The sequence below is a fragment of the Ovis canadensis genome, chromosome 14 (genome assembly GCF_042477335.2).
Source record: "Ovis canadensis isolate MfBH-ARS-UI-01 breed Bighorn chromosome 14, ARS-UI_OviCan_v2, whole genome shotgun sequence".
NCBI lineage: Eukaryota > Metazoa > Chordata > Mammalia > Artiodactyla > Bovidae > Ovis > Ovis canadensis.
The window spans coordinates 32,686,572-32,757,748 of NC_091258.1; the positions used below are offsets into that span (position 1 = coordinate 32,686,572).

General features: G+C 47.1%; 1 protein-coding gene and 1 long non-coding RNA gene across 4 annotated transcripts; one reads left to right on the forward strand and one right to left on the reverse strand.

The window, feature by feature from the left end:
* Nucleotides 1-35,203: 35,203 nt before the first annotated feature.
* SALL1 (spalt like transcription factor 1) lies at nt 35,204-52,177 on the reverse strand. Of its 3 annotated transcripts, none has more exons than XM_069552786.1 (4): nt 52,089-52,177; nt 50,359-50,451; nt 37,957-41,393; nt 35,204-36,812 (listed from the first exon to the last, which is right to left on the reverse strand). In XM_069552786.1, the coding sequence occupies exons 2-4, from the start codon at nt 50,432-50,434 to the stop codon at nt 36,372-36,374; spliced, it is 3,954 nt and encodes a 1,317-aa protein (XP_069408887.1). In that variant the 5' UTR covers nt 50,435-50,451; nt 52,089-52,177; the 3' UTR covers nt 35,204-36,371. The 3 variants fall into 3 exon arrangements, with proteins under 3 accessions (XP_069408887.1, XP_069408888.1, XP_069408889.1); XM_069552787.1 differs by lacking the exon at nt 52,089-52,177 and adding an exon at nt 51,467-51,518; XM_069552788.1 differs by lacking the exons at nt 50,359-50,451; nt 52,089-52,177 and adding an exon at nt 42,458-42,548.
* Nucleotides 50,990-55,592, forward strand: LOC138419775 (uncharacterized). Its single transcript, XR_011249065.1, has 3 exons — nt 50,990-51,343; nt 52,652-55,064; nt 55,360-55,592. It is a non-coding gene; the product is annotated as an uncharacterized lncRNA (long non-coding RNA).
* The last annotated feature ends 15,585 nt before the right edge of the window (nt 55,593-71,177 follow it).

Sequence of the window (71,177 nt, forward strand, 5' to 3'; positions counted from 1 at the left end):
CGCCTTTTGCCCGATTACCCAGTCAGTGTCTTAATTTATTTCTGTTCATCCAGCTTGAATTTCTTCTTATATATTCCTTCCTGAAGGAGCTTCCTTTAGTATAGATCTGATTATAAAAACAGCTAATGTATAGCTAGATAGCAGTTACTAGGTACCTGGCTCAGGCACTAAGCCTTTCATCTCCCCTGTAACTTTTGCAGCTACCCTCTGAGATGGGAATTACTTGAGAAGGACTTGAAGGCTTAGAAGAATACGATGGATATAGTTGAGTCTTGAACCATCCCTAGTGCCTGAGATCAGACTCACAGCTGCTTATGACTGCCATGCTGAAAATTCTCCCATGGAGCCTCAGTGCTTTCTGGATGGGAATGGACCTTGTCTAATCTTGTAGCATCATTTCCTACCCCTCCATCTTCTTCTGCCCTCCCACCATGTCTCACCATCATGTGCCCACCAGTGTAAAGTACCAAAAGTAACCTGCCATGTTTTTAAAGAAACAGGCCATCCTTGACCACAAGCCCTCCTCCAGCTGGTTATCGCCACATGCTCAAGGCTTCCTGCAAACACCGCTTCCTCCATAAAGCCTTCCCCAAGTGGTCCAGGTGAGGGTTGCTGCCTCTGTGCTCTCAAAGTGCCCCAGGCATCTTTCACAAGACTTCTATTATACTGCAATTATCTCCATTATTTGTAAAAACCAGAGTGTGAGATTCTTGAGAGCAGGAACCATGTATTTCTTTTCTATTCCCTAGAAGTGATGGGCAAGTGGTAGATACCTGGTAAACAGTTGTTCAGTAACTATATGAAGCATGTCTTTAAAACAGCAGTCCCTAACATTTTTGGCATCTAGGGACTGGTTTCTAGGAAGACAATTTTTCCATGGACCAGGGGGTGGGGGTGGGGTGGGGGTTTCAGGATGATTCAAGTGCATGACATGGAATTGATTGTACACTTTATTTCTATCATTATCATATCAGTTCCACTGCAGATCATCAGGCATTAGATCCTGGAGGCTGGGGACCTTTAAAATGTAGACAGTTAGAATATGTGTTCATTTGAAATTTGCAAACTTTCAGCTGTGGAGAGAGAGACAGAGACAAGACAGAGACAAGGAAAGAGACTCAGAGAGTCAGACAGAGAGAGACAGGAGAAATATGCATGGTGGAAGAGGTGTTCCTACAACATTGCTAGCTGAGATAGCCAGGCTGTCTTGGAGATTCTACAGTCTCAAGGCTGCAAAGAGACAGTGAAGGTTTAGGGATAAGGGAGACCATAACTGCGGTATTTTTAAGCCTGGCATCTTAACCAAATATTATCACAGGGCATGAAATCACACACAGGACTCAGCAGAACACATGAGCTTTATTACCATCGTGTAGGGGAGTCTGACAGCGTGGGTTGACATCCTACCTCCTACCTCTGTCATGGGCTTGCTGGGTGACCTCAGACAAGTTCCCAAACCTCTCTCTACCTCTGTGTCCTCATCACAAAATAGAGAAATAAAAATGTCAACCCCTGGGGATTTCTATGGCTAGAAGATCAAATACGTAAAGCAAAGCCTCTGAAATTGGAGGCTAATATCATCATTGCACACCTAATATCACTGCAAATAGTGACACATTTCATGAGAGAAATTTGTCTAAGAAATTCGTGGCACTCCTTTCTGATTAGCGGAGACCTCCCCAGAAAATTACAGTGGTAGGGAGGGAAGGCACGGAATCATTTGTGCAGGAAGCTACATCTGCTGAAAAATCCATAAACTAGGAGTTAAACCCAATCATCTGCTAGTGAAGAAGAACTATTTGATATTTTCTCGCTGTGTGAGCTCAAAACTCCTGCCATCTTGGGGAGCAAGAAAGCCCCACATTCGGTAACTCGGGATTAAAAGACTGTCGATAGCTTGTGACAGGCGCTTCCTGAGAAACACATCCTGGTCAAATAGCAGCAATCATTAAATATATGAGGATCAGTCAATTTAATCTGTTCTTTTCATATGGATCGATTGGGTTAGCAAAGTAACCGAGCTGGGAGACAATTGACATTTCTGCATCCTTTTCAGACAGCTGGGGAGGGGTGCAGGTGGGATGACTTGCCCAAGTCCAGCCCTCCCTACTCCTCCCTAGGGGCCGCCCCCCAGATTTCTACCTGGGCCTCAATTTAAGCAGGATAAGGAGTTCACCAGGTCTGGGGGAGGGTCAAAGGCACAGACATCTAGGGTGATGTCCAGCGATTCCCAGGAATGGTCCTAAAGAAATTCCTCCTCCTCCCTCCTTCCTACCGACTTGCTCGAATTGCAAGACACACCTGTGAAGGAGCCACTGAGCCCTGCAAGCCAGTGGCCCTGAAAAGCCTCCTCCAGCCAGTTCTACAGCAAAGGAAACAAGAAGTCAGTGTTAACTTGGCACGGGCAGTAGAGCTCAAGGAAGCCAAAGCTGGGTTTCTACTCCTGGAACATTTCCCAGAAGGAAATCACAAGAGTGATGCTGCTGCCTTGAGAAGGTTTGGTGGGTGGGTGGAGAGACGAGAGAGAGACTCAAGGCCTATCCATCACCACCTTCCATCACCACTACCTGGGGGGAGGTACAGACTCTCCTGCCTTGGGGTACAACCTACTTTTGGCTTCTACACCACCCCTGTTTCTCAGAGCTGGAGAGAATCTACTGAGACCTTGACTTTCTTTGGCCTGAGTCACATTCCTGAGGCCCCACAGATTTCAGCACAGAATGGTAGAAGGTTCTACACCCAGTACCTGCATGCCTGGCCTGTGTGTGTGTGCGTGCTAAGTTGCTTCAGGTTCCAGGCCTCTCTGTCCATGCGATTCTCCAGGCGAGAATACTGGAGTGGGTTGCCATGCCCCTCTCCAGCAGATCTTCCCATCCCAGGGATTGAACCTGCATTTCTTATGTCTCCTGCATTAGCAGGTGAATTCTTTACCACTAGCATCACTTGGGAATTCTCTCCACTTTTCTTTTTTCTGCATTTCAAAGAATGTTACTATTTAATCTAAGTAGTTGAACTTATGAGTGTAGAGTTGTTAGTAGTATTTTTTTAGTAACCTGTTATGATATTTTGTGTGTGTGTGTGTGAGATGAGCTAGGTATACCAGCTTGTTTTACTTTTTAATTTTTTTAATTGGTGAAAAATTGCTTTACAATTTTGTGTTGGTTTCTGCCTTAAAACAATGCAAATCAGTCATACTTGTTGATACATATACATATCCCTTCCTCCCCTCCCCTCCCCTCATCCCACCCCTTTAGGTCATCGGAGAGTACCAGGCTGGGCCCCTGTGTTATTTAGCAACTTCCCAATAGCTATGCACTTTACACGTGCCAGTGCATCTAGGTCAATGCTACTTTCTCAGTTCTCTCCACTTTCCTATCTCGGTGTTCCAGAAAGTGTGAGCAGCTACTCAGCCCTGGTGCAGGTACAGCCCTGGAGTCCAGTCAGTTGTCCTTACACCCCCAGGAGCCACGCTCCACCAATGGAAGTGGGAGACAGTAGGTGATCCAGCTCATTCCCTGGGAAGCCAACACTGAGCTGAATCCTGTGTGGTCCCCAGGCAGTCCCCGCAGCAATGGGACCTCTCTGCCCTTGGCAGCAATCAGCTCAACAACTTTATTTGGTTTTCCTCTCTTTCCTCTCCCACTCTGCCCTCTCCTTCAACTTGTCCCCTGGGACCATATCTCAAGTTACCTTCACCTAAATCCTATTCTTAGGCTCTGCTTTGAGGGGAATCCTAACTTCAGACACAAAGGAAATGAAAGATCAGGAGCCCTTCCGGAGAAGTATTTTTGAGAGCCCATAGATGGGTTCGGGCTTCCCCGGTGGCTCAGCGATAAAGAAGCTGCCGGCAATGCAAGAGACACTGCTTTGATTCCTGGGTCGGGAAGATTCCCTGGAGAAGGAAATGGCAACCTACGGCATCCAGTGTTCCTGCCTGGGAAATCCCACGGACAGAGGAGCCTGGCGGGCTGCGGTCCATGGGGTTGCCAAAGAGTCAGACATGACTGAAGTGACAAAGCCCAGATAGATGAGCTCAGACCAAGTAGGATGTGTGCTGTGCCCTGGCCATGCCCCGCACAGCAGGAACAGATTTAAGTCCCCAGGAGGCATTATCCCGAGGCTGTGCCCTGCTTTCTTCCTGCCATGGGGATGGCCTGGGAGAAGGCACAAGACACCTCTAGGGAGAGTTCATCAGCACATGCTCAGCTCCTGGATGTGTGACACTTTCACTGGAGCCTAAGACCATCCCAGGAGGCAGGACAAGACAGGGAATCATCCTCATTGGACCAAATGGCAAACCAAAAGCATTCTCACAAAGAGTCCTTTGAAATAGGCTTGATGACATCTTTAATAAAATCATTAAACAAATGCATGCCAATCTGACACGTCCTCTTTCCTTTACTTTGATTATCAGTAAAACAACCCATTTTGGGGGCATATGGAAGTGATACATTTTATCTGATCTCTTTCAAGCTCGGAATTTCCCAAAGTGTGGTATGCTGTAGGAGGTACAGAGCCATATTACTTAACCTGAATCACATAGTAAGATAAAATTTTCCTCTTAATTCACTTCCCATTCTATAAAGACAAACAGAAAAGCTTGACTTGGTGCTAACAGGTCTTTAACACTTCTCCAAATGTTGACCATCTCTCTACTTAAGGAGGGCAGGCAACAGTATCTGGCTAGAACTGTCTGATTGCTTTATTTTTACAGAGTTAATTTTCAGATTTGTTTCTTTTAATAGGAAAAGAAAGGTTGACTTCCACATATGCAAATGATATAAGCTTTCTCTTTTAAATAAATTCATTTAAGCAAAAAATGGATTTAATTAAAATAGTAACCCATTATGGTGAAATTGATGACAGTGACTAAAGTTGGGAGACATCCTTTAAATCATTACTCCACTTATGATATCTCTTTCCTGTTTTCAGAGTCAGGTCTCTTATTGGTAATGAAAACGAAAATGTTTCCATCGAAAGGGAGTAATCAATCTGGGAAAGGATTCCAGAGAGCTCTGTGGTCTTGACAAGGTCCTTCCTGTTTCTAGGACTCAGTTTCCCCATCTTTAAAACGGCAGCAGGATGAGTAAGGAGATCTCCAATAACCCATCAGCTCTGATGGGTTTACGAATGTGGATGGGCCCTGAGTCCTGACCTTCATCCTAGACTCCTCTCCCAAGAAGCTCAAGGTCTCAAACACATCATATGCCAAACTAAACCCATCTTCACCCCTGTAGCCTCTAGGCATTTCCTGGTCTTCCCCCCAGCTGCCCAGTCTCCACTCTGACTCCCTCTGCTCTCGTCCTAGGCTTCCGCCCCACTCATGGACTAAAATGACAGCTACCTGGTCTCCCTGCTTCCCTACTTGTCTGCTCAGAGGCAGACCTCACAGGTTACTCCAGTGGATGGATTTCAAAGAAAAACCCAGGCATGTGAGGATAACATACGAGCCCCTTACTGTGGTCTGCCAGATCTTCCAATTTCTGGCTTCTGTTTGCAGCTCCCCTGTTTATATCTATCGCCATCTCCTTTATGGTCACCCTTTCCCCTCACCCCCAGTATTTTATCTGGCTAATTTTCCCCTCTCTTTTAAGATTCATCTCAGGTGTCACCTCTTCTGGGAAGCTTTCCTTGATCAACTTACCACTGCCAGTCTGAGATAGGCATGGCTTCCTTCCAGTCTGAGATAGGCATGGCTTCCTTCCAAGCCCCAGTATTACCTTGACTTTCGCCATGTGGCATCTTGACGATCTATCTATATATGTGCCATTTCTCTCGTCAGACTGACAGCTTCTTTGTATGCTCAGTGTCCCTCCCACGGGCTGGCATAGAATAAGGTGCTCACTAAATAAACGATAGACCTGGATGATTCGTTGATGATTTATCTCATAATCCTGTGAGTCTACCACTTTGCCTACAGAGCAGGTGGTCTTCCTCTTCATACTTGGCTTTTTTTTTTTAGGTATAACCTCATGAGGACAAGGTGAATTTATCCCCTACATCAATACTGTCCCTTTCCGGAGACTCTAAGCTTCTGGAGGACAGGGATTACTTCCTGCTTCACTGCCTTGCTAAAAAAACAGGCATTTGAAACTGTAATTGTCCGGAGAGACACAAACTCTGCATAAAAACAAATAAAATATCCTCTAAGCCCCCTTACACCCCCTGTTTCTCTTCTGCACCCTTCTCAGGCAGGCCATTCCGCCCCTCCTAAATCATCATCTGTATAAGCTATGCCCTGCCATGGCACCAGACACAATTATACATGGAGGGAAGAAATTTCTATTTTGGTCTCAAGAAAATTATGTGATTTTGCTTAAGTTGAATTTTAAAACATGAAATATGACTGAACTTAATGTTAGTACTTAAGAAAAATGTTCACAGTAATTACAGATGAGGATACCTATATGCAATTTATTTCAAATTTAGTAATACAAAAAAATTCTGGATCCTAACATCACTATTTATAACTTGGCCAGGAGAACTCTGAGAATCCCAGTTATTTCACCAGAATAGGTTATTCTTCATGTATCTTATTTAAGCAATAATGCATGACAGAGCGTGAATTATGGCATATTAATTCTCACCTAGTGTGCTATTAGGCTAGCGTTGATGGCCGAGAGCTGTCAGTGCAACTAGGCATGAATTAATATCTAATAATTCCCCTGCTGAAATGTCTTATTGAGATTATAGCATTTTATTAGCAAAGGTTATTCCTTTAAAAATGTTTTCGTATGCTAATTGGGAGATGGGGGCTCAGCATGAAAAAGCCATCCCTGCTTTTTCCAGCAGCCATTTGTAAAACTTCTCTTCGATGTCCCCAGCATCTCATCCTTGTTGACACACAATCATCTTTTGGAAGTTTTCTCAGAAGCATGACACAGAGGAACTGCCTGGCAAGTGGAATATGAACATAAGCACATGCATTGCCCAGACGCTGCGTTCAGTAAAATGTAAGTGAGTCCTGAAAACATGAGCATGGCCAGCAGGCGCTAAGAGGGGATGCGAGATGTGGAAGACCTCCGTGGGCAGAGGGGACCAGACACTGTCTGAGTCTAAAGAAGAGGCTTTGAATCCTGGCTCTAAACACACTTAGCAGCTGCAACACTCTGGCCACTGTTTGCTTCTAATACCACGGGCATTCTGCCCACCTGGCAGGTGTGCTGTGATGCAGAGTCTACTCCTTGAAGCTCCTCTCTGCACCCACTTGTCCCTAATACTGAAGCCAAAATGAATCCTGCGTGACCACTCTTCTCCCCTGGGGCATGACTACCAGCCTTTCATTGGCATCTAATGCCCCATGGATTCTGTTGGCATGGAAGCCTCTTTCCCCTTGTTCACTGGGTGATTCCAGATACTCTGGTGTTCCTTCTGCTACTCAAACAGGCTGTGGTGCTTCCTACCTCAGGGCCTGCACACAAACTGCTGCCACCTCCCAGCTCTTCCCCACCCTGCCATGATGTTGCCCTTTCCCTGGTCAATACTTATGCACATTTCAGATCCTTGCTAAAACTAGAGAAGATGTCTATACCCTCCCTGGCAGGCATTCTAGAGTTCCTCCTCTGGGCACATGGAGAATGCCCCTTTCCAACCCTCCTTTAGGTTAGGTGTGGCCATGTGACTTGAATTGGTGGATGGGAGGTGAGCAGAAGTGACCTGTATTGCTTCCAAGAAGAGACACTGAATGAAATGCATTTCTTTCTCCTGTGATTGTGGAAGCTTGATTGAGATGGAGCCTCTCAGATGGTTCCTGAGTGAACACAAGGAGCAGACTTGCATAAGGAAAAAACAAATACGTCCTGCTACACTTGGAGGCTTGGGGGCTATTTGTTACACAGCAAAACATAACCTAACCTAGCTAGTAACACCCAGTCTCACTCCCACAGTTGGTCAGATCACTATAAAACACTCAAACTCTCTGCTCAGATCATTTATCATGGCTGCAATTACTTAGTTATGTGTAATTATTGTTTAATGTCAGTTTTCTTTATTAGGCCAGAAACTCCACAAGGACATGAACCACATCTGTTTAACCAACTACTGTATCTCCAGTTCCTGTGCCTGGCTCATGCTAGATGCTCAATAATATTTGTTGAGTGGTTGAATAAAAAGAATGAATGATTCAAATGAATGAATGGTGACATAAATATATTCAGTTCAGTTCAGTTCAGTTGCTCAGTCGTGTCCGACTGTTTGCGACCCCATGAACTACTGCAGGCAGGAAGCCCTCAGAAGAAATGGAATAGCCATCATGGTCAACAAAAGAGTCCGAAATGCAGTACTTGGATGCAATCTCAAAAATGACAGAATGATCTCTGTTCATTTCCAAGGCAAACTATTCAATACCACAGTAATCCAAGTCTAGGCCCCAACCAGTAACACTGAAGAAGCTGAACTTGAATGGTTCTGTGAAGACCTACAAGACCTTTTAGAACTAACACCCAAAAAAGATGTCCTTTTCATTATAGGAGACTGGAATGCAAAAGTAGGAAGTCAAGAAACACCTGGAGTAACAGGCAAATTTGGCCTTGGAATATGGAATGAAGCAGGGCGAAGGCTAATAGAGTTTTGCCAAGAAAATGCACTGGTCATAGCAAACATCCTCTTCCAACAACACGAGAGAAGACTCTACACATGGACATCACCAGGTGGTCAACACCGAAATCAGATTGATTCTATTCTTTGCAGTCAAAGATGGAGAAGCTCTATACAGTCAGCAAAAACAAGACCGGGAGCTGACTGTGGCTCAGATCATGAACTCCTTATTGCCAAATTCAGACTTAAATTGAAGAAAGTAGGGAAAACCACTAGACTATTCAGGTATGACCTAAATCAAATCCCTTATGATTATAAATATATTAGACCAAAAACAAAATATGATCATCCCCCTAATTAAGTTTCTTAGTTCAACAGATTAAAATCTCTGAATGGCAGGTCAAAAATGGTTCCCACCCTCTGAGTAATATGCCCTTGAACTTGCTGTGTGACCTTGAGCAAGAATCTTCCCCTGTCTGGGCCTTGGCTTCCTCATCTGTCCAGTGAAGGTGATTTTTTCTGAGACCTTCCATATACGGAGCTGGGATACAATACAGTATGCATTTATGTATTTATATAAACATAGAAATAAATCACCCTGAGAATGCAGTTAGAGTATAATATCATCCCCAGTTATACTTCTCCAGGCTGACAGCAGCCAGCCTCTCCAGGTCTGTCAGCCACCAAACCCTGCAAGATGCCTCATCTACCTGGCAGTTCTCACTTAGAAAATTCTTTGGATGCCCTTTAGCAGTGTCCATCATAAAAATGTCCCCATAGAGGCTCAGGATAAAAAGCACATTTTCTTAGAGAGGCTGACAAGCATCTTCTTTCACTTGAAATATATGGAGGTTGCTTTGTCCAATCCAGAAATGAAGTTGCAAATATGATTTCTCATCTGTAGGCTATTGGTACAAGCAGGGGTCCTCTCGTGTTTGGGGCTCAAGAAACCTTTTCATTCTCCCCACAACAGGAAAGAGGCTCAGGAGAGCAGAACAAACGAAATCGCTCATGTATTACAAAATCAATGCCCATCAGTGCTCAGAGTGGCTACGCTGCTCCATGTGTGGACAAATGTAGCAGAGAAGACACTGGGCAACATACACATCAACATGGCTTTGCTCCCTGCACAGAATTTACAACTGTAATTAAGTTCTGAACGGATCTAGGGGAACCTTCACAAGGAAACAACCAAGCTAAAAGGCTAAGGAGTGATTGTCTCCTGAATGGTGGTTCAAAAACACATCCTGCCTCCCAAACAGCCACTATTCCATGGAGGGTTGACTGCAGGGGAATGGCCAACAGCACAATGAGATCTCCAATAAATCCTTGCTATTCTAGTGGTCGGAGACTCTGCATCTTCGCTTTGAACTCTCATGAGACAGCCAGTTAGACTCTCAGAAGCTGCCTGGGTCTGGGTGTCTTCCTCTCAGCATGTATCAAAGGAACACACATTCTCCTTCTATGAGTCTTGGGGCAGACAAGAAATTTAGTATCACCCTCTCTCCTTTCTGACCACTCGCAGAAAACTGACTTACAGGCTCTGACAAGTCAGAGGGCTGCAAATGACACTTATGAATGTTCTCCTGACCCTCGGGGGGCCACTGTCCCCTTCATGTTAGGGAGCCTCTGCTTTTCCAGCCTTTGTGCAAAGCTCCCAGCTCTGCCTGGGCCGTGTCTCTCAGATATCAGTCCAGAGATAATCAACAAACTGTCATCATCATTTGTAAAAAAAAAAACAAAACAAAAACCCAGGAGGCTGAGATTTACAGAAGATGGTTACTTCTTCATGGTCTTGTCTACACTCTACCTTGTAGGTGCCATCTCCTTGGGAACAGTGCTCCCCTCACCTGGAACAGTGCTCTACCTCCCAAGTGTCCAAGTGTATCTGCTCAGAAGCCCTTACTGCATTTTATGGGGAAAACCACATGATTGAGGTACTGCAAAGGGGAGCCCACTGTAGAGATAGGATTACTGAGGCAAGTGGAACAACTAGCTGTGATGAAAGTGATGCCAGGCCCCTAGCATCAGAACCTTGTCATCCTTGTTAAAATGCATATCTTCAGGCCCCATGCCAACCCAGAATATAAGAGCCTCTGGGGCCGGAATTCAGGCAGCTACAGTTCTAGTAATCTGCAATCACCGATTTGTTTTCGTGCTTCTTCACACACTCTTACCCAGCTCAAGTCTGATGAACTGTGAAGTCCAAGAATCTCTGCAGTAAAACCTAATTCCACCCATCTTGCTCTAGAGTTACCTTAAAAGGAGGCAGATTTGAAAGTTGACAAAGACAGACCATTAGCAGGGGCTAGTTAAACTGGCCTCATGGAAAACATACAAGTTTTTAAAATCCTTTCCTTCTGCCTGGTATTTTTCTAGTGGTGCTTGTTTGCTGTCGTTAAAATCCCCTCTCACTCACTTGTGCAAAACCCAGGAATTTTCTGAAGGTTCTGCAAAGGGATCTGATATGACCAATCCTATATTAGCAAATTTAGGCCAGCCTCAGATGAAGGTAGCCAGCTTCCCAGGTAGAATCCACCTGCCAATACAGGAGATGAGAGTTCAATTCCTGGATTGGGAAGGTCCCCTGGAGAAGGAAATAGGCATCCACACCAGTATTCTTGTCTGGGAAATCCCACGGACAGGGGAGCCTGGCAGGCTACAGTCTATGGGGTTCACAAAAGAGTCAGACACGACCTAGAGATGAAACAACAACAACGATTTCTGAGACAACAGGGCTGGCCCCTCGGGCTCTACACTCTCTCCAGGCTGTGAGTTTCCATTTCTTCCTCCTGGCTGTCCAGAGGTGTTCTCCTGCTTTTACCTCCTCGGAAGTCCATTTCCCCTTCTTGGTAAGCAGCTGGGTCCTTCTTGGCAGCTGCTACAGATTAGTAAATTACAAGTTCAAGATTAAAAAAAAAAGAAATGACTAAAGAATAAAACCTTGAGTCTGGCAATTTGAAGTCAGACTACCACAATGAACACCTGTTGAGAAGGACCATTATTAGAAGCTGGAGGTTTTGGGTGAAAAGATCACTATGAATTAATTTTGATTGCCTCACAAAACTCTGCATAACAAGCGATCTCTAATGGGGGTGTCAAGGGACTTGCATTTGCAGAGAGGGGGAAGATTTTGTTTCCAGCAAGGTAATACAAGCTCTGCCACGATATTACAATTAACCATTGGCTCTGCTTGTCTGTATGCCTCTGTGGAAACAGATTGTGTGTGCTAAGGTTACCATGTATTATGCTTCTGGGGAAAAAAGAGAAACAATTGATATCAAAATCTTTTCAAAAGGTTAGTTGAGAAAGCATGAGGTCAGAGACTCATGACTCCCAAATTGTTGAATCATTTGTTTATGTCTTGTCTATGTAAATGGAGATTTGGGTGTGTTCTCGGGGATTTAAGGATACTTTACTTTTTTAACCGTATATATGTACACGCACATCCATAATTGTTTTTTTCTTTTGCAAAGAAAGAGTAAAAGATGTGCTTACACACAGATTTGCTTGCAGTTAGATGACCTTTGTACTTGGTAATGTCATCAGAAAAGAGAAAAAGTTAGGCAGCTCCAGGTCAGGAGGCACGGTGGGTGGAAAAGTTGGGCAGGGCTGGAGGAGAGAGATGCGTATACTGAATATTAAGTGGTTTCATTCTTTTCTGAAAAGAAAAGAGACTCCAACTCAAATATGCCTGCGTCCTACCTGTCTGTCAGCCCCTGATTAAATCGAAAAGCAGGCATTCCATCTGTTTGCCCCAATGAAAAGTGGAATATTTACTAACTACTTTCTGTTATGGCTCGTCTTAAGAGTTTCCTGCAAAATGATCCTCGCTTCATTTGAAGTCTATTTGGCACACAAAAGGAAGCTCCAGAAAGCTGTATGCTTTTAAGTTAATAAGCAATATACCCAGGTGGCTCTTTGGCTGAATCTTCACACTTGGCCATTCATAGAACATGAATTTTCATAGTTGTGGATGTCCATTTGTCATGAGACACAAAACTCCAAAATATCTCAAGAGCAAGGGACAATTAGGAACATAAACAAAATCATGGTTCTTTGTCCCCGTTTGGGATAATTCTGAGTCTAGAAGTTATAGAAATCCACGTTCAAATTATGTAACTCTATTTCCCCCCCCAAGCATATCATTTTACTAAAACCAATTTTTTTTCCTCTTTCCAATGTATTGGGATGTTGCCTCCCAGATTTGAGCACAACAGGGAAATGAAACCCCCACCCCCACCGCAAAACCTCAAAAAAAAGTCATGTCCACAAAGTTTGAGGATGCTTCCGGTCCTTGCCTTTGTTTCTAGTTTATCCAGAAGATTTGGGAAACCTCGGGGAGAGGGAAGACTCTTTGGGTGGCTGGCAAATGTAATCTCCCCAGGAGCATACGCCTGGTAAAAGAATTCCAATTTCTGCACGATTTGGAAAGTCTTTGGGGGTTCCTCTGAGATATTAGATAATTGAATATAGCTCTCTCCCATTGAAAAAAAAATTTCACCTCCAACGACAGCCCCCAAACTCCCAAGATCCCTGAGCACACTAGTCAATTTTATGACAAAATTAATCTGGAGCGTGACTTACGGAGCCCCAGAGGGAGGTCACTGGGGCCGGTAAATATGTAAACATGGCTTTTTCGGTTTCCGTTTCGCGTGAATACAAAATAAACTGCGGCCCTCCGCACGCTGGAAAGTTCTTCCTTAAAGTTAATAAAATCTGTCAACTTCCATAAAGGCTGAGAGGAAGGGGTCCACAGGTGCAGGCGCTCGGGCTCCGTCTCGGGAAGTCGGGGCAGCTAATAAAAAGCCCTGGGCACCGCGCGGCTCCCTCCCCATCAATTCCCATCAAGCGTTATTAGAGTCATCTGCCGCCTCCGAGGTGCGTCCCCCGCGCTCGCCCCGCAGAAGCGACAATGACATTTGGCCGCGCTGCAGGTGCGGCTGTGTGTGGCCGTGCGGCCCGAGTGGGCCGCCTTTGTGGCGCTCGGGTCCTTTGATGTGGGCCACAAAGGGCCGCGGAGCTGCAGCCCCCTGCTTTCTGCCTGCGGCTCCTCCCGGGCCGGGGAGAGGCTGGGGCGGGGGGGCGCTGAGGGGGTGGCGAGGAGGGAGATGGGAGCGGGGAGCGCGAGGGAGGGGGCCTCGGGAGGGGGCGATCCATAATATTTATTTCAACAATAGCTTCAAATCTTTTTAAACATCATAAGAACACGGCTCATTAAGCCCACAACAGCCTTGAAATTGTGTTATAAAACCACAAAACAGAAATCAATACATTTGCTAGAAAGGAGGTAATGAAATATATTGAGTTGCCCGAGAAGTGGTTTGTATGAATCATAATATTATTATGTGCGCATCAATTCCATTTCCAATACTTAAAGTTAACCAGCTAGCGAAGAGCGCTCTGAACCCCTCGTTCAACAAACTCTCCCCGGTTACTCGCCAGGCCGGCGCATCCTATAAATAACCCGGGGAGAGGGGCCAGATCAATGCCGCCCACCCCAGAGCTTCAGCTGCCGAAGCCCTATTGCTTCCCCGTCGGATCAATACGGGGCGCACAATGGCCCGGAGAGCGCCGGGGGCACGCGGCAGGCCCACGGCTCCGTTCGGAGCCGAGCCTCCCGCCCGGAGCAACGCGGCCCGCCTCTATCAGGCCGGCTTCGGCCAGCTGCTCAGCCCCTCCTGGCCAGAAACTGCGGCTTCCCTCCCCAGCCTTCTGGAGATCACGGCTTCCACAGCTTCCTCTCTGAGGACCCCGGTCTCTGAAACCTGCGCCCACCCAGTGGATGAACTCCAGTTTGTTTGCTCATGACTTTGTGGTTGGAATGGGTGTTGTTTTCCTTCCCCTATGCTGTTAGTGAATTAAAACCGATAACGTTTTTCTTCTCCCTCCTGATAGGTTTTGAAAGAGAATCTGATTCTGTAATGTACAGGCAGCCACAAATCAGGACAGATGCAGGTTTTGTGGGGCCTGAAGTTTATGCAGTTTGGCGGGGTGGTCGTGAAGAAAATCTATCTTACTCTTGCAAATTTCATAAAAACATGGGAACACACTGCCGAGGCCCCTCCCGGTTTGAGAGTGGTGGAGGGGGTGGGGGCCTGAATTAGATCCTCCTAATGTCTGGGAGAGTCTGACCCAGAGAAAGTCCAGGCCCCCTGAAATCATCTGATCTATGCAGTTCCCTGCTGCCTCCCGCTTCTGGAATGTAAGCCCTGTGAGGGGTCTGGTCCCAGAGCACAGGACCTGTCACCTAGCAGGTGATTGGTGAGTAGGGGGACCTGGGAGTGGGCTGCTCTGTGGGGTCTTCCGGGGAACCACAGGCTCATGTAACAGCTCCAGAAGTTTCCTGAAGGTCTTGAGTTGGTCAGCCTCTGTGTCTCCCTTCTAACTCAGCTACACCTGTGGTACTTGCACTCTGCATTTGAAGTTTGGCCTAACCATCAACACAAGAAGACCTGGTCAGTGCCCAAGGATTCTCGATAAACACAGACAGCTGTGTGGGACTGTGTGTACACACACAGGCAAACCCTCACACCTGAACAGATGCACACACAAAGCAGACAGGAATTCCCAGATAATCTAAGTCTGGGGAGGTATCAATGACTAGTATACGAGGGTCCCAAACAGTGGTTCTCATCCTGGAGTGATTTTGTCTCCCACAGGGGGTATTCCACCATGTCTGGAGACAGTTTCGGTTGTCATATTCTGGGTAGGGGGAGGGGGTTGAGAGGGAGAAGAAGGTATCCCTGGCATTTAGAAGGTAGGGGCCAGGGATGGTGCCAAATAGCCTACAATATACAGCTCTTGTCACAGAGGACTCTCCAACCCCAAATGACAGTGGTGTCAAGACTGAGAAATCCTGAGCTAACGCTGCACCAAGGGTGTCTTTCTGGCCATGACTGACAGGGCTGCTGGCCCTGTTTCAACTACAGAGCCTTGGACAGGCTCTGTAGGAGAAAGGGGATGAGCAGTGTGAGACCCCGTGCCCTTCCTTCTCTTCATGTTGTACCAGGGCTCTCTGGCTGATAACCACTGACAACCATTGTCCCTGGTATATTGCTGCTGCTACAGCTCTGGGTCTTTGCTCCGCGGCCTGTTGAGGACAAGCCCTTCTGAATACTTCCGACACACCGACCAGTCACTTGTTTGCTAAGAGTTGTCTACCGGTGTTCCTGCTTGGCCTTTGAGGTACCTGACTCACAGAAAGGGCTTGAAGAAATGAATCCTCAGTCTTGAAGTCAGTGGCAAACCTCTGCTCTCCATAACCCCCTTTCCAGGCACACCCCTAATACCCCTCACCCCTACTGCATATACAAACCTCTCCCTTCAGCAGGTACCCCACCACACACTGGCCCTCTGAAGCTACTGGGTAACGCCCCAGACTCTTCAGTATAAGTACAGAATTAGACACTGAATGTGCCTATATTTCAGAGTCTAAAAGCTGAGTGAGTAATTTTTACAGCCCTAGAGGTTTCCCTCTGATTCCTTTGTCTCTTTCTCCTTTTTCCCCTCCCTGACCGCCTATTGTCTCATGCTTATCCTAGAATTGATCCTTCCTACCATCTTGGCCATTCTCAGACACAGACTTTATGACGACCCAAGTTTCTGCTTTTGTTGGCCAGGAAAGATCAGCGGTCACATGAAACAGCACAAATGTGATTTTCTTTGTTTGAAGAGGGGAGTGTCATCTCTGCTACATAATCCCAATTACGCACAATTAGCTGACTCAGGCCAGTGCTGGCCACTCATTGACCAGGCAGATGGTCACCCGGGCTATGATTTTGTCATTACAGAACCTGGAAACCAGTCTAATTTGGGCACAGAAAACTAAGAAACCGTCTTCTATTTCCATTTGGCTTAATACCTACAGATTACCCTCTGATTTTAAGAATCAAATCTGTTGGGTAGTTTTTAGATGTCAAAAAAATATTTGTTTTTTTAAAAAATTTAATTATTTTTACTTTCAGTTTGTATCTGAGGAATAAGACCAAAAGAAAACTGTCACAGAACAAAATTTTCCACATTGGAGAGCTCAGAGATGCCTAACAAAAATTAGCCCTAATGATTAAGTTTTAAAACTTCAGAGGATGAAATTTAGGGAAAACAAAAAACCTTGCCCAGTTCTGAACATATTAAATTAACCCAAACAAAATGATTCAGTCATCCTTCGAGTCAGGCTTTGCCATAATTTGGTCATGGCTTATGGAACCAATATTGAGAAAGAAGGTCAAAATAATTTCTTTCCCCTGTAAATTTTTGGGGTTTTGTTTATAAACACAGAGATTCCATCATAAAATATGTTTTTTTTAAAAACCGAGTACACAAAACATTAAGAATTCCTCCAAAATGGCAAGCAATTTATTCTTGTTTATTATGTTTATGATGTTTATGATGTTACAGGATGTCTGTCTAGTCTGGAAACATAGGCAAATATAAATAATGTGGTCAAGAACATCTTCAGTCTTAAAAACAACTAATAATATATTTCCAGACTTTATGGCCATCTTTTATTATCACTGTCATGTGGACAGTACAAATGAGAGTCTAGCTCACGTTGCTTATGTGATGTGAATACACACTCGAGAGTTAGACAGATCTTCTTTCACATAATAATATCCATTTGCATAAATTTTTTGGAGGGCAGATCAAACTTTAAATGAATACCATTGACAATACCCTTGGAAGGGGAAGAATCGTTTTTGAGAAAGGAGTTTTACCAGTTTTTGGAGTAGAGGCTTGCCTAGGTTGAATTTCCTTAAAAAAGCAAGACACACAATGATGGTGGCAACATGAGGATGATGGAGATCAGAATGGGCATTCGCGTCCTTTGGACTGTTAGGTAACAGGCATGTTGCTATACAGGATTTGCATGGTTCATCTCAAAGGAATCTTCTTCCATCTCTGCCCATAAATTAGGGCACATCTTTAGGTACCTAAATCTAATGCAGGGAAAATCCGTGTTTTACTTGCTTCCTAGACATGAATGCAGCATGATGTCTGTGACAGGAAGACCTGGAAAATAGAAAAATGTGCAACCCTGGGTTTTATTTCCAGGCTTTTCAAATACTGAGCTGTGCATCCTTGGTTGCTTCACTGACCCTTTGTAGGTCTTAGTTGCCTTTGCTGCTGCTAAGTCACTTCAGTCGTGTCCAACTCTGTGCGACCCCATAGACAGCAGCCCACTAGGCTTCTTTGTCCCTGGGATTCTCCAGGCAAGAACACTGGAGTAGGTTGCCATTTCCTTCTCCAATGCATGAAAGTGAAAAGTGAAAGTGAAGTCACTCAGTCGTGTCCGACTCTTAGCGACCCCATGGACTGCAGCCTACCAGGCTCCTCCGTCCGTGGGATTTTCCAGGCAAGAGTATTGGAGTGGGGTGCCAGTGCCTTCTCTGTGTCAGGCAAATTTATTCTAGGGCTAAAAATGCTGGAATTGCAGTACTGTCAACCCCACTACTGGGCGACTTCCCTTTCACTTTTCACTTTCATGCATTGGAGAAGGAAATGGCAACCTACTCCAGTGTTCTTGCCTGGAGAATCCCAGGGACGGGGGAGCCTGGGGGGCTGCTGTCTACGGGGTCGCACAGAATCGGACACGACTGAAGTGACTTAGCAGCAGCAGCAGCAGCAGCAACCCCATTGATAAGGAAGCTACCTTTGTCTTCACAAAAAATCCATTTCACAGATTCCACTATCCATAGGTGAGGAAAAAAGTGTCACCTACAACCTGGACTGTCCCATCCACTGGGAGGCCTAGCTGCATTGACTGGAGCTACTTGAAAGAAATTTAGGTGTCAATTCCAGTACTCTTCTTTGAAATTAAAAAGTCTATTTGAACCGGGGTGTGATAACTTGGGCTGTACCTATGTGTAATACCATCGTATGTCCCATTTCTATTCTAATTCTTCAGGGCAATGCCGCTATCCTATTTACGGGGCAACACTGTGGTATCTGGCAGACAGAGAGATGCTGCCTAAGTATCTCTTCAATCAAAGACAAAGGAGATTGAAATAATAAATCAAGATCCAACCTCCTGGCTTCTACTCGAGTTGGAGTCACAATGTGGAGGCATTCTGCGGTAGGAAGTGTGTTTGTCCATATTTTGAATTTGATTCCTTTCAACCTGCTTTTCTTATCATTTGCATCCATTCCTATTCCAAGGATTTGAATCTTGGATTCAGCTAAATATGAACAAGTTACATTTGCCACACCGCCTAAGTTTACAGCAGTCTCTGGTGTGTATGCCTCTGCGTGTGTGTGTGTGTGTGTGTGTGTGTGTGTGTGTGTGTGCCTGTGCCTGTGTGTGTGCGTTGGCACCCACATGTTTGGGTACATTTGCATCTGCAGATGGGTGTCTCTTGCCAGTGAGGAGAGGGCCTGCCTTTCTACAGCCCTGCAGTTCTTGAGAGCGTTGGCTGTATCATTTGCAGCAGCTGAATCAATATTTTAATGGAAAATTGCTAAGAAGATGAGTATTTGGAAACCAAAGGTTGCCGACCAAGAGCAGAAAATAAAAACGACTGCACATCACCTAGAAGACGGAGACCTAGGAATTGACTTCCCATCCATCTCTTTTATGCCTGTGCTTGTATTATAGCCGGCATATTCTCTTCCAGTCCCTGATTGCTTCTTTTAAATTGTCTTCTGGTTCCCAGCCTCCATCTTCCCTGTCCTCCTCCTCCCTGCCCATCCCTTCTCCCAGGCCTCCCAAATGATAGTCTGTGCCATTAGCAATGTAGCTAATGGAGAGCCCATAGATGCTTCTTGTCTTCAGCCAATCCTGGGGAGAGCAGATGAGGAGAAGGGGGGCGTCTTCCTCCTGGAAGATGATCTGACAGCAAGCGAAGGCCCCCTGACTCTCTCACTGCAGGTCCAAGCCTCCGAAGAGGAACCACAAAAATACTGCGGAAGGTAAGGCTGCCCACAAGTGCAGTCAATACACAGACAGGATCTAGGTCAGAGGCACAGATCGATCTCAAGGCGTGAATCACTGGCCTCCGTCCATGCTCACCCGCTCTAAATTCTGAGTCCCTGTTAACTAAAGATCGCATTTCCATTGTTACAGCCCAGAAAGTGATTCCTGGTTCCATTGTTTTACGTCTCTTACCCAACACCTATTTGGGAAGCCTTTTTATTCAATCTTTTAAATATCCAAAACACAATTCCAAATATTTCCAAGGTAAACTTCTCTTCCATTCACCATAAACCCCAGAAAGAATGCAGGTAATAGAAAAAGGCGCAGAAAACATTCCTTTGTTCTGCACTGGGCTTATGGTATCTGGATCATTCTGGAGGAGGTATCATAACAAACTGTCTCTCTAACCATTGTCTCTGCAAAAGTCAGGTAAAGTCCCAAAGATCAAGAGCACATTTTTCAACAGGAGGAAGGGCAGTGGTTTGGGTGACTTTTGCTTACTACCCAGGGAATCCCCACCCCCTGCCCCTCCCTAGCCACCCTATGAGTTCGCATATTGCAAAAACTCTAAAGGAGGAAAACCTCCACTCCAGGAATAGTGCAGAGAAGAAGATTCCAAATATCCAAATTTAACTAACTGCTCATCCAACCCCGCTTGGCAATTTAGAAACAATTTCTCTATCAGCCAGATCACTTCTCTGCCTTAGAAATACACAGTTTTCTACGGAGCCTGACTAGCAACCTGGGGCTGTACACTCCCCAACCTTTGTGTCTGCATGACTGTTTGGACCCCAGCAGGGATGAACCCCAGGATCATGAAGTTCATCCTTAGAACTTAATTTAAAAATATCAATCGTTAGTTTCACCATCTGTAATTGTCATTTACAGTTTTCTAAGAAAATCAAAATTTTGCAGGTAAAATATCAGTTATTCCAGATTTTAGTACCTGGAGTGCTAATTACTGTAAAGCACGATTCCAGGGCAAAGTCCTATAGTTTAATGGCGGAATGCTAATTTGAATTTTAAGTGACTGTTGAATATTAACCCTGATGCTGTCCTGGCCAGCAATTTCTCAACCTCAGCACTATTGACCTTCTGGCTGGATAATTCTTTGTTGTCGCGGTTGTCCTGCTATAGGATGTTTAGCAGCAACCCTGACTTCAACCTACTAGGTGCCAACAGCAAACTCCCCGTTGTGACAGACAAAAACTGTCTCCTGGGGGCAAAATTTTCACCAGTTGAGAACTGCTGCTGCTCTCATTAAAGGGAACATTCATTTATTAAACATTTCCATTCTACTTCAAAGAGAGCACAAAGTTAGAGTGCTCTTCTGGACAATGGAGTAAAAAAAACAAAGAAAGAGTAAATGATGTATTTCTATCCATTTAGTGGAGTATTAAACAACCATTAAAAATATACTTTAATAGACGCTTTGTAGGCATGAAACTATGCTTATCTTATAATGTTAAATAGTAAGAGAGCAGAACATGAGAGTATATCGTCATGTATGTATTCTATAAGACACATACATTTAAAAATTTTAATTTTAACTAATTCTTAAGACACATGCATTTTTAAATATTGAAAATATTCTAAAGGGAAAATATCTCTAGAAACACCTTAAAATAACAAAAACTATGGTTATCTATGAGTAGTTGGATAATGTAGTATATATTTTTTATTTAAATTTTTCTGTTTTCCCAAATAGTCTACTATGAACATATATTTTTACAATTTTAAAGCAGACACAGAAAAAGGACAAAGAATCTTATGTTATACAGCAGGCTCATGGTACATGAACAAAAAGCTGCGAACACACTGCCGTCCTCTATTTCTAATTTAATTTTCCTCCACACCCTGAAGGAAGCATAGCAATTCCTTTCCTACTCATCTGATCCTTTTGCTCATTAAACCTTCCCATCTGCTTCACTCTGGAGCCTTAAGTTTCTAAGGCCAGAATTCACAACACTGTTTATTTTGTTTTGCACCTTGCTGCTCAACCTGGATATATTCATTCATTTGTTCATTCATTCCATACCCTGGTACTGTGCTGGGTCATGAGGATTCAGTGGGAACAAGAAAGGGAGAGTCCTTCCTTTCATGGAAGACAGATACTAAATCAATAAACACAAACAAGATAATTCCAGATAGTAAAAAAAGAGTTGTGCTGGTAATAAAATGTGGTGATATGTCAAAGACAATAAGGAGAAAGCACTGTTTTAGATTGGAGGGAAGTGGTGTTCCTGGAAGACTTCTCGGAGGAGGTGACATTAGAGCTGAGAGTTAATGAATAAGAAGAGATAGTCAGGAAAAATGGGGAAGATCAGGCACACACTTTTATGTCCAAAGATTTGGAACAAGCATGGAACATTCAAAGGAGAGAAGAAAGGCCACTGAGGTTGGAGATTTGCAAACAATGAGACGAGTAGCTGGAGCCTGAGCTGGGAAGTTAGCAGGCCCCTGATTAGACAGCCTTGGCTCCGCCAGGCTTGCATCTAGGTACACTGGGAGGTAGTAGCTATGAATCAGAGCCTTTGGTGTCAGAGCCCTGGAATCTGCAATTTAAAGCAAGCTTTCAAGGTGATGTTGAGGCCCTGGAAGATTTGAGAACCATCAGTCTAGTGTGTGCCTGCACCGTGACTCAGTCATGTCCGACTCTTTGGGACCCCACAGACTGGAGCCCACCAGGGTCCTCTGTCTATGGGACTGTCCCGGCAAGAACACTGGAGGGGTTGCCATTTCCTCCTCCAGGGGATCCTCCTGACCCAGGGATCAAACCTACATCTCCTGTGTCTCCTGTATTGGCAGGTGGATTCTTTACCACTGAGCCACTTGGGAAGCCTTCTAGTGTGTACAAGTTTCTCAGAAAGTGTGGGAACTCTTTGATGGAAGCATTTAGTCAACTAAATTCAAAGTTTTGCTACTCAGAGGGTGGTCCATGAATCAGCAGCTCCAGCATTATCTGAGAGCTTATTACTAATGAAGATTCTCAGGTCCTTTCTCCAGATCAGAATCTGCAGTTCAGCCACATTCCAAATGATTGACAGGAAGGTTTGAGGAGCCACCAATTTAAATCAGTACATTATCTATTATAATAAATCTTCTATTGAGAAAAAAACCCCGAAGACTATGACATTCAGTGTAAAGAAGATTATAGAGCAACAAAATACCCGATTATACTATCATTTTTCTCTGGTATTAGGGAGTCCCAGAAAAACAAGGAAGCCAAGTAAAAATCTGTCCCCAGCTGTGCCAGTATTAAGCCTCCTAGACTGACTGAACTGTAGCATCTGAACTGAAACCTTGAAATCTGAACTTGTGGGCTTTATAAAGGTGCCCTTGACTGAGTAATAGACACTGAAAATTATGTTACCATTCAGATTTAAGGGAGGGAAAGTTATTGATTAAAGCAAGAAAGTATCAACTTTTACTATCTTTTATTAGTATTTTATATAATATTTAAAAATACATAAGACTTCAAGAAATACAAACACTATCATATCAGGAAAGACTTCTATCATTAACCCTTAAAAATCATCATTCTTATTCACGGTCTCTCTTCCTCTGACCCCGCACACTTTGTAACACTTTCCTGACCCCATTGCACTTTGTGTCAGCATCTGCATGTTCTCCCTTTCCTCTGTAAAATCTCTCTCTTTCTTTTCTCGTTAGCATGGCATTTTTATTTTTTAATGGAACAGTTTAATTCTAGGATAGGTCTTGCTGCTTTTTCTTCGGTGGTTGGAAACAACCACATGTACAGAAGTCTTGTGTTTACTCTGGCTCTCGCTAATCAACGGGTTGTTTTTTTTTTTTTTTTCATTCAGCAGACCACGACTCCTAACTTTATCTCTTTGTCCTTTGAAGCCAAAAGCTATTATTTCTAGCAGCCATCACTAATTCAAGAAAAAACACTCTGTTTTCTCCCAAAGTGCCTCATTCTGTTTAAGGAAGCTAGAATTAGGAAAGTCTCAATTTCTATCAGCTCTCTATTTTATTTTATGAAAGGATATTGAAGCAGAATGCAACAAGGCTTGAGAACAGAGGCAAAGTGTGTCTTCTCCATGTTCACCGGCTAGCCCCCTCCTTCCATATGATGATGGCCAAGCCCACCCAGCCAAGGGTGTTGCATAGATTCACTGCAAAGTATAAACAAGGATTCATAGGTAAGGAGAGCTATCTTTTTAAACTTTTTCTTTATTTGGAAGCAGTGGCTGCTGCTGTACTTTTCCTGCCTGCCTCAATCAGAAAGATAGTTCTTCTGGAAAAGATCTGATCTTTGCCCCTAACCTGGCTGAAAGTACTAATTAGGACGGGAAGGAGACCAGGAGACCTCTCCTGGGGACAGTGCCACCGCCTGGAACAGCGATGGGGGCTGTTTTACTCAAGTGTCTGAGTACAGTCTGTGCCTGTCTTGGTTAAACTCTTTGAAGAGGGCTGTTCCTGGATCTAGAGTTTCTGTTGCAGGAGGGTTTGTCTATCCTCCAGACTTTAGAAGCAGAAGCTGCCGGAAATGAGGTCACTCTCTTAGTACATGGCCTGTGTGGTTTGGGTTACTTCTCAACTCACTGGCTGTGACATTGCTCTGTTCTCTAAAGATGGAGAATGTAAATACCCAACAGCATCAATGTCATTGTCAGCACCATTAATAGAGCTAGTAACACACTGGTCGGGTAGCACAACAGCCGTTAGAAAAGTAGCAGCCAAAAGCCACATGAGCCATTTGTCCAGCCATTTCACAAGAGTGCAAGCAACCTGAGGGCAGACAGCCATTCTGCACTGGTCACTGATGTGTCCCAGCACCAAGACTAGTGCCCGGCACAGAGCAGGTGCTCTCTATGAATGGGTGAATAAATGGACTCCATCCAGCAAGCCAGTGCTGTTCCCAGGGTCTCCAGTGACTTCTAGAGGGCCTGTCCCTTTTAGAGCTACACTCCACCATCCTGTGTACAGATTTCTAGCTCACTTCACTGCACTGTGGATTCCCTCATTCTGCCAGGACCAGAGGGCAACCCTGGGACTCCCCAAACTGCCTGGCACTTAAGCGGGTGCTTCATAGTTGAATCAGCTTTTAATAACCATTTGGTGAAGGAAGGAAAGAGGTGAGGGCAGAGAGAAAGAAGGTGGGAGGGTGGAAAGGAAGGCTCTGGTAGGTGGTTCATCCAAGGCTGCCCTCTCAAAACAACTCCATCTAGATCCGAGGAAGATAAATTATGTCAGCTTTGCTATGTTATATATCACATGTATGCTATGCTATGTTATATGTGTTAGTGTGTAAAGATTGTATTATTTATTCATTTATATTTCTGGCTATGTTGGGTCTTCGTTGCTGTGTGTGGTTGTGGTGAGTGAGAGCTCCTCTCTAGTTGGCACATGTGGGCTTCTTGTTGCGGTGGCTTCTCTTGTCACAGGGCACAGGCTGTAGGCATGCGGGCTCAGTAGTTATAGCTCCTGAACTCTAGAGCGCAGGCTCAGTAGTTGTGGTGCACAGATTGAGTTGCTTCACAACCTGCGGGATCTTCCTGGACACCAAGGACTGAATCAGTGTCCCCAGCATTGCAAGGCAGATTCTTAACCGCTGGACCACCAGGGAAGCCCTGTAAGTTAGCTTTCTTATGTTATGTATGTCTTTGTCAGGGCTGGATCTGAACTAAACCTTTCCAACTCAAAACTGTGAGAACCTTCTGGCCAGAGGGCAATTACAACTCCTAAACTAGGGAGTGTTTCATTAGAAAGAGCACTGGGCTAGCAGAAGGAAATTCTGGATTTAAATAGTTCTCTGCCCCTGGGAAGATCTCCTTTAATTCTCTGGACCTCGATTTCCTCTTCTGTTTAAAGAGACTGGTGTTGCCATCTGCTCTGTCTTGGAGGGTGAAGTGAAACAGTGAATGTGAAAGTGCTTTGTAAGCATAAAGCCTCTAGCATGCAAAGGATGGTGAGGGAAATCTCCTTCCCCTGACCTCATATGTGTGTTTAGGGTGCCTAGTGTTCTTAGTTACTCAGTTGTGTCCAACTCTTTGCAGCCCCGTGGACTATAGCCTGCCAGGTTCCTCTGTCCATGAGGATTCTCCAGGCAAGAATACTGGAGTGGTTGCCACGCCCTCCTCCAGGGAATCTTCCCAACCCATGGATTGAACCCAGGTCTTCTGTATTACAGGCAGATCTTTACCATCTGATCTTGACCACCAGGAAAGCCCATTTTAAGCCGTCCTGTATCTAGCATCTCCAGCAAAGATTTCTGCAGGAAATCCAGGGTATTGTCTGAACTTGGAGATCTGCTTCCTGGTGGACCCTTCTCCTGACATGTCCTTATGCTGTGGATTACCTTCTTCTCTCTGACCTTGACGGTATCTACCTGTCTTCCTTCTACCCCCACCTTCCTCTGCTGAATCAACCTATGGTTGCATCCACCACTCACACACAGTGCTCCTGCCTTGTGGCCTTTCCTTCCTCCCTTGCAAAATGAGCTGATTGGACTTCATTTAGGGAGAAAAAATCAAATGCATACAGAAGCCAGCAGGCTGGCAGGTGGGTAAGGTGGTCTGTGGTAGGGGGAATGGAAGATAAGTGGAGAATGGGTATGCTCCCTCTAAAGGGGACAGTGACACCTTAGCGCCAGCCAATTGTTGAAATGTGGGCAAGTAAGAGCACTACATCATCTGACACTCAGAAAAAAAAATCTGGAAATTTGAACTTTTATATGAGATCTCCTGACTTTTGAATGTTGGCAATGCTTTCAAATTTGTTAAATATGCCTTGGGAGCCAAATAAAACACATATGCAGGCTGAACTCAGCCTCTGAGTCTCCATTTTGTGACCCGAGGTCTCTGAGCATCCTTTAAGCTTTAAGAGCCGTGGCTCTTCTGGGCTGTGAAAGTTGCTAAAAAATACCCCAAGCAAATTCCACCGTTTCCTCTCCCCTCAAGTCCTCTTTGTGTCTCACCTGAGCTACCATGGGGCTTCCCTGGTGGCTCAGATGGTAAAGAATTTGCCTGCAATGCGGGAGACCTGGGTTCAATTCTTGGATCGAAAAGATCCTCTAGAGAAGGGAATGGCAACCCACTCCAGTATTTTTGCCTGGAGAATTCCATGGATAGAGGAGCCTGGTGGGCTACAGTCCATGGGGTTGCAGAGTTGGACACGACTTAGCGACTTTTACTTCACTGAGCTACTGTGACAGCTTCCCCTCAACCCTCCGTATCTACACACGTGACCTTATGTGGAAATAGAGTGTCTGCAGATATAATTGAGTTGAGATGAGGTCATGAGGGTGGAGCCCAAATCAATAAGATTAGTGACCTCATAAGATGGAAAAAAGAGACACAGGGACAGACATGCACAGCGGGAAGATGATATGAGGTCAGACAAGGCAAACACCATGTGACAATGCAGGCAGACGATGGAGTGATGTGTCTACAAGCCAAGGGCTGCTGGCAACATCAGACACTAAGGAAAGGGCATGGAGCAGCTTCTCCCCTAAGGCCGTAGGGTACATGGCTCTGCCAACACCCTGATGTCTAGCCTCCAAAATTGTGGGAAACTAAGTTTCTGGCATTGTGTTTGTTACAGCAGCCCTAAGAATGAATACACTGGCCAATTAGAGGGTGAGCACCAGGAAAAGAAGGCAGATCAGCCACCATCATCTTCCTTCCCTCAGAGCACATCCAGACCATGAAAACCTGACCCTCTTCTCAGTTTCTTGAATTTCCTAAAATGTTAGCTACTTCCTTAAATGTTCCCTGGATTTTCCAGGAATGTTCAAATCAAGCTTTGTACGTGAAAGAACATGTGAATCTCATTGGTCCTCCTCACAGGGAGATAAAAATATACCAGCTGCTCAAGCCTGCAAGCACTTCTCCACTGTGATAATTCAGATGAAACATCTCCCTGCTCCATGAACAACATGTGACCTGCAGTCTGTGAAAAGCACAGGAGAAAGAGAGGACTTGTTTTTCCACGAGAGAGGGGGAGAGATTGGGAATAAAGCCACACACACTGCTATGTGGATGCATCATGTCCTCTATGAAAAAGACATCAAAATAATTTTATCTCTAAATATTAACAAGGTCTTCATAGGGTAGATAATGCTTATCACATCCATAAAGCATCCAGTGCTTGCTGAAGGAAGGGAATGGGGTTAGTGTGTGGATTCACAATCCATGTGCATTCCTGCCACTTCTGTCAACACTGCGTGGTGAGCTGGAAGGACCCTGGTCAGGAGAGTCCTCCTGTTAGAGGGAGGTGCTGAGAGAGCAGATCACTTCCTGTGAATCCCAGCTGATTCTACTCCTCCAGAGACCTGTAAGAAGAGTAGGGAAGGGGAGGGTGCAGAGGTTCGATGTACTTATTGTAGAATTCTGGGTCTGGGTTTGTGTTAGAGAGGGATTGGCAGTACTCAGTCTTCTTGGGAAGATTTGTGACAGGACAAAAGGAGAGGAGAATGGTGAAGAGCTGAATATGCATGCTCCAGAGCTGGGCTGTCTGGGTTTAAATTCTAGCCAGGCATTGTGCCCTTAGATGTTTCTCTTAACCTCTTTGTACCTTAGTTTCCTTATCCATGAAATGGGCACAATGATAACATCCACCTCACTTGGTTGTTGCAGGGATTAAGTGAGTTAATTCAAGTAAACCCTCTGAGACATCATGTGACACTTTCTAATCACTAATTACAGCTTATTTACATGGTTGATTGTGGCCCAGTGTTGCGAAGTAAGGGAGCATTCACAAGTTCAATGGCTTAAAACAGTGCCCATCTATTCCCCTAGTTCCGCAGGTTCTGGTCAGTTGGTCTCACTCAGGTGCTGGCTGGGGCTTGGCTGATCTTGGTTGGGCTTAGCAGAGGATAACCCTGCACCGTGTAGCTTTTATTCTCTCACCAAGACTGGTGAGCATGTTCTTTCCACGGTGATGGCAAAGGCACAAGGGTACAGGAGAAATACACAGGCATCTCGGGGCCCAGTCACGGCGCTAGCACACCATTGCATCAAGTCACACGGTCAGACCCAAAGAGACAGGGAAATACACCCTGCCCTGGGGGTCATCAGTGCAAGTCCCATGGCAAAGGCTGTGGATAAGAGAGGGCTGAAGAACTGTTGCTCAGAATGAGAACTACCATAGTAACTCTTTGTATTATAATTGACATAAGAAATATTAGACTGAGAAATCAGGTCAAGAAAGTATATCCTTACCTTCAAACAACAAGCTGACCTTGGGCAATCACTCCTCTACCCAGAATAAGAGGGTATCATTTGTTTATGTAAATAACGCAGGCTCCAACTCTCACCCTACCAGCCGAAGAAGTTCCTTCCTGGCCACTCCTAGCTCTGAAGATTCAGGTAAGTGTGTGCGTGTGCATGTGTGTGTGCGAGTGTGCACATGTTAGATAGAATCTGATCTTTGTTAACATCTGCAGAAAATCTATTTGAGCAGCATTCCTAAAGGAACACTTCTAGAAATGATTACTCAGGGTGACGTACTTACTATTAGGCCATGGTAAGCCCCCTAGTTAGCACAATGATTAAGAATGGCAGGTTTGGGGAGGGATGTTATCTTGGCTACCCCAGAGCTTTGGCCCAATAACCAAGGCAGGAGGGTTCTTAAAGGGACAGGGCAGCTTGTTGCAGAAATTAAGGCTTCCTACTCTGTTTTTGTTTTCTCCTTTGCACTTGCGTGTGTGTTTAAGGAGAATCCCCCAACAGCAAAGAAGCCCAGGAGAAGACAGCACAGGTTCTTTGGCACCAGGGGGCCAGCTGCTCAGCTCTCTTTACCTGCAGAGGCAACAGCTAGAACAGCACAGGGATGTATGAGTACAAAGACAAGTGGGCAACTGGTCTACCTGTGCCTTCATCAGTACTCATCCCATTGCAAAATCTGAGCCCCAGACCCCTCTCCAAAGCCCTCAGTCCCACGATTCCTGCTGAGAAAAAGGAGAGGACCAAGCCTTTGTCAGCGGCTTCAGACTTTTTGATGACAACCTGTGCTAAGAGGCACATTGATCATTGTGGCCTGGTGCACACACATACATGGCTGAAACAGAGCTTCATAAGTCACTGTGTGTGTGCTCAGTCATCAGTTGTGTCTGACTCTTTGTGTTCCCATGGACAAAAGTAGTCCATCAGACTCCTCTGCCCATGGAATTTTCTAGGCAAGAATACTGGAGTGGGATGCCATTTCCTCCTCCAGGGCATCTTCCTGACCCAGGGATCGAACCCACATCTCTTGCGTCTCCTGTACTGGTGGGCAGATTCTTTACCACTAGAGCCACCTGAGAAGCCCTCATAAGATACTACATTAATACAGAGTGTGATCTACACTGCTATTTTTTTTATTCTATTACCCTTAAACAATAATGCTCAGGATAACCTGCTAGACTGATTTCATAATGTGCTAATATTAGGGTCCCAACCCACAGTTTGAAAATCTCCAGGCCAGTTCCAAGAAGTGTGTCGATAGGTAGAGGGGTAGAGAAACAAAACTCTTTTAAGAGCCACAGACTTCACACTTGTCTAAAACAAGAGACGGTTGGTTAGAAAAAAACTAAGAAAGGATGCCGCTAATGAAGCAGTGGGATTTGTCTGTGTTGTTTTGATGTGGGCACATCACCAATGGGTATGAATTGTTAGTATTTTTCCTGCCCAGGACTAGAAAGACTATCCAGTGTTTTCTATTCCTTCTAAAAGAAATATACTTATGTTTTAAAAAGGGACTAACAAGTGAAATGATCAAATAGGTCACAGTATTGGTGACTATGATAATGTGAAACTGTGAATGTGGAAGCTGCTGGGAAATTTTGATGGATATGGAACCTTTCAGGGTATAGATGGGGAAACCAGTCCATGGAGCAGACAAATTATGATTATGGCCCAGAGTGGACTATTAAGCAGTCATAGCTCCAGGTATTCTGGGGTCCAGCTGTTCATTCTCTGATCTCTGGGTCTCAGTTTTGTTATAAACGACAGTGGCCCTGTCTCACTCGACTGGTGTGGGATGAGACAGGTGGAAACACCCTAAAGTCTAAACACCAAAGCTAGCTCTGCAGGCTGGCTGGTATTCCCTTTCGGATCCTTTCCATCAGGAGAAGAGCCTGCTTGCCCCATGAGCATCTTTATCCATGTTTACATCCGTGTGACTGTCTGGGCCTCTTATCGAATGTGGCTTTGATTACAACAAGATGATGTAACCCTTGGTCTCGCTGCATCATGTCCACCCAGACTGTGCTGTGTCAGGATTCAGCTGGTCTGGGCCCCATCTTGGGTCTAATAAGGAAGGACCAAGGGGCTTCCCTAGTGGTCCGGTGGCTAAGACTCTGCACTCCCAATGCAGGCGGCCCAGGTTTGATCCCTGGCAAGGGAACTATGTACCACAAGCTGCAACTAAGACCCAGTGCAGCCAAATACATGATAAATACATTTAAAAAATAAAAAGGAAGGACAGATTTGTGCAGCCTCCAACACCATGTCACGTGTCTTCAAAGTCCGGCATAGAACATCAGTAAGAAGTTGACTCTAGAACTGCCCTTGCAGAGCTGAGTAGCCAGAGTCTGTTCAAGGCGTTTATAAAGGCCCCATTACATTCCCCACCCCAGTCCTCCTGGCTTTAGGGCGGATCAGAGCCAAGCTGACAAGCAGTCTCTGAGTCTTTGTTAAACCTGAGCTCAGATGGATGTAGAAACACAAGAGAAGCCAAATCATATGTTTAAAAAGTTAAGAGGAAACCAAGCTCAGCAAGGAACTACAATCCTGGATTTAGCCTGGATGAATTTTCCTTCTCTGGGATTTCCTGTCTGTTTTTTGGGATGTTTCTATCTATCCAAATGTTCAGTGGCAACTGGTCTAAGGTCATCAACTGCACGGTGGAAGAAAACCTTACACAGTACTTGGGTTTAGCTGCTAAAACATCTGTGGCTACCCAATCAACCCAAAGGCAGGCTTACAAGACACATGTTCCCAGCCTCCATCTATCTGTCCTTAGTAGAAAGAGGCCAAACTTGAAGACAGGGCTTAAAGAACCATCCCTAACAATAAAGGCCAGGCCAGCATGGGGCCCCAACTGCCTGGGGGGGCAGGGACAGTGGGGCTGGCGGGGGAGGTCCTTAAGGAATGTAGAGAAAGTGAACCCAAAAGTCTGCCTCCTGCCATGTTCTTAGACTGCAGTTAAAATTTAGCAATTTTTTTTTATGTAAATCATCTTGTATGTTCAATTGCATGGGGGGTTGGGGGTGGCAAAGAGGGAACAATGGGCTGGGATTAGATAATTTACTTAGTGCTAAAATTCCAGGAAGTTTGTGTTGATCTGGGCCTGGATCTTGTTACTTTTTAGCTTCAATCTAAATCTTTATCTTCCTAGTATAGTTGAGAGGACATTTTTTACTTAGCCATTTTTACAGTTGTAATTTTTTCCCCCTTTCATCAAATAGAGCCAGTTAGATTAGCAGCTCTTAGCACGGAGATGAAAATATTGGTAGGGCCCATTGGGCCCTGTTTTGTTTATTCTAACAGAGCAGGCTTTGATCTAAACATATTTCCTGGGGTCTGGACGAGATGACCTAATTCCTGTCTTATCCGTCTCCACTTTCTGTGAATCTCAGATTGCGCTTGACTGTGGAGCCCTTTGAAATCCACTTTACGTTTTTTCCCACTTTGTTACCCACTCTGACATTTGTTTCATTTGGGGTAGGGGTGTGTAGCTCCTAGTAAAAGACTCCAGTGCTTTATTTTTCTAACAGGACTGCTAAGTTTTAACAGAGTGGGAGCTTTTTTTTTTTTTTCTTAAGTTCTCTCCTTCTTGACATTCGCAACATGCCAAAACCAATAAGCAAATAATCTACTGCTAGAAATTTTATGTCAACTGCAAATCAGTCAGGATTTTCTGTATGATACTTTTTTCTAATTTAAAAAACAAAAGAAAACAAAAAACTGTCCCCCACCCCCTTACACATCCATTGAATAAACCCCGCCCAGGAGAATTGAGAGGCAAAGACTTAAAGCTCAAAGTGACTCTTGAGCCAATCGGTTTCCCTAAATGATCTGGAGAAACCTGCCCGCTTCCTTACTCCATGCACCCCTCCCCCTCCACAGCTACTGGCCTGAGGGGCATTGGGTAGCTTAGGTCTTGTCACTGGTCTCCCTTTTTCCACCCTAGTTTCCTGTCAATCACCAAACTGCTCTTCCAAGCCTATTTTCCAGAAAGAGGGAAGCCCCTGTGTGTGTATGCGGAGGTGGGGCTAGGAGTAAGGTAGGGGTGCGAGTGGGGAGCAACGCAGATGAAGGGGGAGAAAAAAAAACACAGAGGAATAAAGCGAAGGAAAGACGGGGAGATAAGGAGCCACAAGAAGGCGGAAGAGTGATAGAGACACAGCCGAGACCCAGAGAGAAAAAGCATCCTTACTCCGAAGTGTGTGTGTGTGTGTGTGTGGGGGGGGGGGGGGGGGGGGGGAGGAAGCTCAAGTTGCTAACGTTTGTAAATTTTGAGTGATGGGTACAAGAAAGTCGGTTATTCGCTGCGCTCTTCTGTTTTGTTTTTCTACAAGTCACATTGTTTAAAAATAAAGGAACGGAGGCAAATGTCACCAATAAGAATATTTTTAGTTCAAAGATGTGAATCTGGCTGTTATCATTCCGGGCAGCAACAAACCCTGGAAATTCCGTGTTCGGCGATTCCAAAACTATCTCGACGCACCTCCAATTAGAGAAGGGGGCAAAGAAAGGAGAAAAAGTGAGGCGAGGCTTGGAGGAAGGGGGTGGGGCGGCGCGTTCACTTCGGCCTTAAAATAAACTTTGTAGCTTTATATATGGATCCATTTCTCTTCCGCCGGGCTGAGCCGAAAGGCTGAGTGTATTTCTCGCTCAGAGAGGAAGCAGGCTGAGGGTGATTTCTTGTTTTGCAAACGAATGTAAGGGGAGATAGGCAGGTAATGATCAATAGATTAGAGAGAGAGTAGGTCGATGGATGGATAGGCAGGGACCACAGCGAAGAGGCAAGGGAGGAGACACACCGGCGGAGACCCCGGGGCTCCGACTTTCTCCTAAGGGCTACGCTCGCCTCGGAAAGTCTGTCCAAACGAAACGCTGCTTTTGCTCCCCTTAACTCATCAGAAAAAGCTAGAAGGGAGGAGGTCGGCGGTGAGAGAGAAAAGAGAAAAACCCGCCCCTGCTCGCCCCGCCAGCCTGGCGGAAATGGACGCGCAGCTGGGGAGGCGCAGGGCCGCGACCCCCGCGCCGGCCGCGCTGGGAGCCCCGCGCTGGGGACCGCGCCGCGGCCGGGGGACTGAGGGGGTCGGGGGGAGCGGTCCCGCAGCTGAGCGTGTGCTCGGAAACCCGCGTCGGGGTTCCGCCAACAGGACCCCTTTGGAGAGGTGGGCGTGGGGCTCAAGGGCGCGGGAGGGAGGGGGAGCGCCGAGGGGCGTGTACGAGCAGGTCCCTCTCGGAGGCCGGCGGCCCTCGGATGCCCCCGCGGGTTTCAGGCTTGATCCCCAGAGAAGCACCCGGATCCAAGCACCACGCAGGCCTGGGCACCCAGTCGTCGTCACGCCCAGCCCTGGGAAGAGGTTGAATGCCTTCTCTCGCAGCGAAAACGTCCTCCTCCGGCCCGCGTATGACAGGAGCAGCCAGAATCCCACCTATTCGTTTGGTCCCCACTTTTGAGCAGAGGGGTCTCTCTCGGGGAGACGTGACTGGGACCCTAGAGGCGCAATCGAGGATGCTCGCTAGCGCGCTGAAACGTCTGGGTGATTCCCCGCCGCGCGCCGCAGCGCAGAGCCCAGTGCCTGGCCTCTCAAGGTTTGGGGGCGCCGGTGCCGGTATGGTCAAAGCCTCGGGTCAGCGCCCACCTTCTGGCACGCCCCTCCTGGGCCCCAGACCACTTGGCCTGGGGAGGCTCGCTCCAAGTGGCCATGGGGTGGCCTGCGCCCCGATGGAAACTTCTACTGGAAGGTGGCCCAGAGGCTTCTCCCTTACCTGGGCGCAGGGCCACTGTCTGCTGGCGGTTTACCGCCTCCCTGGAAGAAAAAAATCGCCGACCCCTCTAGACACCAACTTCCACCCAGTCCATTTGCTGACCCCAAAATAGTGCTCTGGAGGAAAACATGTTCTAGGGGAAACCCTAGAACAAAAGGAGAGAGGAAGAAATCAGACTGAATTCTGGTGATGCAATATTCAAGTCGACTCTACATATCCTTTGTCATGGACTTTTTCTTTCAAATATGCCTGTGTATTTAAATGCCTAAAACACTAATTAAATAAAGACCAAGTTGACCTCACTGGGTTGAGGCCCAGTTTCAGATTATATAACCCCAGCTGCCCCAGGAATTCTCCAGCAATGCTGCTCACAGCCGCCTGGAAAATGACTGAATCAAGGGAAGTGAAACCACCGGAACAGGAGAAATAAAGCCAAAGTCTCCAAGGGACCGAATATCCTGCTTAAGGAAACTTACCTGGCCCATCGGAACCTACTATACCAACTTTTGATTTCACACCATTTTTTTCTTTTTTCTTGGGGGCAGAGAGATTGTAAGAAGAGTAGCCAAACAAGTAATTGATATTGGGAGAATGTCTAGATCCTCCAAATTAAAAAAAAAAGAAGAAAGAGAAAAAGAAAACAAATGCTCATGCAAACCTGTTTCTGTTACGTCTTTTACAATTCCTTATTTAGAGAGAGAGAGAGAGATACACACACAATTTACTGGTGCCTGGGGAAATGCTAAAATACATTTTGGGGCCTGGCTAAATAGAAATGCACTCTAAAAACACAGACACAGTATTTTGTTTTATCTGTTGCAAAAAAAAAATGTATTTGATTACTTGAGTAAAATTACAGTATCTCTGTTGTTAGTAAGTATTAAATGTTAAAGAAATTGGACCCCCCCCTTCCTTTCAACTTTCCAAGAAAGTGCATGTAACAGTCCATTTTTTTTTTCTTCCATACCTAATACAAAATAAACAAACACTATACCTGCTCTCTTGATCAAGAAGAAGCATTTGCTCTTGTAAGGAACATATGTACATTTTAATGAAAGTGATATTTCTTTTTTGTATATACAAGAGCATCTACATTTTCTCCACTGAAGGTTGTTCAAGATGCTATTCTTAGCAGCATTGTGAAATTCCAGCACACATTTTCTATTGTGAATATACCTACAAGGCAAAATGTTACGTCTTAGTTTCAACTACCAAAACAACACTTGTATTTTTCTCTAAAGAATTCTGCGTGCTTATCACTGTACAGAAACTTATTAACATTGAGGACGACTCAAGTAAAAAGCACAATACAAATAGCAGTTCAAAACGGAAAGGGTTAAATCTACAAAAAAAAAAAAAAGGCAGGTTGAATTTTAGAAAAAAAAACCAAACACCCGAACCTTTCAAAGAACCACACAGTTCAGTCTGTACTTTCAGTCCTTTCCTTAAATTTGTTTCAAAAGATTAGACAATGTGTTTGCTGATAAAATTTTCCAGCAGGATCAAAGTATACATTTATATACAGATTTTATTAGAGATCTAATGCATCACTGAGGCATTGCATCAACACCAGATTCATATTAAACTGGATATAGAAAATAAGTTAATGCCAGATTAAGACCGCCTAGCAGGGCAACTTGCAATTGCCATAAATGTTACAGCAAGTTTACAGGACTCTAGTCAATTAGTATTTAGTCCAAAAATACAGAAGACCAAAGTTAACGCTTGCATTCTGTTTGCAAAGCCAGGTTATATCACTAATAAATAAGCTTTCTTAGAACTCTAGAAGTTGAACAAGGTACAAAAGAATGTCTTCAGAACGTTGTAGTTCAGAGATCTGTGGGTGGGGGGCAGGGGGGAGCCGTGGGGGAACCAGAAGTCGGGGGGGGGGGGGGGGCAGGACAAGGAGGAGGGGGCAACCGTGGGTCTCATTCTGAACGGGGGATGCGCTCTCTCCAGCCAGAGGGCCTTTAACTTGTGACGATCTCTTTGCTGTCTTCCATGAAGCGGGTGAAACGGAAGTTGGTTCCATTCTCGCTGCTTGCCATCTTCTCCAGGCCGGCCAGGGGCGCGCTGGGCTCTGAGTTCTGGAGCTTCTCCAGGTTTCCTGTCAGCCCACTAATAGGTGAGCTGCTTCCACTGCTCAGGCTTCCAGGAATTGGAGGGATGCCCCCATTCTGAATGACGGAGATCTCATTGGCCTTCATCGCCAGCCCGTTGGAAAGCGCGGCTGCGTACTGATTCCAGAAACTAGAAGGATCCCCGCTTCCTGACCTGGCCGCCAAATCCTTCTGGAACATTTCTGGGAACTTGACGGGATTGCCTCCTAGAAATGTCATAGGGCCATCCACAGAGAGCCGGCGACCCCGGCGGGCGGGGGTGCTATTCCACATGTGAGTGCCCATGTGTACCTGGGATGTGGGGGAGAGGGGAGGAGGGAGAAGGAAAAAAAGGGGAGAGAGAAGGGAGAAGCTTAATAGTTGAATCTGTCTCAACTCACATCCCAATACTCGACAGAGCCAGTGGCCGCAGTGTCTATTCTTATTACATGCCGGGCAGTGGGAAGGGTAACAAGAACCGTCCACTCCAGTCTGCTAGTAATAAGGTGTCCACTCTCTGCAGCCCTGTTCCGCCTCTCCTCTGCCTGGGAAAGGATGCCTTACTTACTCCTTTTTTATTACCTGTATTTAGCTTATAATGGCCTTGAGCAAGCCAGTCAGTTGCAGATAGCTCCTTCTAGGGTGAGAATTGTTATGTCCACTCTCATTGCCATGGCAAGAATTGTATCTGACACCCTTTACCCTATAAATGTCCTTTTCAGTTGGAAAGAGAGTGCCCCTCACTGATTGCCCAATGGAGGGCCTGTGTGTGCAACGAAAAAGCCAGAAAGTAATTATTCATCTCGCATTACTGGCAGCAATCTCTAGAGAAATACTCTGTCAACAGAAAAATGTACACAGTAAGAGCGCTCAACTGTTGCTCTAGAACTTAAGCATATTTGCTTTCTTTCCAACACGTATCAGTAGGAAATGTTGTATGATCAATTATCATAATACCCATTAGCAGAGTGGTGACGTTACTGTTTTTAGAAAGACAAACCACGCTGGACTGCAGAGTTATGAAAAAAATAGATGCCCACGCAGAGGAGAACTGTAATTATTAAGTGGTATGGGCAGCACACAGGCCACATGGAGGTCTTTAATCAATACCCCATGGCAACGCGGGGCTGTCTGACCTGGTAGGTAGAGCAATTCATTAGGTGCACTTAGCGAGACAACAGGGCCAGGCCACTGCTTTGCTTAGGTACCAAATTATTCAAGGCGCTCTGACGTTCAGCAGGCTGCAGCCTGCCCTGATCCCTGCCGTGATCCTGACCTGGATAGGCACCCACACTTCTCCAGATAAGCCACACAGCAGCCAGTTCTCTTGCGAGAACTTGCCTCCTGACTGTCTGGACCAAAGACTCTGGGAGCGTGCTTTATGAACCCTCAATGGCCTCGAAAGAAAGAAGGCTGCTGGGGTGCGTGTGGGTGAGGTGCAGATGGAGTGAAGTACCTTAAGATTGCCTTTTGTTGTGAAAGCTCTTCCACAAATAGTGCAAGCAAAGGGTTTCTCTCCAGTGTGAGTTCTCTCGTGAATCTGCAGGGCACTCGACGAGGAGAAGGTCTTACCACACGTGTTGCAGTAGTGCTGTTTGGGGGTTCTCCTGGGCAGAGCTGGGAGCAGAACTGGGGACGTGGCAGAGGATGACAGAGGCCCAGAAGGGATGTGACTGGCGGGCGTGTCCTTACTGTCCTGAGGAGTCACATGCACGAAGCCGTTGACCTCTGTCTTGATGAGAGATGCCAACGAGTTGGCGGGAATCACCGCCGAGTTCTGATTGGGGCCAAGGTTGGAACTGGGCTCAAAGAGCTGTGATGGTAGATCCCGCATCTGATGTGTCAACATGTGTTGCTTCAAATTACCCTTGGTGGAAAAGCCACGATTGCAGACTGTGCAAATAAATGGTCTCTCTTTGGTATGACTTCTGTAGTGAATGTCCAAGGCACTCTGACAAGCAAAGGTTTTGCCACAAATGTCACAAGCAGTGTTTTTAAATTTACCCCGGTCTCTGAAAGGGAAGAGGATTCCCAAAGAATCTTCTTTGATGATTTTCTCTGTGTGACTAGATGTCAAATCCAGAGCCCCACCATTCACTGGGGCGGGAGACAAACCATTAGCAAACTCGCTTGCCCCTGCTCTCTGCAGCTTCTCCTCGGCGCTGGGTGACTTGTGGAATTCCTGGGTACTGTTGGATGGGGACAGAGCCTGCATGGAGGAGGTAGACTCTGAGATGGCCGGGCTGCCTGCACTTTGGCTCTCCATGTCGCCACCCACCGAGGATGAATCGTTGGTCAGGACGTCCCCCTCCACTGACCCGTTCTCCACCGACTTCAGGCTGGCCTGCAGCTGCTCTGCCAGGCCAGCATTGATCATCTTCATCTGATTTTCCAAAGCGGCGATGCTTGACATCTCTAGAGGCAAAGGCGAGGAAGACAGGCTGTCTTGGGACGCGTCTGCGGACTTGGGCGTGTCCGGGATGCTGCCCTCGGGACAGTCTTCCATGTTTTCATCGGAGAAGGTGTCTAGGTCATCGAAATTTTTCTCATCAAAGGAGCCCGTGTCGGACTCCATGGACTCGGGGTAGCTGTCAGGGACCGGGGTGTTGGGGATCTGGCCCCCCATGTGCATTCGGATGTGCTGCTGTAGGACCACGGCGTTGGTGAACTTCTTCTGGCAGATGGGGCAGGAATGCTGGACTCTGAGCGGGGGCATAGCTCGATGGACGCTGTAGTGGGTCTTCAGGTTCCCTTTCGTGGTGAAAGCCCGGCCGCAGATCTTACACTTGAAGGGCCTCTCCCCGGTGTGGGTCCGGTAGTGCATCTTCAAGGCGCTCTGACAGCTGAGAACCCTGTGGCAGATGACGCACTCATTGGGGTCAGTGGCCTTCTTGTCAATGTTTTCCACCAGTTGCTGAAGCTTGGATGTTTCTGAGGCCTGGGCTGAGTCCAAGAGTCCCCCAAAGGGAAACTTCGCCTTGAACTGCTCGGACATGAGCGGCAACAGAGGGTTGGTGAAAGTCGAGGCACTGCCGGGACCGCCGCCGTCAGATGCCAGGGAGCTCAGCACGCAGGCGTTCGCGGCTGAGGCCGAGCTGGGGACCACACCACTCTCTTCGCTTTTGCCGCCGGGAGGGGGCACAGTGGGGCCTTCCGCTTCCTCCGGGAGCCCACCCGGGTTTCTGGCAGCCGGCTCGGGGGCCCCAGAGTCGCTTGTGACGGAGCCCGGGGGGCTGGCAGCAGAATGGCTGATGGGGATGGGGGCTGGCTCTTCGGTCTTGATGAAGGGGGTGAGGTTCGGGAGGGTGGGGGGCAACGGCAGGCCGACAGAAGTGGTCAGGGTGGGCAGGACGGGTTTGGTGTCTAGCCAGCTGGTGACCGGCTTTTCTGGAGGGATAGACATGCCGTAGGGGATGCCGGTACTGGTGGGTATGTTGTCCAAATGCTCAGGCACGGGGTAGGGGTTCATCTGGATATGAGGGTACTTCTCTTTGTGGCGCTGAAAGTGGACTTTGAGGTTCCCCTTGGTGGAGAACCTGTTCCCGCAGATGTTGCACTTGAACGGCCTCTCTCCGGTGTGGGAACGAAGGTGGATCTGCAAGGCACTGTCGCTTCCGAAGACCTTCGCACAGAACCTGCACTTGTGTTTGAAGAACGCCTCATCCGAAGCGCTCTTGGCCTCGAAGGCGGTGACATTTGGTGGCTTGCTTTTTCTTTGCTGGGCCAAGGCGGACAAGGGGTTTAAATCCTCTGCTGTCGTTCCAATGTTGGGCAAAGGGCTGGGGAAAACCGAGTTAGCGGGGGCCGGCTGAGGTAGAAGTGGATTAGATGCAGGACTCAACAGACTGCTTATTGCAAAAGCTGGTGAGGATGAGGCAGAGGCCGCGGGGTTGCTGGTGTGGGAGGCGCCCGCGCTCGAAGCCACTTTTTCCGAGGATGGGGTGGGAACTGCTGCCGCCAATATGTGAACGCTGGGGGAAGAGCCGCTGTGTAGGGGGGCGATGGTGTTGCCGGAACTGCTCTGAGGTAGCTGGATGGGGGGGAGCTGTTTCACACCGCTGATGCTGGCAGACTGGCTGGCGAGGCTCTGTGCTAACCCAGCTGCTGCCGCCAGCTGCTGAGATAAATGGGAGCTGAGGGTGGACAAGGGGTTGGCAGATGTTCGTAAAGTACCTGGAGAAGGACTGGAAGAGGTTGGCAGGTCTGCATTCTGAGAAGCCAACAGCAATATTTGGTGACGAATCTGTTCGATCAGTTGCAGCTGGTGGATCTGTTGCTGCTGCAGAGCTAAGAGCTGCTCCATCAGGGCCGGGACGGCCAGCTTGCCCCCGGAGGCCCCATTGCATCTCGCTTCTTGGGAGAACTGGGCCACTGCCACCTTGGTGCTCTGGAGGTTCTCGATGATGACGTTGCTGTTGATCACGGAGAAGTTGCCCAGTGTTGTCAGGTCCCCGAGTTGAGGTAGAGAGGTTGTGATCGCTGAGGTACCTGCGCCGGAGCTGCTGCTGCTGCAGCTAGGGGGGACGCTGCTGTCGCCACCACTGCTCGGAGGCCCACTGGCACCTTTGGGAGCTGCCGGGGCCTCCACCTCCATGGACTCTTCCCTGTCCGGTGCCTGGGCTTCGGCCAGGTCGCTGCACTCTCCTTGCTCTGTTTTGTTAGCTGTGTCATTCATTTGTTCCTGGGGATGATCAGGAGTGGGGCTGGGGCTTGAGAAGGTTTCAGGTGGGGAGGCTGGACTTTCATTTACGATTAGAACTAATTGGTTTTTAGTACAATTCTTCTTGTGGAGCAGAAGATCTGACAATTCGAAGAACTCGGCGCAGCACCGGCCACAGACGTGGGCATCCTTGCTCTTAGTGGTGCGGTTGGGTTGACCCTTCTCTGTGTCTCCTGCAAACATGAAAAGGAGCAGGATTAGCAACAAAGCCAGGACACCCAGAGCCATCCAGGACTTCAAAAACAGAGAGAATGGGGGTGGATCAACTCTTTTCTCCCTGCAAAACTCAAAAAACTATGGCCCCAGAAAACCAATCAATATTCCTTAAGAATGTTCTTGATTAAATGTTTAGGCTGTTGGAGGACTCCCTATCAATCTGGTATCTCCAAGAGCCGCGGCCTTCAGGTAATCCATCAAAATATAAAATACTATGAACTGCAGACATTGGTGCATAATGAAATTCCATAGCAAAATATTGATTTCCAATATTTTATACACCTTATTGTCTACTCATCCATCCAGAGAGGGTCCAGCCACCATCCTGAGGACTTATTAGGCTCTTGAGTTTCTGTCAACCTTATTCATTTTCAACTGATTCAAAGATATCTGTGACAGTTTGTTCTGTCACTAAACTAATTTGTAGTCATTCAGGTTCCAATCAGTGGTTGACAAGGGGAAAAAAAAATGCCTATCACCAAGGTGAAGACTGACAACTTGAAAATCACCTCCAGCCCCTACCTGGAACCTGAGCTACGTCTGATCTGTGACAAACACACTTTAGCCACATCAGTAACAAATCCTCTGGACACTCAAGACTCAGCTGAATACAAGAGAAAGCAAAGAGACACACACACAGACAAGAAACACAATGATCAAAATCCGTTACAAGGTCTGCCTGGCACCTATATATCAGAGTGTGGCATGTTTATTTTTAAAATTAAAGAATGCAACTGGCTACCATCCCACTAATCAAGGAATATATGCCACTGTGCTCCAAATGGCAACATTATTCCTGTAAATAGTTCATCAAAAGTGCTCTTTCTATCTATAAAAACTGGCAAAAGATTTACATTTCTGATTAAATATCAACTTAAAGAAAGATGTGCAGTTAAGGGGAAGTGAAGAAATAATTCTTGTTTTCTAGTTTGGAAATGCTTTGCAATTCTCCTTGTCTGAAATGCCTTTAAAAACAGTTTGCTCTTAACTGTTATCAATTGTTTAACAGATTGTCCCGAACCTTTCATTATAAAATCCCTTTATTTCATGTTTGTTTCCACTGGTTGCTCAGATTTCTTCTCACTAAGATCCATTTGTAAATTAAACATAAAAATCTCCAACTCCAAGCTAACATCCTATTCAAAGACAGGATGGCGTCCCATTGTTTGCCCAGCATGGGGAACACCAACTTCTGTTGTACAAATGGTGTGTGGTCATCTCCGTAGGCTGTGAAAAAAAAAAAAAACTGTTTAATTCAAGGATTACCTCCCTGCATGCTTTTCTGCAGAACTGAATCAGATAATAGTTAGTTTCCATGACTTCCAAATTGAATCTCCCAGAAAACTTGCAGGGAAAGAAAAAAAAAAACCTAATAGCAAATATGAATAAATGCAAAATCAAAATTCTGCTTTTTTCAGTAAACTTAGAGTTGAGTCAAAAGAGTCAGCCATTTGCCTCTTTGTAGTAAACATAAAAAAACAAAAAATCTTGAGTAGTTTTATATTCCAGAAAATATAATTAATACCCAAATACTAACTTTTAAAAATTCCTTAACTCTGTTTGCCTTGAGTGATGCCGTAGATGATTAGAAACTCTGGTAAAGTATGCCAAATGTATGCACACTTTATTCACTGGGAGGGTTATTTGAGTAGCTAAGTTATACTTAACAAGCTAGCTTCCTTAATACCCATCTTTTAATCTCTGTAAGGGTATAGTGCAAAATGCATTAACAATACCAAACAAATCTTGGTTGGAGCAGAAAATACCAATAATGATTCAGTTTTAATTTAATGTTTAATCATCCTAATTGGCACAGGATTCCTCTGCACACTCAAGGTGCTGTTTTAAGCTCTGTCTCTCGCCTTACTTAAAAATAATGTAAACAAAATATTAAACGAAATTCGCTAAAGTTATGTCGCTTAACTGGGGACGAAAATAATGTGACAAAAATTCTGTTTAAAGCTTCTTATTTTGACAACCAATTTTAAATGATGCATCCATTTCAGATGCTTATTTTAAACTAGGAAATGCAATTCCTAATATATTCAACCGAAATGTTATTTCTTTCTCTTTGCACATTTCCATATGTAATGGTTATGTTTCCATCTACTTTTACAGCCAATTATGAAGGAACAAAAGCTATTCTGTTTGTTCACACATTTTCAACAAAATGCATTAAAACTATTATGTCAGCATGTTCTATTAAGCTCTGCATTCAGTGGAAAATACTTTTCAACCAGCTCACATTTATCAAAACATAAAGCCACTTTAAAACACAGTTTTGCTTGGTCAGCTGGGCTTAGACAAATAATGACAGATTCAGAACTAAATAACTAGCAAGGGAAATCAGAAAACTGACTTCATCAATTGTACACATTACAATGTAGTTGCTTCAAATATTTAGCACATCTGTGCTCACGATTAAAGGGCATTTTTAATTCTTTATAACTTGCAAACATCTGATATTCTCATAATATAGAGAAAATTTAAAAAAGGTTACTTTACAGGATTTAGCTGATTATTACTTTCCTGTGCGCCAATTCTGCATTTGTGCTGCTTCAAGATTCACTTGAGAATTTTCAAGTTTTTCAACCTGAACATTTTTATATTTAGGGTTGTGCTAACTGGAAGGAAAATATAGACACTTAAAAATAAGTGCCTGCTTGCTTCTAAGAAAGAGACTGTGTTAAAAAAGCTGCCCATATTTTAGCTTAGATTTTCACAACATTTTAATAAGCTGACATTTGATCTCACTGTAGAGTCAACTAATTTAATTTCCTGATGTTTATGAACACCAAAAAAAGAAAAATTCTGATACCTATTTCAATTGATTTCAAAAGCAGGTGTCACTACATTATAATAGTTCTTAACTTTAAATCTATCTGCTTTCTGAACAGAATTCCCATGAAACAGCTTTATATGAAAAAAAAAGAAAAGGACAAAACATGAGGTCTAGTTTGAATCTTTAACTACCAAAGGGAATATTTTAAGTTGTAATAAGATGTACACACACACACACACACACATATCCTAAACTAACATATTCTAATTCATTTTTTTGACCGTCTGGCTAGCTTGTATTTCTCTCAATAATCTGTTACACAAGGTTGCAACTGGTTGGTGACTCCATTATAGTAAATACAGTTGCCTTGTTCCCTGTACTATAGCGAAAACAATATTCTAGTTCCTCTTTATGGATTATTCATACAAATTAATTTTATCATCGTGGTCATACAGGAAAATTTAAGAAGAGGTGGTTTTCTAAGTATGTACACACAGAAAGATTTTTGGAATTTTCTGGGTTTCTTTTACCCCCTCTGGGCCAGAGGAAGAGGTGATCTTCTAGCTTTATCCAATTTATATGAAAATCCCAGATGTTTTAGTTCTCATTGTACTATTTAGGTTCTTGATGCCCCATTCAAATATGTCAGCTTTTCATCATCTGAACTCAACACTGCAGAATAGGAGGCAGAAAATTGAAGTGTTCCAGTATATCTGTCTGCTGAGAAAACAAAAATAAAACTATGCTCCATGCTGAAAGGTTTAGCCAGCCAGGAAAACAAAACAACAGCCCTACTGTACCACGTTGAGTTTTCTTTTTTTGGAGCTTCTCAGAAAGACCCTTCGCTTGACTTCCCAGTACCTTCAGATCACATTAACGTTTTTAAGAAAATCTCGCAAGATTATGATCTTGGAGCCTATAGTTTTAACTGGCTGTTCCTTTTGGTAGACCAGTTTCGAAAGGCTATCGCAAACATTTCTGATTGATTGATTTTTCTTTTTCTTTTTCTTGCACAGACCTGGGAAAAACCTGCATTTGAACGTTCAGCTTGAGATTCCACCGCAATTTAAACACTGCCACATATGCTCTGCATGTTTTCTGTAATGTCTTAAGTTTCTTCTGTGAGATCTGTAGCCAGATGACACATTTTACTGGCTCCCTTCAAGTCCCCTCAGTGTTCTGCCTGGGATTAGCGTGTTCTCGAGTGGAAGAATACAAGGGGAAATCTCTGACAAAATAACAACACGGACAAGACAGTCCTTTGAAAATCGTGATACCAGCCCACCTAATGTACACAGTAAATGAAAGAGGGAAAATATCTTCCCCTTGGATGAATCAAACTGAACACTAGATGGGGTTCCAGTTGCAAGGGTTTGTTCAAAAACTTCTTTGTGGCTTTCCTCTTCCAGTGACGCGTAAAAGAGACTGCTTAAGGCGAGATCTAAACTTTGACTACATAAACATTGGCAAAGGCACAAGAAACTAAATCCCTGTTGTTTGAGGGTAAAACTGAGCTATGGGAACTACCTGTCAATCTTCCCCTTTGGGGGTCTGGCATCTGAGGGTGACAGGGGAATAAGGTTAGGAAAAGAAGCCAAGCTGATAAGGTGAAACTAAAATAAACTCCGAACTTCCTGCTAAGTGACTAGCAAGACTCAATTTGGGGGTCACTGGGAAGATACTGAAGGACATATTATGATCTGGACCTTGTCACCTCTGCATGGGAGGAGGCTAGCAAAGGTTAAAACAGCTCCACACATCTACGTTTTCCAAAGCCTGGCACAGCGACTTTTTTCTTTTGGAGGGGGAGGGGTGCTAGTTCTTGGGATAATTTACCACCTCCTCCCTTCAAATGCTCCATGACTGCCCTTTTGGTAATCTAAGAATATTTGGGAAGACTGGGTGAGCGGTATCAGGAGGTACCTTAGAAATACCGAATTAAGTCTGCAGAAGGAATTAGTTCTGGCTACTCCACTGAGCTTGGCTTTTCTCAATTTCAAAAAACTGAACTGCTGGTCTACCTAATTCCCACCCCCCCCACTTTTCCGTGAGAGCTCTGCCTCAAAAATTCAGATTTTTGCTTTCCAAAGGACTGTGGGTCAAGACAACTTGCTACCTGCCAAAGCAGAAAGAAATGAAATAAAGTCCCCAAAGAATAACCTATAAATTGACACTTGTGCTTATAAACCACAGATGAACCTGGATGTAAAATAAACCACAAAACATTCGGTATCACAAATTCACTTTCATGCACACTCTCTCATGTCCTTCCACCTTTCGCTTGCTTGTGTTTGTTTGTTTGTAACATTTTAGGAAGTATGTAAGGCCTCCAGCAAATCCCCCCAAGCAGCTTGCATTTTCTCATCCAAAATCTTCCATGATGCCACCAACTTAAAATCGGCCTGATTAAACAGGAGTTCTTTGCAACTGCCTTATCATGCAGGTGTCGTTTTTTCAAAAAAAGCAATTAATTATAGTTCTCTCTAACCTTTTGGGCCCAGAAATCTATGTGTTGCCATTAAGCTGCTCACAATGAGTAAATTACTTTGGTAAATAATAGAATTTCATTATTAATATAAATAAGAGGAATTTTTTGTGAGACTTTATATGAGAGGCAGTGTTTTATCTGCAGTGTTTTTATCTTTCTTCCAATATGATCTTTTCCTTGAAAAAGCTGGGCACAGAAGTACTTTCTTAATAAATGAATGGAGTATGAGTGGGCCAAACATGTCGTTCCAGGAATCTTAAAACTACACAAGGAAGAAAAAGCCAACGCACACATATACACACACACCTGAAATCCGAATCGCTAGTAAAGAATCCACATACAAAATCATCTCATTCTAATGTTCTCTTTCCTCAAAATTATTTACCTTGCTAAATAATTTTCCCAGTGGCAGTCATCTTTCTACAAGTAACTCGAGACTTGTTGAATATCATTTAAGAGAGAAGTAGTAAGTGCCATACTCTTGGTTTCATAAGAAACAGTAAAAATCTCCCAGTTTATTTTAGGAGAGTATATAGCAGCACCAAAAATAGAATTAAAATATGAATATCATTAGACTGACTAAATGATCTTGTTTCTTGAACTTGTTCTGATAAAGTTATCCTGGAGATTGCTGAGCCTACCTTGGATTTTCTTTGTACGCACGCACACTCGCAAACACACACAGGAGTGACAAGCCGCACAGTAAGCCTGACTACTCCCAGGCTTGGGAGTTGCTCCTTCAGGGCAACTGTAACGGGGGTGCCTACAAACTTTTCTATGTCTCACTCTGGACCAAAGTCATGAAATCGGAGGTGCCAGCTTCTGCTGAGGGCACCACCAACTAGGTTTAATTTGATAGGTTCAACATTTCCTTTGCCATGTTTTAAGCCCATCTCAGGAAAGAAAAAAAAAAGTAACCACAGTGTTTAAGGAAGGTTAATCTTCTAAAAATTTAACAACTTTCATGTAGATTAAACAAACCAACCCGCAAACTGGAACACAGAACTCCAATGACTCCCTGAAGTGTGTGTTCTGCGCGGACAGGAGAATGGGTGGCTGGATACAGTGTGTGAAGGGTGGTGACTTTTTAAAGGTAACTTGGAGACATGATTGCTCAGTTCTCTACCTCACAACTACTCCCAAATAAAAAGAATTGGAGTGTGTAAGGCCCTCCAGTAAAATCAGACATGGAGGAGGATTAGTTGTGTACTAATATTATTACAACATACTAAATCCTGTAACCCTATTACAAAATCTACCCTCTAGGCAGTTTCTCCCAAACTTATTGTTCAACCATGTAAAAACAGTCATAACCTAAAACCATTACAACTGGAGAAATGGAGGGGGGTGGCGAGCGTTTCCTACGGTGCCCCTACCAGTTTTCTGCTTCTTAGGACAATGAACCAGCTTTGGGGGATAAAAAAGAAAGAAAAAGGAAAGGAAGGAAGGAATAAAGTACAAGAAAGAGAAAAAAGAAAGAAAGGAAACTTGATGCAACTAACTTACCTCAAAGCCCAAATAAACCAAAAAAACAGTCCTAATAAATAATAATGGTCAGAGGTAGTGAACTCCTTTTATGCTATCGCTTTATGAGAAGCCTTAACTATTAAAAATTCCGGATTCAGAAGGCGACAGGAAAAAGGTAAAGATCTAGCAAGTATCAATTCTCTGCGAGTCCCAAGCCTTTATTTTTCCCCCTTTTTTGAAAATATATAAAATCAGTACACATTAATTAAAAAAAAAAAACTTAAAAATAAATCTTTCCTCTCCTCCCGTTAGGTTTGGTCCTTTAAAAACTGTTGACTTTAACAGTATTACAGTGAGGAAGATCTCCCCAGAAACTTTAGCAAAGATGGTGTGGGGGCGAGATGCAGAAGTAACCAGCTGGGAAAACCCGGAAAAATACTGTGGCAGCGGCCTTGGATAATTTCACCTCGCTGTACCTTGAGTACTCAGTCTCGCCTGGGGTGGAAAGCGGGGATCACGGGTTCTCAGGGGACTGAGAAATCAGAGGCTCTGGATAAGGCTTGAAGCTTGAGAAAGTACTGGGGTGGAGGGGGCCAAATATTGTACACAGATATCTTTATCTGTGTCTGTTCTCCCCGCTTTCTTACAGGGATCACCCCCCTCAACAGGAGTCTCCTTTCCCGACAGCCGGGGTGAAGTGGGTGGGAGTCCCTCGGCTTCTCCGCCTGGGTCCCTGCGCCCCAGCTCTGCAGAGAAGCAGGCCTCTAAGGAAGGACCCGAGGACCGTGAGGGCCGGGCGGCCGCAGAGTTTGGAGGACTGAGGTACCGACCAAAGGGCAGGCTTCCGAGCCCTATCGGGATCCAGCTCCCTCCTCTACACCCCAAAATGACGCCGGGGACTGGAGCACCCCGAGAGACATCCCGAGTCGCGGATACAGCTCGGGGGCTGCCCCTCGAATCTCCGCAGCCGAGAGGCGAGCACTGTGCCGGCAACCGAGCCCGGGGCGCCGCTCCATCGCCTCCGGCCTTGGGCCTGGGAGTTCGGAGGCCCCTAAAGTGTAATATTTTTTAGCGATAAAAAGGGACTCAAGGTGTCTGCCCTCCCTACCCCCAATTCCCTGCCCGGATCTCTGCCACTCTCGGCCTTAGCTCCGTCACACAAACTCTGTTCTGGACTTGTTCGCTCCCTTTGGGACCCGGCAGTTGTCGCCTCCATCGGAGGAAGCGAGTGCCTCTGTTTTAGGGGGACTCCCTCGTGGCTAGATAGCCCACCCCACCTCCAGCTCTGGAGAACGACCCTTTCTACTCCTGGAAGTGCGAGGTACCACGATCCTAAGCGGGAGCCGACCGACTCTAAAGATTTCTTGGGGGCGCCGAGTGTGCATGTGTTGGGAGAAGAGAGGCGGGGATCAAGTGGAATAGCCGGACCCCAACACTTTCCCCGTCTGCCTGCACTCTGTCTGGGGAGCACTCGACAGCAAAGAGCACTCTCCAACACGGCTTCTACCCCCGCGTGTCAGGCACGCTCGCCCCAATACAGGTTCCCATCTTCTTGGAACTCCGAACTCCCACAGGCACCCCATTCCGCGGCGCGGGCCCAGGAGGAGTGGGAGCGCTGGGGAATGGGGGGAGCGCGGCGCAGGGAGCTCCCCTCCACGTTCCAAGTTCAGGCCCGAGCACAAAGTAAACTTCCTTCCCGCAGGCAGCAGCACCAGGGCGGCGGAGGCCAGGCCGGGCCTCGGGCGCTGGCCGGGGAGCGAGTGGAGCACGGCGCAGGCAGGCGCCGACGGCCTCTGTCCGCACCCGCGCCCCGCCGGGCACCCGGGCCCCAGCCGCAGCTCGGAGGGTCCCGGGATCCGCTCCCAGGGACAGCCGGGACGCAGGAGCAAGGCCGGCGAGCCCTCTCTCCTCCCCGCAGGAGGACCCAACAACTCCGGAAAGATCCTGCCTGGAGAAGTGTTTGCTTTCCTCGGGGCAGGGAGGTTGGGGGTGGGGAAGCCCAGCAAAGGCAAATTGAAATTTAAAAAAAAAAAAAAATCGCGGAGTCGAAATGGTGATTCGGATCGCTGCGGCTGGGCGGTGGGCGCGGGGGCTAGCCGCGTGTGCGTGGGTGCGAGTGTGCGTGAGTGTGAGTGCTAGTACGTGTGTGCGCGTGTGTGTCCGCGGCGCGGGCCGGAGCACTCACCATCTCGCCGGGGGAGCGAGGCCACTTCGGGGTCGGATTGGAAATGTTGAGGCTTCGCTTGCTTCCTCCGCGACATGCTGGCTCAAACATCAGCTGGGGCAGAATAAAAAATTACTAAAAAAAAATCTTCTCAAAATTACGGAAATCGAGCGGCGGCGGCGGCGGCGGCTCCCCCCGCCCGCCGGCCCGCCCGCCCCCTCCCCGGCTCCCCGGCCCCGGGCGCAGCGCGCATGTGTCCTGCTATAATTATGATTATCAATAATGCATTGCGATTAATCATAGAGGGGCTCTTTGAAAGGCGATTGGCACCGGGCCAGCGCTATTCAAACCCGCTCGCCTTAATCAATTAGTTCGTGATTTGCTGCAGACCCCTGTCTCTCCGCGCGCTGGCCCAATAAGCCGGCCGCGGGGCTGGCTCTGCGAGCCGCGCCGCCCGACACTGGGTTAACCCTCTTCGCGACCGCCCGGGACTCCGCGGCCGGGCCGCCGGGGGCCTGCCTCCTCGCCTCTGAGCACCCGGCGCCCCGGCCTGCGCCCCCCTCCCTCCCTCGGCCCCCCCATCCCGGGCTGGGCCGACCCAAATTAGCATGCCCTCCCCGGAATTAAGCCTCCCCGGGTGGGGGGTGGGGCCGGGCGGCGGGGGCTGGGGACCCGGGCTGCGGGCGCGCGGCGAACTTTCCAACTCCGGCGCTAAGCGCGCCGGCCCGCGGGGGGAGGGAGTCCCGTGGCGGGATTTGGGGGGAGGAAGTCCCGTTTCGTGAGTGTTTCTTCGTTTCTTTAAGAGCTACCAGAAAGCAGCCCACCCCCACCCCCATTAAAAAAAAAAATAAGCGAGTGGGGAAGAGCCAGCCCCACGCCGGTCCGCCTCCCGCCTGCCGCCCGGCCTCCCTCCCGCTCGCCGCCTGGCTCGGCGCTCCTTCGCCCCGAGTTCTCCATCCCCTGGATCTCGGGCTCGCGGGGGCGCGGAGAAGAGGACCAAGGAAAGGTTTGGGAACGTGATGGGTTTGGGGCCTTGGGGGGGGAGGGGCAGCTCTCCCGCCACCCCGTTCCTCCTCAGAGGGCCCAGATCCTCCAGCTTCTCGCTTGCTCCCTCGCTCCCTTTCTCTACCTCGGACATTCCCAGGACAATTAGGGCTTAAGTTTTCGGGAGAAGCGGCCCCGAGCCCGTGGGATAAGGGGGCGGCCCAGCTCCGCCCAGGACCCCTCCCGGCCTCCCCCTCGGCTGCCCCGGTTGGCTGCAGGGCGCGTCACTCCGCGGGGAGGCGGCGGCGGCGGTGGCGCCGCCGAGCCCAGGGCGGGCGGCGAGCGGGGACCGGCTTGGGATCCGAGTTCAGCTCCAGCCGGGGGGAGGGGAGGGGCCGCCGCTTACCCAGCACGCTGCAACCCTCCCCTGGCCTCGCGAGGCGCGGGCCTGCCCCGCCGGGCTCCGGGCAGGGCAAGTCCCCGGGACCCCGCGGCCTCTTCGTCCTGGGGGAGCGGGCCGTGCCCCAGGCTCTTGGCGAGGAGGTGGCCGCGCTGAGCCTGGAGAGAGGGGGGTCCTTGTCCGCAGCTGTCTGGCCCCGCAGAAGCTCGCCTCCACTTCTCAGGCACTTGCTGAGCGCGGCACCCAAACTTTTCGCACCAGCTCCATCTCCCCAGGCTTTGAGGCAGCCTTCCCACCCGCGCCCCTGAGCCCGGAGTGGGGATCCCGGAGCCCGCACTTTGTCCGCTGGGCTCGGGCCCCCGCGAACCTGAGGCTCAGACCTCGCTCGGCTCAGCCTAGCTCTTCCCCCTTGCGCCTCAGGGTCTCCTCGCTCCTGGTTCCCGAAGTCTTGCGCCCGAGGGACACTCTAAACTTCGGTTGAGTAATGGGGACGGGGAGGGGGGGAGGTGCAGATACACAATCCCTGCCCTATCTCGCGATCGGGAAAGGAGAGGGCTCATAAGGACGCCCCAATTCGGGAGCGCCCTGGAGCCTGGAGAGCAATATAGTCAGTTCGCGCGAAGTGGGCACCAGTCTTCCGAGTAGAGTTTCGGGTGCTCCGGACCACACTGCGCTCCCGCAAGAGTCTCTCTAGCCACTTTCCTCCTCCCTCGCTCTTTAAAATCTAAATCTTTTGTGTGCGGGTGACTGTTTCTGTTTTCCTCCTGACGACTTTATTTCTCTTGGTATAGCTTCTCCTTTCTCCTTGTTCGCCCTTTCTTCACCTTTTCTCCCGCTTATTTTTCCTCTCTTGTGGCCTCGCTCGATCTCTCTCTCTCTCACACACACACATACACACCCCACTCCACCTCGCTCTCTCTTTCTCCCCAGGTCCTGTTGGTTACAGTAGATTTTGATAAAAAGACAAACGAAGCTATCAGTGGGGCTGATGTTGAAGAATGAAGATAATAATGTTTCCATAGGTGGTGCTTCAAATGCCATTATTTCTCACTGAATATTTAAAGAGATCCCTCGGCAAAGATGGATCTGCGTGCTCCTGGGGTGCCCGCCTCTCGCTTCCCCCAGACCCCCGGGAAAGTGTGCGGGAGCACGTGTAAAACCCACCCCCCGCTCTGCAAACTGTGATGCTCGCAGGCATCCCAACCCACACTCTTCCAGGTACACCAACGCCGCCGTATGCACTTGCACACGGGTTTCTCCGTTTCTGCCCGGGTTTGGATTCGCCCGTATCCTTCTCTAACAATCTTGGCTTCTTGAAAGTCCGGGCCTCCTGGGTACCGCGTGCTGCCAGGAACCGAACGGAGCTTGCGATCCCGCAAACCCTTCTTCTCGGATCGCGCCGTAAACGCCGCGGCAAGCTCCCGGGATTGGCGTCACACGTGTTCGTTACTTGCTCTATGTGTGATTAAGATTAAGGGGCGGGGGAGCTTTCCCTCCCCGCCCCCAACAAAACACCAAAACAAACAACCAAACGAAATGCACACGTAAAGAAGCAGCTTCGCGATGTTTAATTAAAAATGGGCGAGCAGAGACGAATTAATTGGGGGTATCCAAACTTTAATAACTTTTTTCGTTCTTCTGTGTCCTCGAAGACGTAGAGGCAGGCTTCTCGCTCGGTGCGCAGTGTCCCCCGCTAATTTCTTGTTTGTTTTCTTTCCCTCTGTGGCCGGGAGAGAGGAGAGGGGAGGTGGAGGAGGGGGATGGGAAGAGGGGGATGGTCGGAATGGCTGGGAAAGGAGAATTGGTCTTTATTGTTGACGGCAATACATCAATTATGGGCCATTGTCTTGGGCCCAAGTTCCGTGGTTCGCAGACGCGGGCGCTGTCAGGGCGCTTGGGTGAGGCTTCGTGTGCCGCGAGGCAGAGAAATAATTAAATTAATAAAAACGGAGACAGAGTGGGGTTAGACAGATGGGGGTTGATTTGTACTTTTGAGCGGGTCGGCAGAAGGCAGGGACTACAGTGAGGTGCCACAGTGCAGCCCCTCCCTACGCCCTGCTCAGTCGAGAGACCTGCGCGCTCTACTGGGGGTAGCGGGTCCCTGCCTTGGGTGGGGCAGCTGCTGGGGGACTCCGGTTGACGGACCTGCCACGTAGGCCCCTGGCTTTTAGGGGCTGCTCCATGTTAAAGACTAGGGGTGGCCCAAAGTCTGGCAGCGGCTGCACCAGGGTCGTGACCTCGTGGGTCGACAGGAACCGCACCCGAGCGAGGTGCTTGGTGAGTTGTTCAAACTCACATTTGGGGCGCTGTATGCCTGTGTTTCTACCAACAAATCTCTCTCCCCCCTCAGTCTTCTCAACACCTACAGAGTCCTTGGTGGGTTTGACGGGGGCCGAAGGGCCCCAAGGCTTGCGGGCCACAGCTGAATTCCCAGCGAAGGGAATTCTCCTTTTCATTCCCTGATCTTGGGAAGGGGAGAGGATGTTGAGCCTCCTTTCCCCAAGGCCCGATTCTTCCACCCGCAAAACTACCTTATTTCGGCCCAGTCTGACCCCCGCTTTCTGATGGAGCCTAGAATGAGGCCTGGCCTGGGCCCAGGACGCTCTTTCTAGCTCCTTCTCCTTCCACCGGCGCGGGTTTGACACTCTACCCTCGAACTGAAGGTCTCCCCCACTCGCCCTGCCCCAAGCCCCTGCTTCCTCGGTTGTCCGGCCTCAGGCCCGCTGGGACCCCAGCCTAGGCTAGGGGGGCGGGAGAGGAGGTTTCGTTTTCTCGTGCCAAGTAGAAAGCAGCGAAAAGGCGACCGCGGAGTCCTGGGGGCGGGGGTGGAGGCACACCCGATGGTATCAACATTATTGATGGAGAAATATTAGGGGCAGGAGCCCGGAGATCAGGTTCCCGGTCCCTCCCCTACCCGGAGGTGGGAGGGACGGACGGAGTGGGTGGTGGCGGCGGTGGTGTTGGGGTGTGCCGGGACGCGGGTGGCTAAATGCACCCGCATTAACCACTCTTGGGGTGTATTTATAATTTTCTTGTCTGTAAGTTGGGGTGGCAGGGAGAGAAGGATGAAGGACTGACTTGGCTAGTACCGTAGCCCTTAAGGTCTTTCCCAGGGTTGAGGCTGGAGTGGGGGGGTGGGGGATGGAGGAGGGACAGGAAAAGTGATCGAAAGCGAAGACCAAGTTTGGAAAGCCCACCGTAGGCTCGGTTATTTTCCAAGCCCCAGTACTTCGCTTCCCCGAGAGTTTCAGAAACTCTTTCCTTAACTGCTGTCGCTCAAATCCTCATCTCTCCTCGGCCACTGGAGAGACTTCAGACCCGAGGCTTCGGGGAGCCTGCTCAGGTGGGTACCCCCGGCCCCTGCGGAGTCTGTGCCGAGAGCGCTTTGCGCACTGGCTCTCCGGCAGTCAAGTCTCGGCAGCGGTGAAAAGGCGCACTTTCTGGGGGAACCAACAGTCCGCAGCCAAGGGCTATCTGCAGCCCTGGCGCCGGGTGCAGCGTGGGGACCAGGCGCCCAGGCGCTGGCTCCGGCGGGAAATTCAGCAGTGGCGAGCGGTGGGCGGGCTTGGTAACCCACTGCGCTCATCCCACCCAAGGGTCCCACACTATCGGCAAACTTCCTCTTTCTTCTCTTGCAGGGCCATCCGCATGCCGGCATTTAGAAACTGACTTCTTCACTGGCGACCGCAAGTGCCTGTGATTTTTACTTTCTGTCTACGTTGAACGTCTTGTACTGAAACTCAGTGCGCCCTGCATGCCGCAGTGCCTTGCTAAGGGGTCTCTGGGTACAAAATGCCTCTCAAAGGAAATGTATCGAGGTAGAGAAAGTGAAAAAGACTAATCGAATTTATAAAAAGAAAACCTTTGCTTCCTTTTGGTTAAGATCCTTTTGCGGTCTTCTGAGCTTGGGAAAAAAAAAAACATCACCATGCAATAGAGTGTAGCTAATTCCTGGAACCCATTAGGAAGGTGTCCAGAAAGCCCAGCAGGGCTCACAGATTCATTCCCATCTTTGAGCTCAAGAGGTAGGACTTTTGGATCCAGTGAACAGAAATCAGTTCTTATATGTTATCTCTTGGGAATAGGTGTGGGACCTCTGAAGCCCTGGACTCTGTGTGCATGTGGGGGTGTGACTGGGGGTCTGCCAGGAAGCTCATTTTCATTCATAAAAGAGATTCGCTTAAATGACCTCTCCATGGGACGGCTCGATGAGCTAATTTGGCAAATCTCTTGCAACAAACTTTATATGTTTTGCCTCTTTCTCCAGCAAAAGGTCCCTTTTTATAGAACAGATCAACAGTTCCCAAAGAGAGGTGCATCTTGGTTTTGTAGAAAGCTGCATACAGTGAGACCCTAATGGGGCAATTGCTTCTTGTTGGTCAGTGTTTGGAGAGGGAAGCACCATTTGGTTTCTGTTTGATCAATCAAATGGCCACATGGAACCATCCCGGGGGCCTGGCCCTTGTCTGCCTGGCAGCCTGTGAGCAAGACTGGACTGTCACTCACATTATGGGCAATTTACAAATCTCCCGCGTCTCAGCAAGCTATGACTTTCTTAGGGAATATTTCTGTCGACTGAGAAAGGGCTTTCTCTGAGAGACATGTTTCTTTTTGGGGAATGCAGTGAGTCAGCGTTGTCACTGCAAACTTCATTTCATCCATCCCATGCAGTTCAAACCTGCATCCTTCATAGTTTCATCTGTGTGATGAGTGAAAAAAAAGGGGGAAGGGGATAACCCATTGCTTTCTTCTCCTCCTTTCATCTTTTCCAGCTCAAGGACGTTTTCTATACTGTTGCACTGATATTTCTCTCTCCTAATGTTCACCTTCATTTTTCCAGCCACAGTTACAATTGTTTCCATCTTAATACCCAGTTTAACATGGAGTTTTACATTTAAGAGACTGAAGTTTTCCAGTTTCAAGCCTGTCTCCCTGTTTCCTTGTGCCTTCTCAAAACAGAGGCAATTACTTCTTAAGTTATACAGTTATCAACACCTACACATTTATGTCAGAAATCAGTTCCGCTTTTTTTGTGCCTCTTCCCATTTATAATGCTCATTGTGTCCCAGCCTCTATTCTTTCATCCTGGGTTCCCCTCACCCCCAGGCTCTTTGACATACTCCATAGCAAAACCCCATCCCTGGAAGCCTTGATCACAATCTCGATCAGGGTGTAACGCATGGACCTTCTACTTAGAACTTGGCCCAGGACTGGCTGTGGCCTCTTCCCAGGGCCCGAAAAACGGGAAGATGCCAGCTAATCTCTCCTCCTCTAACGCAAACAGAAAGATTTCAGGAGAATTCAGGTTGGAAAGACTTTCCAGGTTTGTTTTTACTTTCTCTTTCCCCCTTGGGCCCCCTAGTACCTCCAGTTTGGAAGGATAGTGCTAAGAGAACCAGCCTCTTAGCTCAGGTTCCCCCCACCCTCCCTTGACGATCTCTCCTCTTCTGATCTCAGATATTTGCCAGGAACTAGCTTTATTCACATCTTGCTTGGGAGTTGGAGTTGGACTCGTGGGGTGCCCAAGCTGGCTCTGCCCTTTGGCAGTATCTTGGGAACACTGTCGTAGGTATGCACCCATGTGGTAGGTAGCTTTGGTCAAATTAATTTCACTAGCCGCTCTTTCCTGCTCTGTCAAGTGTAGCTAATGGAGAGGACGCACAGAGCTTAAGAGCATCCAGCAAGGACTCGGCTTTGCTTCCTCCTAGCAGTGTGCCCTCCATATGCCTCCAACAGTTTCTCATCTGTTAAATAGGGATAATAATAGTCCTTATTTCATAGAGCTCTTGAGGGTTAAAAGAGTTAATGTGTGTGAAGAGTTTAGAATAGTGGCTGGTATGTAATTAGCACAACATCAGTGTTAACTATTATTGTTATTACCTCACAGGCTTGTTGTGGGAACCAAATGATACAATATGGCTAAAATATCATGCTCTATTCATCCACGTCCATGTGTGTTCCCAGTCTCCAGCAGCTCGTGACCCCCAGATTGTAGCTTGCCAGGTGCCTCTGTCTGTGGGATTTCCTAGGCAAGAGTGCCGGAGTGGGTGGCCATATTCTTCTCCGGGGGATGTTCTCAACCTGGGGACTGAACCCATATCTCTGGCATCTCTTGCATTGCCAGGTGGATTCTTTACTACTAGCGCCACTTGGGAAGCCCTATGCATCCACCCATCCATTTGTTATGTATTTATGTATTCATTCACTCTACATAGTAACACGCAAGGCATGGAGAATAACTCTGAAACAAACACCGTCAATCCTTTCAATTAATCCAGCATTATTTCCTGGGACCGTGTTTTCAGTGCCTGGTTAAGTGTTGGGCCTGAGGGGAACAGTATAGGAGCAAAAGTAAGAGTGCTAATTTTAAAATTATTCTCAGGGGATTTTTAACATTCTAATAGGAAGTCCCAACTCATGGAGAAAATTAAAATTAGAACAGGCTGTGTATGCACCCATTCCTGTTGTGGTGCCTGTGGGTCCTTTGGGCCGGGGATAGATCATCTTCATGCTTCTAGAAGGTTCATAAACACCGGTGGACATGTAAGTGGCCTGTTACTTAGGTTCCAGGCTGTATGCACCTGGTTGTTTTATCTGGCTCGCATATTTGTCGTTTTGATGGTATGGACTCCTCTGAGTTGTCAGAAAACAAAACAATAAAACGGGTGCTGTTTTCCTTTGGGCCCCCTTGAAAGGTATAAATTACTCACAGTGTTCACTTAGATCCCTCATTTCTGGCTTTTTCTGCTTTCCATTTTTGTCTGATTATAAAAATGAACCGTGGTCATTATAGTAGCGCATTCTGTAGGCAAATGTAGCGGTTGAGATGGAAAAATCTCCTGTCAGCCTGTCCTGCTCCCCCCAGGTATTGGTCTGTTCTGGATCCAAAGCCTCCGGTGGCTGCTGCATGGACCAACTTAGTATTAGAACCATGTTGTGACCAAATGTAATTTAACATTTACTGGTGGAATGCAAAGTGCTCTTGTGAGCCCCCTCCCTTCCCCTGTGCTTTGAGATTAAAACACGTTTTATGGTTAGAATCTGGAAAAAGAATGAAAGAGTCTGGGCAAAAATACCTGTTAGCAGTGGAGCTGTGTAAAACGGGAGAGACAATAGCACATGTGCACCGGCCTCGATGTAATAACGGCTTGCTTGGGCAGCGTCGGCCAGCAAATGCAGTTTAAGGCCATCACGGATGTCAGTGAGCAGGGGCTGAGCTTGCTTTTTGCCCCAGCATTGAGGGAGCAGACTCGATTTAATCTGTCCCTTGATGTCCTTCTCCTCAAAAATAGTGCCCGGGGGCTCTCAGGGGCTTTATTTAGAGGCTCTTAGGAGCTTGGCAGTATGTAAATTATGCGTGAGTGTCCTTCATAGTTCCCAGTGGTCACCATCAGAGGGGTTTAAACATGATTTAGCCTTTCAGATGATTTGTGGGAGTGCTGGAGCCAGCCAGTGCAGTGGTTTCTCACCACTGCATTAAATAGGTTTCCATGTCCTGCTTGGCTGCTCTGTCACCGAGCTGGTCTATGAGTCACCTCCCAGTGTTGGTGGGTGACCTCCCAAATATCCTTACTATATCAGGGAGTTCTGAGATTTTTTCAAAATGGAAGTTTTATGACTTAAAAAAAATACCATTCAATCCGTAGTGACTGCAGAGCTTCCCATTCATTTATTCTCTCATGTGTTCAACCCACATTTATTAAGCACCTACTATATGCTCCTTATTGGTATTGGGTTGGTGAAAAAATTCATCCCAGTTTTTCAGTAACAGTATATAAAAACCTAAACGAACTTTCTGGCCAGCTCAGGGTTTTAAGCACTAGGAGGCATCGGGCTTGTAAAAGGTTGCTCTGTTTCCTTCCTCCCTTTCCTCTCCTCTTTTTTGTTATTATGCTTTTACGAGGATTAGGGAAATTATTCTTTAAAAAAAAAATGACTTTTCCAGCTGAGTGTCTAAAACAAATTATGGAATATCCTTGCAATGAAATATTAGCTACAAAAAAGGAATTACTGATACGTGCAGTGATGTGGATGAATCTCAAAAGTATTATGCTACATGAAAGAATCCAGAACCAAAAGACACCACAAAGTGTCACTGCTTTTATATAACATTATAGAAAATGAAGGACTTCCCAGGTGGCGCTAGTGGTAAAGAACCTGCCTGCCAGTGCAGGAACCTAAGAGACACAGGTTCGATCCCTGAGTCAGGAAGATTCCCTGGAGGAGGAAATAGTCAACCCATTCCAGTATTCTTGCTAGAGAATTCCATGGACAGAGGAGCCTTGAGGGCTACAGTCCGTGGGGTTGCAAAGAGTCAGACAAGACTGAAGTGGCTTAGCACACACATAGACAATGAAAGCCAATCTATAGTGACAGAGAGCAAATTAGTAGTTTAACATTTGCCTGGGTTGGAGGGGGAGGGAAGGAAATAAGATTATAGAGGGGCACAGGGAGTCTTTTGGGGGTAATTGAAAAGTTTACTGTCTTGCTTGTAGTGAAGGCTTCACAGTTACAGACATATTTCAAAACTGATCGGAAAAGGCGATGGCACCCCACTCCAGTACTCTTGCCTGGAAAATCCCATGGATGGAGGAGCCTAGTAGGCTGCAGTCCATGGGGTCGCTGGGAGTCGGACACGACTAAGCGACTTCACTTTCACTTTTCACTTTCATGCATTGTAGAAGGAAATGGCAACCCACTCCAGTGTTCTTGCCTGGAGAATCCCAGGGACTGGGGAGCCTGTTGGGCTGCCATCTATGGGGTCGCACAGAGTCGGACACGACTGAAGTGACTTAGCAGCAAAACTGATCAAATTGTATACTTTACATATGGGTGGTTCAGTATTCTTAAATCATAGCTCAGTAAAATTTAAAAATAAGGTTTCTCATTTTCACCAGTATGGGAAATGGATGTGCGTTAAGGAATTTGAAGAGAAAATGGAAATTGTCGCTGTCATATTCAAACACTTGAGCCCTTAAAAGTCCTCTGGTGCTTGGTCACACTTGATGTGGGTACAGGTCTTGGCTTAAGTGGGGTGGCCCTGGCATTGGCTGCTGCATCGACCCTGGAACAACTGTAAACCTCTCCTTGTGGTTTTGAGTACTGGTGACTCTCAAACAAAAATTCATTTGAATGCCAGATACTAATCCAGTCTGGGAATTCGAGCACCTGTGAGTGGTGAGAGGTCACAGCCCCCACTGACAGGTGCATCAGATGGAGTTCAGGGTCTGAGGCACTATAGCACTATCCCAACTGACTTATGGATTATTGATTGGATGGTTATTTTGAAATTCCATAGTCCATAGCTGACCATGAGGGATAGTCTTTCTTGAAGGCCCAGTTTTCCTTTTTCTCTCTAGGATGTCATGGACCAATACTTTTGTAGAATGCAATAAAAATATAGTATTAGAAAAAGATGGAAAAGAAAACAGAGTCATACAAGATATAAGCCCCAAACTGTATTACAGGCATACCTCAGAGATAATTGTGGGTCTGATTCCAGACCATGGCAATAAAACCGCTGTCACAATAAAGCAAGTCACACGAATGTTTTGGTTTCCCAGTGCATGTAAAAGCTATGTTTACACTATACTGTAGTCTATTAAGTGTGCAGTTGCAGTGTGTCTGAAACAATGTACATACCTTAATTAAAAATACTTTATTGCCACAATATGTTAACCATCATCTGAGCCTTTAGCAAGTCATAGGAGTAACATCAAAGATCACTGACCACAGATCATCATAACAAATAGAATGGGAGTGAAAAAGTTTGAAATATCGCAAGCATTACCAACGTGTGACACAGAGGGATGAAGTGAGCACATGCTGTTGGGACAATGGCGCAGAGTTGCCATGAACCTTCAACTTCCAAAACAGTGCAATAAAGTAAGGCACACCTGTACAGTCTCAGCAACATCAAATTATTCTGGCAAACTGCCACAGTAACTTCTAGCTGCTTGCTTTCAGTTTCTCTGGCTAGGGTGTGGTAGATTAACGATACACCGGACCGAGTGCTGATCCGCGGACCACAGTTTGAGTCACTGTGGAGTAGCTCAGGACCTCTCAGCCAGTGTGGTCACGAGGAGGGTAGTGGTGTGTAAGTGCTCAAGGCAGCTGGATGGGGGTTGGGGCAGCCTGAGCCCCCAAGGGCCAGGTGCCTCTGGGCACAAGGAGCTTCTACTTTTGATCACACCTGAGCCACACGGGTGTTCCAGGGTGTCTGTGGAAAAGGTTAGGAAGCATCTCAGGCTGGTGGTTCTCACACTGAGGGAGCAAAACAGTTGTGGGTACAGGACTTGCTAAAAATGCATGCTTCTGAACCACAGCTCCATAGATTCGAATTCAGTATCTGGGGAGTAAGGGCCAGGAGCCTGCGTTTTTATCAGTATCTTAGTAGATGCTAATGAACTCACATGCATGTGTTCCAAGACCTCATTTTGAGAAGCACTCAGGCAGACATAGGGGAGGTGGGCTGGTGACAGAGTTTTCTCCACCAGTGTGTACTTCCTTCTCTCTGCAAGCTACGTTTAAGGTCAGAAATTAAACTGAGAGATGCTTTCATCAGTGTGCTTAGCTTCAGCAAAAGACACTGTTTTATTTCAACAGACAAATAACCTCTGAAGGGGCTTGGGGGAGGGGCTCACAGATTCTTTGGGAGGGCAAGAGAGTCGGACTCAGGACTGTCTTAGATCTGATCTCCAGAAGAGCTCCCAGGAGACGTCATTACATAAGTCCCCTACACACAAATGGGTTCTATTCCATGAGAGTACTTGTAAGTTCAATTTGTTTCTAAGTCCAACAAAGTTAGCCTAGGTACTAGATTGTTATAGATAATGCCAAAACATGTGAACTAACTTATATGATTGGACATGCAAACACGTTCACATCTTTGAAAAGTTCGCAACTTGAAGGTTCAAATGTAGGGGTCTTGCTGTAATGGCATTGGAAACAGTTCCACTGCTGAGCCCACAGAAGCTGCCACCAGCCCCATTCCTGGGACATCCCCAGCGAACTGGATTCTTTACGAGCCCTGGCTCGGGAGTCAGCTTTTGGCTGGGAATTTGGTGACGGCTTCATAGCTGCAAGGGAAGCTGGGGAAATGATCACTGGCATCTTCTGCTTCTGTCCCAGGGGCGATCTAAAGCTCTAGCACTGGGGTGTTTCTCTGAGCTGGGTGAGCCGGGGCAATGTCAGGTGTCCCTGCCAACTCACAGCCTCATTGCCCATCTGAGACCTTCACAGCTGTCTTCTTCCTTTGCACATCACAAAAGACCCAGAGAACACTGTCAGAGGCAACAGTCAGCTCACCTGCATGCATGTAGAGCAGCAACAGCCCTTCTGCAGGGCTCCATCCTCTACCTTTGAATGGGGCTCCTTTGTCCTCTTCACAGTTCAAACAGAAGCGTTGGAGGATCCCTTAGAAATCTCATCAGGCACCATCAGCCCTCAGCAGCCCCCTGGAATGTTCTCAGGAAAAATGGAGAGAGAAGATAGTTGCTGTTGGTTGTGCACAGGCCAGGACTTGGGCTGGGGTGGAGTCAGTGCACACATTAGCTCCACAAATGCCCCCATTTTACAGATGAGAAAACTGAGACTCTTGAGTAATTTCCTTGGCACCACAGAGCTGCTGGAGGCCTGAGACCAGGTCTCAAGACATCTCTGTGAGAAAACAAAACTAAATGGAAATAAATGACAGCAAAAAAAGTTTTCAGATTTTAGAAGGCCCAGGTGAGGAAGGGACTTGGGGTGGCATTTTGGTTTTCACACTATGGACATTATCTGAACTTCTTTCTTGATTTCAAAGGATAGGAAGATAGAGTTTAAGGGCATGCGTTCATTAAAATCTCAGGAGCTGTGATTGCTTTGTATTTTTTGTAATGGGTGATTTGGAACTGATGAAACTGAATTGCTTTGAGCAAAGCTAACCCATCTTAGCAAATTAAACCATCTCTGGTTCTAGGTGAGTTCATAGCTGAAGCTGGTGGTCAGTCTCAGTGATCTCTCAGCCCCCAATCCTGCCTTTGATGTGATCTAGTAGTTAAAATAGGCAGAAACTTCTGTCTTTTTTCACTCTGACGACTGTAGTTGAAAAGTAGTATAGGTGCAGGAGAAAGAGCCAAGATTTGGGGAAAAGATGTGTGAGTAAAAACCCTTGCTCTTGTTATCAGCAGCAGGACTTCCCCTGAGTCTCTTGAGCTGGTAGAGATTCATTCCCTCCGAGGTAACCCAAGGGATTTCACCGGTGCAGTCACCTGTCTGGGGTGTGGTGGTGAGGTGCCACCAGACTGTCAGCTCCACGAGGGCAGGACACAGAGCGGGCATTCAGTACATATTTGTGGAATGAGTGAATTGAGCGAGAGAAAGCTATGGGTCTGTGCACACTCTAAAATGCTGCCAGATGCTAGCAGCCTTGTACTGTTCAGTTCAGTTCAGTCGCTCAGTTGTCCGACTCTTTGTGACCCCATGGACTGCAGCTTGCCAGGCTTCCCTGTCCATCACCAATTCCGGGTGCTTGCTCAAACTCATGTCTTGTACTGTTAAGATAAAGCAATGTCTCAGCTTCAGAGCCTTCAGACATGATATGGGGATTGTGTTAGAATGCAGATTCTGAATGGGAAGGTCAGGGCTGGGGCCTGAGATTCTGGATGTCTAACCAGCTCCAGGCATCAGGATGTGGATGTTGCAGGTCATGGACCACTCATAGTGTAGTGAGGGTGGAACTGAGTGGCCATTAAGTACACAGGGCATGCCAGGTGGGGCTGGGGTGTGTAATGGGGCCCCTAGGCCAGTCACCTTCCAATAGGTGCATGGCTCAATTCTCTGGCTCATCCTGGTTCCAGGAATATCTCCAGTCCGACACCATGCCGTTGAAGGAACAGAAAGCATGAGCTTGCTCTTCTTACGTGGCAGTGAGTGTGGCCTGGCTGTGGTGTCCATATTTGGTGAAAATGATCCCTCTGGCTGCCCATTACTCTGAGTCATCCGTGCATGGCACCAGCATTAATAACCACTAATACTTGTTAGGCATGGTGGTGTGTGCTGAGCGGTCGGCACAAGCTTGGCACGTGAGAGGCGCTTCAGAAGAGGTTGCTGCTGCCGCTGCTGATGAAGATTGTTTTATGAGATCCTATCCATCTCTTTTACTTCTCTTGGCAGCTCGACAGTGTGGGTGTTAATTTTGTGGCTCTGGAATGTCTCTCTCAGACTTCCCTGGTGGTTCAGATGGTAAAGAATCAGCCTGCAATGCAGGAGACCCGGGTTCGATCCCTGGGTTGGGAAAACTCCCCTGGAGAAGGAAATGGCAGCCTGCTTGAACATCCTTGCCTGGAGAATTCCATGGACAGAGCCTGGAGGGCTATAGTCCATGGGATCCCAAAGAGCCAGGCTTGACCATGTGACTCTCTTTCTTTCAGTGTCTCTCTCTAGATTGTGGACATACCAGGCTCATTCTCACCTCTAAGCCTTTGCTTGCAGCAGTGGTTTGCCCTGGGGGCAGTTTCCACCCCTGTGGACATTTGGCAGTGTCTGGAGACGTTTTTGGTTGTCATGACTTGGGGAGGGGTTTGCTACCTGCGCCTAGTGCGTAGAGACCACAGATGCCTCGAAACATCCTACGATGCATAGCACGACTTCCCTCCCCGCCCCCACAACTAATAGTTACAGGGCATAAAATGAATGTCGTAGTGCTCAGGCTGAGAGACTCTGGGTGAGCCAGTTTTTCCTCCAGAGACTACTGTCCCCAGCACCTGTGAATATCCTCTAGGTCTCTAAGCTAACTTTGGAGTAGAATAATTTCCTTAGGCGATTTTCCTATCTTTTAAGACCATAGGGCATCTTTTTTAAAAATTAATTAACATGTTGTTTTTGGCTCTGTTGGGTCTTCAGTGCTGTTCAGGATTTTCTCTAGTTGTGGAGGGCAGGGGGCTACTCTTCGTTGAAGTCCATGGGCTTCTCATTGCGGTGAGGAGTTGCAGAGTGTAGGTTCTAGAGTGTGTGGGCTTCGAAAGTGGTGGCTCAGGGGCTCAGTAGTTGCGGTACCCTGGCTTAATTGTTTCGAGGCATGTGGGATCTCCCTAGACCAGGGATCGAGCCTGCATCTCCTGTGTTGGCAGGCGGATTCTTTATCACTGAGTCACCAGGGAAGCTCCTGAGACCAATGGCATCTTAATGCTATAGGTTCAAATTGAGGCCAGCGAGAGCTCCCCTGCCATTCCCACCTGCCTTTTACAGTAAGAATGCTGTGAGCGGAGCAACTGTTTTGCCCATTTTAACACGTGTAGGGAGTAAGGAAGGAGAGGGCCCCGGTGGAGGTGTGTCTGTGTTGTCTATTTCAGAACGAGGCCTTACAGCTCTTGGCTACTTCCCATCCCACTCTGACCAAGCCCAGCAAGGGATTTCTGCTGGGAGTGAGGAGGCAGAACGCTTGGCCCTGCCTTGGCTGCAGCATCCAGACTGTTTTTTTTTTTTTCTAAGACAGAAGAATAAGAGAAAAAGCCTGTTAGGCAACGAGTTTGGCAGCATCATGCCTCTTCCTCTCCAAAAAATGAGGCAGGACTGTTGAGGTGTGGCCTCCCTGGGGTAATTTAATCTGGAACGCCTCTCCCCAGCACGTGGGTCTCTGCCACACCTCCCAGGTAGCCAGGAGCCGCCACCAACCCTCCATCAGCATTCCTCGGGAGATCTGCTCTCTCAGCATGACCCACGGGAATAAAATAGGTGGAGGGGCCATTGAAGACGGCCTGCTCAGTACCGGCAAGCCAGGGTAAAGCTGTTAAACAACACAAGGAAATATCTGCTGGGATGTAGGAGGCCAGGTGACAGGCTTGTGGTGTGATGCCTCCTGGAAATGGTTTCTTTGCTGTGAGCTTATGCGGGACGTTTATCAGACAGGCCTGCCAGGGGATGAGCCTCCCTCCTGTCTCTGGCAGCCTTTCAGTGCTCGTGACCATGCCATCCGCGTCGGGCCTGAGAGATGGCCGTGCTACAGGCACCTCTGTCAACGCATCTCATTGATTAGCTCCGCTCCCGCGTCCCTGTATCAAAGAAGGAGTGCAAAGTCAGGAGCTAAAGTAGCCCCAGCAGTGTAGTTCTCAAGACTGCCCCCCTCCGGATTCCCATTCTGGGCACCGCCCCCACACCCAGGGACAGCCTGAGCCTGCCTGCACAATGGCCTTTCAGAAAGATGCATGCCTCTTCTGATTTTTTTTTTCCTCATCGAAGTGATGTGGCTGTGATTCATTTTTCCATCATTGACACACACACTGGACTTCTGTTAAACAGGATTGAAAGTAATTAATCTGGGGTGTAACACCTGAGAATCCCATTCATAAATAATGCTTTCCTTGAGCACCCCAGCACTGGTATGCCAGTGGAGATTTTACCAATCCAAAGTCTGAAGCCCAAACTCACAGGAAAGAGTGTGTACCCAACCCTCTGCCTTTGCCTGCCACATCCAATGGCCATCATCAGTATATTGTCATCAGTCCTGTGGATGCATGAACAGTCGTGTCCAACTCTGCGAGCCCGTGGGCTGTAGCCCGCCAGTCTTCCCTGTCCATGGGATTTTCCAGGCATGATTATTGGAGTGGGTTACAGTTCCTTCTCCAAGGAATCTTCCTGACCCAGGGATCAAATCCACTTCTCCTGAGTCTCCTGCGTTGGCAGGTGGATTCTTTACCACTGAGCCACCTGAGAAGCCCCTGAAGGGCCGTGTTTATGGCACGTGCATAAGAGTTTACAATGTAGATCCACCACCAGCCCCAACCAGGGCTAAAACTCATCTTCCAAGTAAAAACCACAAAGGTGCTTTAGCAAAAGTTCTGTTCGGTGGCTGCTCAGGCTGCCGAGAAAGGTCTGCTGAGAATAAGGCAGGCTGAAAGGAGAGTCAGAACACGTGAGTGTAAGGCATGGAAAGAGAGCATCCTGGAACCATCATCGGCTGGGGAAGAGCTGAGTGGTTAAGGGCATGCCAATCCTGGTGGTGAATTGTGGCTCCATCACTTGTTAGCTGTGTGACCTTGGGCAAGTCACCCAGCTTCTCTAAGCACCAGTTTATTCGTGACAGTAATAGTACCTGGCCTCATAAAGCAATTCTAAGCATTAAAGACCTAACGTGCAGAAAATGTGCAGCATGTCCCTGGGGATTAATAGTAGCTTCATAGATGTTAGGAAGAAGAAATAGATGCTGTTGATGATGATATTGTTGATGGTGACGGTACCTTGGTGTGTGGAATGTTCTAAGTGATAATGTACGGCCACATGCCTGATTCATACTCGTCAGGTAAAAAGCGGGTTTGACCACTTAAAGCGTGCTTGGTGGTAAAGAGGCCAGGAGGAGCAGTCACAGGACACATCCCTGGGATAACTGTTTGACCTCCAGAGCTAGTCTTGGACCTCTGCCCTTGAGCCCTTCACCTTCATCTGTTTTCCTCCTGGGGCCCATTGTCTGTGCATCCCCAGACTGTGAAGTGGTTTTCACATTAGGGCTGATGAGCCACGGTTAAGAAGGAACATTTGTTGCCCAAATCATCACTCAACATTCTTGTTGGTTTGGTGTGGCTGTTGGATGGGTCTATGCCTTCCTTCCATTGTGTTCACCCGGTGTTGCCAATTCTTGGTGGAGATGGCAAACAGGACATCACAAGTAGCCAGAATCTGAGTGCAGAGGGCAGAGTGGCCAGTTCAGCAACCAGGATTCTGTGCATCCTTCCTGGTGACTCCAAACCTTGTGTTTACCTCGGCTCATCCCTTCATGGGGGCCATCTGAGCCTGTAATTGTCTCAAGAGCTGCCGTGTCCTGAGCCAGGCTCCGAGTGCAATTGCAGTGAAGCTTCACAGCAGCCTGACAAGGAGGCGCTTTTGTCTGGCAAGCCTTCTTGGCTGCAAGCAACCCAAGCTGACTCGCTGTTCCAGAAGGAGGGAATTTATTGGAAGGAAACCGAGAGCTACAATGTAAGCGATGACTCTTGCTCTTCAGAAACTGGCCTTATGTTAATTGTCAGAAGGCTGGAACTTAAGGCTATGGAAAGGGGCAGGGACCCAGTGAGCCCCTGAGAGCCAGGCGGCAGGGGAGAGCTGGTCCTGGTGACCCCTGTGCTGCTTCAGTCACCACGACTTCCAGTCTTCTCCAGGTCCTAGTCCCTCAATCTGGATTTGCTGAGTTTTGCATCTGGAGCTGCCATGCAGCTGGGCCAGGGCAGAGAGATTAAAAAAAAAGCTCTTGTCTGTTAAGCATCAGTAATGCCAGGCAGACTCCATCTTTCACCAACATTATACCTCATTTGGGAACCCCCAAAGGAGTTGTATGTTTGAGAGGCTGGATTCAAGATAGCCCACATTGGCAAACAACCCCCACAGTACATTAATGGCCTCACTGTACAGATTAATAAGCTGATGCTCATAAGGGTTGGGTAGATGACCCAACTTCACCCAGACATGAAGTGGCAGAGCTGGGATATGCACTCAAAGTTCAGACCCTGGCTTCCCTGGTGGCTCATTCGGTAAGGAATATGAATGCAATGCAGGAGACCATCTGCAATGTGGGAGACGTGGTTTGATCTCTGAATCAGGAAGATCACCTGGAGAAGGAAATGGCAAGCCACTCCAGTATTCTTGCCTGGAAAATCCCATGGACAGAGGAGCCTGGGGGGCTACAGTCCATGGGGTTGCAAGAGTCAGTCATGACTTAGTGACTAAACCACCACCACCAGACACTAAGCACTTAGCCACTAAATTAGGCTCTTCCTTTTGGTTGATACTGCATCTGTTAGGATGAGCTCAGCTGAGGGTAATGTGATACTCTTCTCAGACTGATCTAACAATAAGGAAATTTATTAGCCTCCAGCCCCAGCGTTGGTGAATCCAGGACCTCTGCCATGGCAGCAGGGACCTGTGCCAGCCTCGTCGTCTGGCTGCAGGATGGTAACCACCAGCATCTGGACTCCTGGCTTCCTTGTTCATGTCTCACTGGGGAAAGTGACTTTCCGATTCTCTCTCCTTAAAGTGCATGAAAGAACATCCCTGGAAGCCTCTAGCAAATCTCCCCCTCAGTCTCAATGACAAGAACTGGGGCACGTGACCATGACAAACACAGGCTGGGTATGATTAACTCCAAATCTGTCTCTAGAGCTGGTGTCAAACCCTCAAACTGCATGGCCTTTCCAAGATGAGAGTGGAGGTTCAGACACTGGGGAGTTGACCGTGGTCCACTGTGGACACGATAATGCATTTAAGTATCCATGAGTGTGTAAGTTTAACACACCCAGGCTGGTCAATATATTCACCATACTGATCGGAATCCTAACTCTATAATAAGTCACTAAAATCCCCCTGCAAAGCAGGAGACATGGGTTTGATATCTGGTTTGGGAAGATGGACACAGAAATGTCAGTTTCTTTTCTAGAGAAAGGTCCTCAGTCTTTAATTCAGGAGCTTTCAAGCTTTTGTGAACGTGATCCACTCTTAAAACATATATTTTGTGTCCCAATTCTGGTACGCATGTGGAGCTTCTCTTCCTCTCTGGTCCTTTTTCTTTTCAACCATAAAGGTGTACTCCTCTCCTTTCTCTTGTTTTTGGGGCATCTCGTCTTCTGTCACGACTTGAACTATCCTCTTGGGTTAAATCCTACATTTCTGTTTGACTCCAATCTTAGATTCTGTGCTATATAGTCAGGGTATCTACTACCAATTTTCTCCAAATTCCAGCAACACTCTTTGTCCAAAGTAGAACTGATAATCTTGTATATTCTCTATAATGACCCTTGAGCAACACAGTTTTGAACTCCTGGGGTCCTCTTATATGCCTATTTTTAAGACAAATACTACAGTACTACGTGATCTGTGGTTGTGGAATCGTGGATGCTGACTGTAAAGTTATCCACCCCCCTTCTCAACTCTGGAGGAGTGGAGCCCCTAACTCCCATCCCCACGCCCATTGTTTAAGAGTCAACTGTGCTTGCCTCCCTCTCTGACTTTCTTATTCCTTTAAAAGGCACTTCATTTGCTCAGCCACTTGAGCTAGAAACCGCAGCTTTATCTCTGGTTCTGCCCTCTCCCTTTCCCTGCATATCTAGTCAGTAAGTTCAGAATAGTCTGTCTTAAAATCTCCTGAAATGTTTTCTCCATTCCCATTCATGCTTCTGTATTATTGCTGTATTCTCCCACCTGGCCTTCTTTTTTCTAACCATTTTTGCGGCTCCTTAATTTTATCTTTCCAAAGCATTGGTTTTATGTCTTACTACTGCTTGTTTCTGGAGAAGGAAATGGTAACACACTCCGGTATTCTTGCCTGGAGAATTCCACGGACAGAAGAGCCTGGTGAGCTCCAGTCCACGGGGTCACAAAGAGTTGGACATGACAGAGTGACTAACACTTTCTAGTGCACATAAACACGTATATTCCTGAAATAAAGAGTTTCAAAAAACAAAGCTTGTCCTTAATGAATGTGATACAGACTTAA

Coding starts and splice junctions, on each gene's coding strand:
- SALL1 (XM_069552786.1), bottom strand. CDS start 50,434: ATGTCGCGGAGGAAGCAAGCGAAGCCTCAACATTTCCAATCCGACCCC. Junction 41,394..50,358: donor CTCGCTCCCCCGGCGAGATG/GTGAGTGCTCCG, acceptor TCATGTTTGCAG/GAGACACAGAGAAGGGTCAA. Junction 36,813..37,956: donor CAACAAAAGGCAATCTTAAG/GTACTTCACTCC, acceptor CCCACATCCCAG/GTACACATGGGCACTCACAT.